Below are 72,089 nucleotides of genomic sequence, written 5' to 3' on the forward strand. Positions count from 1 at the left end.
TCAGAGCTCCCAGGGACTAAACCACTACCCAGAGAGTACTCATGTGCAGACTCATGGCTCCAGCTGCACATGTAGCAAAGGATGGCTTTATTGGGCACCAATGGGAGGAGAAACCCTTGGTCCTGCCAAGGCTGGATGCCCCAGTGTAGGGGAATATCAGAGCGGGACAATGAGGCAGGAAGGGATAGGTGGATGGGTAGGGTAACACCCTCATAGAAGAGGGGGAAGGCGAATGGGATAGGGTGTTTATGGATGGGAAACTGGGAAAGGGGAAAACATTTGAAATGTAAATAAAAATATATCCTTTAAAAAATAGAAGTGTTTCATGGGAACAGATATTTCAGAAAAATGTGTGTGTGTGTATGTGTGTGTGTGTGTGTGTGTGTGTGTGTGTGTGTGCACGCACACATGCGCGGTGTGAAAGAATAAACAAGTAAGTAAGTGAAAATCAATATAAGCTGATTTTTGTAGTTTTCTTATTTTAAATAATATTTTTAGGCTAGAGGCATTAAGGCTTCTTTGGTAAAATAGTTACTGCACATAAAAGGCCAAGTAGGGCAGCATATGTCTGTAATCGCAGTACTGGGGAGACAGATATGGAAGGATTTCTGAGGTTTGTTTCCAATTCACTGTGAGATTCAGTCTCAAACAGGTGCAGAGTGAGTGAGGAAGACACTGGAGGCTGACCCCTGGCCTTCACATATATCAGCACACATGTGTGCATCCACACACACACAAACACACACACTCATACATATAGACACACACAGAGACACATGGGCATGGACAGAGAAAGTGAATTGTAAGATAGGATCTTTTGTGAAGAATGTTTGTTCAAGCTATGAGAAGAGCTGATAAAAATTAACTCAAATGTCACACTTTTTAGCCCTAACCATGGTCCACTTGAGGCTTTTAACTCTTGTTTGAGGTATATCTCAGAAAATAGAATTTGTCACTGTAAGTAATCTTGACTTTGTCAGTTTTACTGAAGTTCTTGAATTGCAGCCAGCTACAAACACAAGCTAGCTCCTGAGGTAAAGGGTTTGTTTTTCTTCTGAAGGCACCTTAGGTTTGTGTGTGTGTGTGTGTGTGTGTGTGTGTGTGTGTGTGTGTGTGTGTGTGTGTTCTGCCTTGAATATTGGCATGACCTTAAAAATTGAACTTTCTGGGGCTGGGGATTTAGCTCAGTGGTAGAGCGCTTACCTAGGAAGCGCAAGGCCCTGGGTTTGGACCCCAGCTCCGAAAAAAAGAACCAAAAAAAAAAAATTGAACTTTCTGGGGTCTGAGTATGAATCTCAGGGGTGTAATGTGTGCCTAGTGTGTGCAGTGTTCTGGGTTTGAATGTTGAAGTAAAGTAAAATAATTTTATGACACTGATTAAACTCATATAACACATTGAGGAAAAACAGGGCAGGGCTAGGCAGGAGAGATGGAATAGAAAAATCAATACATATAAACACAAAGAATATCATTTTTATAGCTCAAAGCTAAACATTTTGATGTTACAAGTATAGAGATGGGATGAAATGGTGGTGGGAAGTTAGTGAGGAAAGCCTTAGTCAATGAAAGTTTAACTAGATAGTTTAGGGATAAAGGTGCTTGGCTTTATCTTCAGTCTCTATAAGATACACAACTGACTTACCAAGGCCCATAGCTCTCAGGGAGGCTCTTTAAGATAGATATTAATAGAAATAAATGAGAAGCTGCTTCGTTCCTTCCATTCTGCAACTTACAGCTATCCTGTTTATCACCAATTTAGTCTACTCTATGCTTAGCATTGTGTGAGGTAGACAGAGGTACTATTTGTCATTCTCACTAGTATAAGGAAATAACTGATGAAGTCAGCTAACAGCAGGAAGGCTTAGTTTTGGCTTACAGTTTAAGAAGGGGTATTGTCATCCAGCATAGTATGGCTGCAGAAGCTTGAAGAATTTGGTCATTGGATTTGTAATCCAGAGGCAGAAGGCCAAATGATATTTTTCCATGTAAACCAGGATTCCAGCCCAAGGAACGATGCTTCCTATATTTTAGGTGGATTTTTCCATCCCAGTTCAGCCAATCTAGAAATTCCTTCACAGACCCGCCCAGAATTGTGTTTCCATGATGACTGTAACTCCCATCAAGTTCATAGTCACGGTTAACCATCACAGAGCTCTATTTTATGCCATGCAGTATCATTTTCATGAAGCTGGTTCTGTTACTCCCATGGGGTTAAAAAGTCAAAGGCTGAGAAGGGATACTGAGTTTGTTCAAGGTCATGGTTTAGAACCCATGTCAAACCAGGTGCCCAATCACAGGGCATACGCCTTGTGGGAAGCTTGCCTGGAGCTCAGGTTGCTATGAGGTGTAGCTGTTCTAGACCAACAAACCTCAGTGAAGATGAAAGCATGGCTGGGAGGACTGAGTCATCAGTAATATCTGCACGAAATACAATAAAACAAACAGCACAGTCCATGCTGATTTACATCAATATTTTAAAAAGCCTTTAGTATTTAAATCATTGTTCCAAAGACACGGTTTATAGATGTATTTACATGAAGAATAGGAAGCAGCTGCTGATTCATTTTGTCTTTGAAATTTTACCTCCCCCACTAAGTAGTGAGCACTCTGAATTGTGGCAGTGATGGAACTGAAGCACAGCAGATAAGAAGCTATTCATTGTTTGTTGACAATAGTTATCTCACATAGTTTGCAGACGTGTAGGCAGAAAGCCGTTAAATGACTTTGACAGTTTTCATAAAATAGACCAGAGACAGAATGGAGAAGAGAACTCGGCCACTCCATATTGTTAGGTCTGGATTTGGGTTTCCTAGGCTACACAATCAATGTGACAAGAGATAACAGAAAACGTCAGGACTGACATCATTTAAAACAACTTTCAAATTTAAAGGGGAATTATCAGAAATTAGTCTCAAGGCAGAAAAACTATAATTGTCAAAATAGAATAGCTTTTATCTGCCTACTGAACAAAACTTCAGCTGCCAGCCATGCTTTGATATTTTATACTTGACTTTTGGTTTCTCAATGGAATAAAATCATGACTTCAGTCACAACAATATATTGGAAAGATAATTTGGAAAGATGAGTATAAGAACAAAAGCATCGATCCAAATAATATGGCCTGACCATGTTTTCATAAGATATCCCAGCATAGGGAGATGCTAGAGGGGTGAGCCAGGAGTGGGTGAGTTGGTAGAGGAGTACCATCATGGAGGCAAAGGGGATGGGGGAGAGTGGAGAAAGGGATAGGGGTTTAGTGGAGGGGTAACCGGGAAGGGAGATGTCATTGGAAATGTAAATGAAAAAAGTGATTAATAATAATAAAAAATGATGGCAGAGAGGGCTTATAGGGAGGCTATTTTTGCTTGTAACCTCTTAGTGCGCAAGCCAGAGCTTAATTTGGAACAAGGCAGGCTATAAACTGTCCAGGATCCTACATTAGAAAATGCTTCCCAGGAAGTCTCCCAACTTACTCCTTAGTTATTGGCATTCTCTCTCTCATCTCTTCAAGGAGCACAAATTTGCAATTAGAAAGTTAGCAAAGAGTCTGAGGACAAAATAGCCTTCCATAATCTGTGCCTCTGAGAAGCCTAAGCACTCAGGAATTGCATCATCCTTGGAACTTCAAACTGTAAATCTCCACAAGAACAGATGTCCTTAATAACTTTTGTCTGTAAACAGACGCAACAAGTGTGGGAACATCTCAGCCCCCAGTAGATGTTTGATATAACTTCTGGGAAATGAAACCAAGATGCAATTATTAAAGAGGAGCTTATCAAATTATATTGCAATTTAATTGGAAAGAAACTAGCTGGCTTGAATTGTGAGCCCCAGAATCTATTCAAGAACAGAACAAGGAAGAAGATGTCCTCTGAGCCAGCATGAATAATCTGAATTGATTATTTCAATGGACATAGCAGACTTTGGAAGCTGAAAATTAAGTAATCAAACAGCAACTCATAAGTCCACTAAAATGATTGCCCGATGCTTGGCATTGGCCTCCTCAGGTACTGGCCATTGACAGGGCAAGCATGATAGCCAAGTTTCTCTCAATGGAAATGAGTACATTATATTTTGGTCAATGTTTTTGTTGACATAAACTACGTGATTCATAGTTGCACCTTTAACACCATATTTTCAGGCGACAGAGCTGAGAGCCACATGTTGGGCAGATTTAAAAGTCATCACAGTGATTTTAGGGGATTGAGGACTCTCTAGGTGACCCCTGACTGACTGAAAGTGCCACTAGGCTGTTAGCTTGCATCTTGCATCTGTGTCTATTCTGGAAGTAGAAGACGAATTAATGAAAATAAACAAGGAGAAAACATGGCCTGGTGGCACACCCGCAGCCCCAGCTATGGAGAAAGGAGTGGCATGAGGATTACTGGAGCCCAGAAGTTTGAGGCAAGCCAGGTAGCATATTGAAATCTGACTCTTAAAAAGGAAAGGCATGTCAAAGAAAAATTAGCAGAAAAAGAGCAATATTGCATAAAATGAAGAACACTGTAAAATGAGCAATTACCAAAAAGACCATTTAAAACCTTTAGATTTCCAAAGACCACAAGTTCTTTCACAGAAAAAGCTATTTCGTTTACCAGATACACGTTGTCTCATCATTTTGGAATCTAAACAATAAACAGACATCACTTTTTATTGAAAATAGAGTCTTCTTTCATAGAATATACCCTGACAAGTTTTCTGTCCCTCCCTTCCACCCAGTTCCCCCTTACTTCTTCTCCCCAAGATTCACACCATCTTCCATTTTTTCACTCATTTTTAGTCATTACCACCCCCAAAAAATGTATAGTCACCGGCAGATTTTTTTTCCTTAACCATTTTTTCCCTATCAGCTTCTCTAAAATACAGTGCTTGTGATTGTTTGTATATGCTCCATCCAGGGAGTGGCAGGATTAGAAGATGTGACCTTGTTGGAGTAGGTGTGTCACTGCGGGTGTGGGCTTAAACCCTTACTCTAGCTACCTGGAATTCAATATTCTGCCAGCAGCCTTCAGATGAAGTTGTAGGACTCTCAGCTCTGCCTGCACCATACCTGCTTGGATGCTGCCATATTCCTGCCTTCATGATAATGGACTGAACCTCTGAACCTGTAAGCCAGCCCCAATCCAATGTTGTCCTTATAAGAATTGCCTTGGTCGTGGTGTATGTTCACTGCAGTAAAACCCTAACTAAGACAGTGCTGAAGCTTCAGACTAGTTAAAATCTAGTTCTGTATCAAAATACATTATTCAATTATTTGGTGATTTTTGGATTCATTTCTAAAACTCAGATGTATTCTTTTCATTATTATAATTTATAAATTATTAGTAGCTTAGTTTATTTTAACATTAAGTATTTTTTTTCTTTCATCTGCATAGTTTCTTTAAGACTTCTATCTGGGTTGGGGATTTAGCTCAGTGGTAGAGTGCTTGCCTAGCAAGCACAAGGCCCTGGGTTCAGTCCCCAGCTCCGAAAAAAGAAAAAAAAAAAAAAGACTTCTATCATGAAGGGTATGAAGATGCAGAGTCCATGCCTTCCTCTGAGAACATTAGAACCTTAGAACCTGCATAAACATCCCATTTGTATGATAAATTGATCTGCCTTAAGTTGCACTTAACTTTAGTCTCTACTGTAACTTTGCCATTTCTAGTTCCTTAGAATTTAACAGAATAGTTTGAGGTTTAACTAATAGACAAGATGTTCTTATAATTTTCGCACATCCTAATTAAATTGAAAGGCTTTGTTAATCTTCCCAGAGCCTTGATAGACAGGCCATGAAGATGAAAACCCAAGTTACAACACAGTCTCCAAAGCTGTACCCAGCCAGTGTTGTAGACTGAGGCTGATTGACAAATGCAGTCAAGTCATTTCTCATGCCTCTTTAAACAGTTGCACCTCAAGTTATTTCAAAGGCCTTGGACCTTCTCGCTCTACATGTATCCTGACTAGGATATGGGACAATTGAGTGCCTGTTTCTCCATGCAATAAGTTCTTTCTGTGCCTTCATGTTCAAAATGAGAGTGTGTTCTAATGATTGGGTAACCTTCATGTTCAAAATGAGAGTGTGTTCTAATGATTGGGTAAGTTTGATACTCAGACTCAGGAAAGAAAATAATGTGTTCTTTTGTGATGTGACTTGGCCATAGTGCTACTCAGAGTCCTAGAGCAGAGAATACTCCATGGTGCTTTGGACTACAATTCTGTTTCCCCATAGTGGCCTACTCTTTCACAGCCTCCCTAAGTGGTCAGAGGTCCCCTATATATATATATATATATATATGGTTTTATACTCATTTGTCATGATCCAAGTTTACAAAATTAATCTCACCCATGTAGAAAGTTTCTTGAGACCCTCAGAAGGCAAAGAAATCTTGGATAGCTTCTGAATTCCTCTGCCCAAGGTCATCCTAGTTCCAAGAGTCTAGCCCCTCCCCCAGATCCTATGGACCCCAGTACCCATTTAGAGATTAGCTCTAGGAAACAAATACCTCCTGCTGCTACAGAAGCCTATAGCAAATGGGGAGTTGGCACTATCACAATGATGTTTTCTTCCCCATATCTGAATTTGCCCAGCTAGAAGCACAAATATATTTAGCCAAATTGCCTCACCTAGCTTAAAAATATGCACATGATATTCTAACCACTTTCTGTCTCCATGAAAAATCATCCACATTTGCTCACTGGCAAAATGATAGATTCTTGAGGCCCATGCCCTCAGATCACACATATATTCTCCTCCAACATTCTTCTCTTTTCATCCTATTATTCCAGTACCCAATACCAACAGGAATTCTCTGGGAACCCATAAGCCAAACCTCCCAGAAAAGGAAGCAGAACAGTATAGCATGTAGGTAAGCCTCAGAATTCACCCTCTCTCTCCTCTGCTCTATGTCAAACTCCTAGTTTCATTCCCATTTATGTTGCAGACTACCTACCTATAGTGGACTGTCATAACTCCCTGACCCTATTGCCAGAGAATATGCAGATCTTGGTGGAATACCCTGCTTTCTTTCCTCCTATGTACATACTCAGACCACTCCTCAGATCATCCACATTCATAAGTGTAAGATCTCAATCCAAAAATCACATTTTACCTGGAACCCAAACTGGTCACACCCACAAATATCCCAGGAGGCAATATACAATAGGTACACTCCCCTACAACCAGTGTTGCCAATTGTCATAATTAGAATTTCCATTGCTATGAAGAAACACTATGACCATGGTAAGTGAAACATAGGAAAACATGTCATTTGGGGCTGCCTTACAGCTTGAAATGAAATTAAGTCCATTATCATTATAGCAGGAAGTATAATGATGTACAGGCAGACATGATGCTGGACAAGAAGCTAAGGATTGTACATCTGGATCCACAGGCAATAGGAAGAGACTGCCACACAGTGATCAGGCTTAAAGCATCTGAGACATCAAAGCCTCCCCCTCTGATACACTTCCTCCAACAATTCCACACCTAGTCCAACAAGGCCACACACCTCACAAAAGTGCTAGTCCTTATGAACATGTGGGGTCATTTTCATTCAGTTTGCCACAACAGAAACCAATGTATAAAATACACACACAACAAAGATAAGACAAGATATCAGCACTACAATTACAATCATACCAAAATGAATCACCAGTGAAAAAGCACTATCAATAACCAACACGACAAAAAGTCTTCATTCAGCTACTCAATCTTAGCCCAGTAGGGTCTGAGTATTGCAACACAGCTGAAGCACAAGACACATATCTTAAAATAGTCTTTATAAATAGCATAGTAGTTCTTAAAGAGGAAATTAATGAATCCCTAAAAGAAAATTATCACAACAAATGAATAAAAGCATTCAGTATGTAAAAGTGAAAATATAATTACTAAAGAAACCCCAAACTGATGGGAACCTTGAAACAGAAAATTTAGGATCTCGAACAGGAACTTCAGAGGCAAACTTCACCAATAGAGTATGAGAGATAGATGAGAGATTCTCAGATTTTGAAAACACCATAGAAGAAATGAGTATGTACATCAAAAAATACTAAATAAAACAAAATTCTGGTACAAAACATTCAGAAATCTGAGACATAATGAAAAGCCAAAGACCAATAACAATAATAGATAGATATAGAAGAAGGGAGAAAACATGGTCAAAGGTCTGAAAAAATATTTACAAACCAAATCACAGAAGAAAGCTTTTCTTGACGTACAAACAAGAAATCTATCAAAGTACAAGGAGCATACAAAACACCAAATCAACGGGACCAGTGAAGAGAGTCCACTAGGCACATAATAATCCCAACACTAAAGTTGCAAGACAAAGAAGGACTATTAAAAGCCAGAAGAGAAAAAGACCAACTAATACACAATGGCAAACCTATTAGAATAACACCTCATTTTCAATGTAAAAGCCAGAAGAGGCTGGACAGATATACTACAGACTCTAAGATACTGTAGATACCAGTCCAGACCACTATCCCCAACAAAACCTTCAATAATAATAGATGGAGAAAATAAGATATCCTAAGATAAAACCAAATTCAAATAATATCTATCTCCAGATCCAGCATTACATAAATCATAAAAGGGAACTCTGGACTGAGGAGGTTAGCCACATCCAAGAAAACACAGGAAATGTATAACCACAGATCAGAACATTAGAAAAGGGGAAACATGGACACACACAGAGAGAAACACACATACACAGACACACTCACACAAGCACACAATACTACCTCCACAACAATAACAGATAGAAGAATCACTGGCCATTAATATCTCTCAAAATCAATGGTCTCAGTTCCCAAATTAACAAAACAAAACAAAAACCACAGACCAAGTACAGGATAGAAGGAGGCCTGTCATTGCAGGAGAAGGAAAGTGGGAGGCAGAGAAGTTTGAAGGAAGAGGAGGAACTAGAACAGAAAGGAAAAGACAGGAGGTAGAGAGAGAGAGAAGCCGTGGCAGGATGATGGAGGCTGACGTAAAGATCTCACTGTGTGTATTTACAGGTTGTTATCAATGTTCTCAACAATGGTACCGGGCTTTGTATGTTTAAATGGACAATTATATCTTACCAATTGGGTCAAAGTTTATTGTGTTGTGTGTTTTTTTATGTGACGGTTTGAGTGTAGCGACAAGAGACACTGGGCCGCCGAGTTGTTGGGATGTGTTTCTGCCAAGATACCTAGCAGATATCTTGGGGCACCGTGGTACAAGACCTAGCAGGGTAAAAGACAACCATACTTCTTTTATTTTTATATTTTTACAACAACAACCAACAGAATGAATGTGAAAATAGTATCTATGCTTCTGCTTTGTCCAAGAAACACACCCTCACATAATGAAGAGACATCATCTCAGTGTAAAAGGAGGAGAAAAATGTCAGGAGCCATTTCCAGTGGTTCTGGTTCTTTTTTGAAGATAGTGAGCCTAAGAAAAAGCATCGGTGGGGACAAGGCTTGGTCTTGTGAGATATTGACTGTAATAATAATAATATCTGCCTGACTTATTTTTAAGTTACTTTGCAGCTGAGAGGTAGCTCATTTCCCCTGAGGACAGAAACTGCAATCTCTGGGATTTGGCACCTCATTGTAAAACAATAGAGGATTAAGTAAAGGATTAATTACTAAGATTTTTTTTTCTTTCTTGCCTAGAAGTGTCACCTATTGCTTGTCAAGCTGTAGAGAGGTTTGGAGCAATAAACTTGTACTGAACCAGGAAAAGAGTCTCATTCACAGAAGGAAAAACATTTAACACAAGCAAATATTCACAACTCATATACATTTATATAAAAATGCATGCACACATACTTATATACCTCCATGTTGGGTTCAGCTACATACTTTTCTCATAATTATATACTTAAACACACACACACACACACACACACACACACACACACACACACACACATCCATACTTACATATGCATATGGAGCAAAAGACCAAGTGCCAGAGAGAAAAGAACTCACTCACTATAGATGAAAAATAAGCTCGGCGCAGATCTTCCTGGTTGTTGCCCCCGCAGAGAGCTCATAAGCAACACCCCACGAGCAAATTTGAGCCTCGGGACCACAGGTAAGACCAACTTTTCTGCTGCAAGTGACCTGACTGGTGGCCTCGGGACACACAGAGGCAAAATTCCTCTAGGACCTGACACTTCCGGTTTTTACCTGGAGTACAAATCTCACGCTCCCTGCCTCAAGCTCACTGCTCCCAAACCCCGTGGTAGAGAGAGCTCACCGCCAGAACAGGTGGGCACTCCTGAGACTGCAGAGCGGAAGATACCACCAACACAGCCCACCCCTGCCCACATCCCTGGCCCAAGAGGAAACTATATACGGCCTCTGGGTTCCCGTGGATGAGGGCACAGGAGCAGCAAGTCCACTGCGTCTGAGACACTGCTGGAACCTGAAGGGACCGACCTGATATACAGTTTTCTGCACCCAAATCCTGTGGGAGGAAGAGCTAAACCTTCAGAGAGGCAGACACGCCTGGGAAACCAAAAGAGACTACACTCTGCCCACATCTCTGACTCCAGAAGAAAACACCAAACACCATCTGGAACCCTGGTGCACTGAAGCTCCCGGAAAGGGCGACACAGATCTTCCTGGTTACTGCCCCCACGGAGAGCTCAGAAGCAACACCCCACGAGCAAACTTGAGCTTCGCGACCACAGGTAAGACAAACCTTCCTGCTCCAAGCGACCTGTCTAGTGAACTCAAGACACAGGCCCACAGGAACAGCTGAAGACCTGTAGATAGGAAAAACTACACGCCTGAAAGCAGAACACTCGGTTCCCATAACTGGCTGAAAGAAAACATGAAAACAGGTCTACAGCACTCCTGACAGGCTTATAAGACAGTCTAGCCACTGTCAGAAATAGCAGAACAAAGTAACACTAGAGATAATCTGATGGGGAGAGGCAAGCGCAGGAACCCAAGCAACAGAAACCAAGACTACATGGCATCATCGGAGCCCAATTCTCCCACCAAAGCAAACACAGAATATCCAAACACACCAGAAAAGCAAGATCTAGTTTCAAAATCATATTTGATCATGATGCTGGAGGACTTCAAGAAAGACATGAGGAACTCCCTTAGAGAAACACAGGAAAACATAAATAAACAAGTAAAAGCCTACAGAGAGGAATCACAAAAATCCCTGAAAGAATTCCAGGAAAACACAATCAAACAATTGAAGGAATTAAAAATGGAAATAGAAGCAATCAAGAAAGAACACATGGAAACAACCCTGGATATAGAAAACCAAAGGAAGAGACAAAGAGCCATAGATACAAGCATCACCAACGGAATACAAGAGATAGAAGAGAGAATCTCAGGAGCAGAAGATTCCATAGAAATCATCGACTCAACTGTCAAAGATAATTTAAAGCGGAAAGAGCTACTGGTCCAAAACATACAGAAAATCCAGGACTCAGTGAGAAGATCAAACCTAAGGATAATAGGTATAGAAGAGAGTGAAGACTCCCAGCTCAAAGAACCAGTAAATATCTTCAACAAAATCATAGAAGAAAACTTCCCTAACCTAAAGAAAGAGATACCCATAAGCATACAAGAAGCCTACAGAACTCCAAATAGATTGGACCAGAAAAGAAACACCTCCCGACACATAATAGTCAAAACACCAAACACACAAAATAAAGAATATTAAAAGCAGTAAGGGAAAAAGGTCAAGTAACATATAAAGGCAGACCTACCAGAATCACACCAGACTTTTCGCCAGAATCTATGAAAGCCAGAAGATCCTGGACAGATGTCATACAGACCCTAAGAGAACACAAATGCCAGCCCAGGTTACTGTATCCTGCAAAACTCTCAATTAACATAGATGGAGAAACCAAGATATTCCATGACAAAACCAAATTTACACAATATCTTTCTACAAATCCAGCACTACAAAGGATAATAAATGGTAAAGCCCAACATAAGGAGGCAAGCTATACCCTAGAAGAAGCAAGAAACTAATCGTCTTGGCAACAAAACAAAGAGAAGAATAGCACACAAACATAACCTCACATCCAAATATGAATATAACAGGAAGCAATAATCACTATTCCTTAATATCTCTCACCATCAATGGTCTCAACTCCCCAATAAAAAGACATAGATTAACAAACTGGATCCGCAATGAGGACCCTGCATTCTACGGCCTACAGGAAACACACAGAGACAAAGACAGACACTACCTCAGAGTGAAAGGCTGGAAAACAACTTTCCAAGCAAATGGTCGGAAGAAGCAAGCTAGAGTAGCCATTCTAATATCAAATAAAACCAAATTTCAACTAAAATTCATCAAAAAAGATAAGGAAGGACACTTCATATTCATCAAAGGAAAAATCCACCAAGATGAACTCTCAATCCTAAATATCTATGCCCCAAATACAAGGGCACGTACATACGTAACAGAACCTTACTAAAGCTCAAAACACACATTGCACCTCACACAATAATAGTAGGAGACTACAACACCCCACTCTCATCAATGGACAGATTATAGAAACAGAAAGTAAACAGAGACATAGACAGACTAAGAGAAGTCATGAGCCAAATGGACTTAACAGATATTTATAGAACATTCTACCCTAAAGGAAAAGGATATAACTTCTTCTCAGCTCCTCATGGTACTTTCTCCAAAACTGACCATATAATTGGTCAAAAAATGCGCCTCAACAGGTACAGAAAGACAGAAATAATCCCATGCGTGCTATCGAACCACCACGGCCTAAAGCTGGTCTTCAATAACAATAAGGGAAGAACGCCCACATATATGTGGAAGTTGAACAATGCTCTACTCAATGATAACCTGGTCAAGGAAGAAATAAAGAAAGAAATTAAAGACTTCTTAGAATTTAATGAAAATGAAGGTACAACATACACAAAATTATGGGACACAATGAAAGCTGTGCTAAGAGGAAAACTCATAGCTCTGAGTGCCTGCAGAAAGAAACAGGAGAGAACATATGTCAGCAGCCTGACAGCACACCTAAAAGCTCTAGAACAAAAAGAAGCAAATACACCCAGGAGGAGTAGAAGGCAGGAAATAATCAAACTCAGAGCTGAAATCAACCAAGTAGAAACAAAAAGGATCATAGAAAGAATCAACAGAACCAAAAGTTGGTTCTTTGAGAAAATCAACAAGATAGATAAACCCTTAGCCAGACTAATGAGAGGACACAGAGAGTGTGTCCAAATTAACAAAATCAGAAATGAAAACGGAGACATAACTACAGATTCAGAGGAAATTCAAAAAATCATCAGATCTTACTATAAAAGCCTATATTCAACAAAACTTGAAAATCTTCAGGAAATGGACAATTTCCTAGACAGATACCAGGTATCGAAGTTAAATCAGGAACAGATAAACCAGTTAAACAATCCCATAACTCCTAAGGAAATAGAAGCAGTCACTAAAGGTCTCCCAACCAAAAAGAGCCCAGGTCCAGACGGGTTTAGTGCAGAATTCTATCAGACCTTCCTAGAAGACCTCATACCAATACTATCCAAACTATTCCACAAAATTGAAACAGATGGTGCACTACTGAATTCCTTCTATGAAGCCACAATTACTCTTATACCTAAACCACACAAAGACCCAACAAAGAAAGAGAACTTCAGACCAAATTCGCTTATGAATATCAACGCAAAAATAGTCAATAAAATTCTGGCAAACTGAATCCAAGAGCACATCAAAACAATCATCCACCATGATCAAGTAGGCTTCATTCATCCCAGGCATGCAGGGATGGTTTAATATACGGAAAACCATCAACGTGATCCATTATATAAACAAACTGAAAGAACAAAACCACATGATCATTTCATTAGATGCTGAGAAAGCATTTGACAAAATTCAACACCCCTTCATGATAAAAGTCCTGGAAAGAATAGGAATTCAAGGCCCATACCTAAACATAGTAAAAGCCATATACAGCAAACCAGTTGCTAACATTAAACTAAATGGAGAGAAACTTGAAGCAATCCCACTAAAATCAGGGAATAAACAAGGCTGCCCACTCTCTCCCTACTTATTCAATATAGTTCTTGAAGTTCTAGCCAGAGCAATCAGACAACAAAAGGAAATCAAGGGGATACAGATTGGAAAAGAAGAGGTCAAAATATCACTATTTGCAGATGATATGATAGTATATTTAAGTGATCCCAAGAGTTCCACCACAGAACGACTAAAGCTGATAAACATCTTTAGCAAAGTGGCTGGGTATAAAATTAACTCAAAGAAATCAGTGGCCTTCCTCTACACAAAAGAGAAACAAGCTGAGAAAGAAATTAGGGAAACGACACCCTTCATAATAGACCCAAATAATATAAAGTACCTCGGTGTGACTTTAACCAAGCAAGGAAAAGATCTGTACAATAAGAACTTCAAGACACTGAAGAAAGAAATTGAAGAAGACCTCAGAAGATGGAAAGATCTCCCATGCTCATGGATTGGCAGGATTAATATAGTAAAAATGGCCATTCTACCAAAAGTGATCTACAGATTCAATGCAATCCCCATCAAAATACCAATCCAATTCTTCAAAGAGTTAGACAGAACAATTTGCAAATTCATCTGGAATAACAAAAAACCCAGGATAGCTAAAACTATTCTCAACAATAAAAGGACTTCAGGGGGAATCACTATTCCTGAACTCAAGCACTATTACAGAGCAATAGTGATAAAAACTGCATGGTATTGGTACAGAGACAGACAGATAGACCAATGGAACAGAATTGAAGACTCAGAAATGAACCCACACACCTATGGGCACTTGATTTTTGACAAAGGAGCCAAAACCATCCAATGGAAGAAAGATAGCATTTTCAGCAAATGGTGCTGGTTCAACTGGAGGTCAACATGTAGAAGAATGCAAATCGAATCATACTTTCACCCTGTACAAAGCTTAAGTCCAAATTGATCAAGGACCTCCACATCAAACCAGATACACTCAAACTAATAGAAGAAAAACTAGGGCAGCATCTCGAACACATGGGCACTGGAAAAAATTTCCTGAACAAAACACCAATGGCTTATGCTCTAAGATCAAGAATCGACAAATGGAATCTCATAAAACTGCAAAGCTTCTGTAAGGCAAAGGACACTGTGGTTGGGAGAAAACGGCAACCAACAGATTGGGAAAAGATCTTTACCAATCCTACAACAGATAGAGGCCTTATATCCAAAATATACAAAGACTCAAGAAAGTAGGGAGCCAAAACCCGCAGGGAGACAAATAACCCTATTAAAAAATGGGGTTCAGAACTAAACAAAAAATTCACAGCTGAGGAATGCTGAATGGCTGAGAAACACCTAAAGAAATGTTCAACATCTTTAGTCATAAGGGAAATGCCAATCAAAACAACCCTGAGATTTCACCTCACACCAGTGAGAATGGCTAAGATAAAAAACTCAGGTGACAACAAATGGTGGCGAGGATGTGGAGAAAGAGGAACACTCCTCCACTGTTGGTGGGATTGCAGACTGGTACAACCATTCTGGAAATCTGTCTGGAGGTTCCTCAGAAAATTGGACATTGAATTACCTGAGGATCCAGCTATACCTCTCTTGGGCATATACCCAAAAGGTGCCCCAACATGTAAAAAAGACACGTGCTCCACTATGTTCATAGCAGCCTTATTTATAATAGCCAGAAGCTGGAAAGAACCCAGATGCCCTTCAACAGAGGAATGGATACAGAAAATGTGGTACATCTACACAATGGAATATTACTCAGCTATCAAAAACAATGACTTTATGAAATTCATAGACAAATGGTTGGAACTGGAAAATATCATCCTGAGTGAGGTAACCCAATCACAGAAAAACACACATGGTATGCACTCATTGATAAGTGGCTATTAGCCCAAATGCTTCAATTACCCTAGATGCATAGAATACATGAAACTCATGACGGATGATCAAAATGTGAATGCTTCACTCCTTCTTTAAAAGGGGAACAAGAATACCCTTGGCAGGGAATAGAAAGTCAAAGATTAAAACAGACACAGTAGGAACACCCATTCAGAGCCTGCCCCACATGTGGCCCATACATATACAGCCACCCAATTAGACAAGATGGATGAAGCAAAGAAGTGCAGGCTGACAGGAGCCGGATGTAGATCTCTCCTGAGAGACACAGCCAGAATACAGCAAATACTGAGGCGAATGCCAGCAGCAAACCACTGAACTGAGAACAGGATCCCCAATGAAGGAATCAGAGAAAGAACTGGAAGAGCTTGAAGGGGCTCGAGACTCCGTATGAACAACAATGCCAAGCAACCAGAGCTTCCAGGGACTAAGCCACTACCTAAAGACTATACATGGACTGACCCTGGACTCTGACCTCATAGGTAGCAATGAATATCCTAGTAAGATCACCAGTGTAAGGGGAAGCCCTTGTTCCTGCTAAGACTGAACCCCCAGTGAATGTGATTGTTGGGGGGAGGGCAGCAATGGGGGAGGTGGGGGGAACACCCACAAAGAAGGGGAAGGGGAGGGATTAGGGGGATGTTTACCTGGAAACCGGGAAAGGGAATAACATTCAAAATGTAAATAAGAAATACTCAAGTTAATTAAATAAATAAATAAATAAATAAATAAATAAATAAATAAATAAATAAATAAATAAATAATAAAAAATAAAAAATGAGCTCCAAGCTTCCTTGGGATGAGAAAGAAAAAACATATCATTTTTCATTTCTAAATGAATTAAACCCAAGTCCATAAGGGGAAAGATATGATCTCTTTAGTAAGACTAAGCCTGCCTTGCTGTTAAGAAAAGATTTTTTCAGTCCCATGGTGAGAAGTCTGCCTGCTCTATGTGTTGTCTCTGCAGCTTCATCTTTGGCCTTCCTTCTCTCTGCATTCTTCATATTGCTCCTAATTTTCAAGTTCCTTTTGAACTTCTCCTTCTTCTTCCTATCTTGCTCTATCCTCCTGCTGTGATTTAATAGTGCTCTTTTGCAAAATGTAATCATTCTCAGTCTTTTTTTTTATTGGATTTTTTATTTACATTTCAATGTTATTCCCTTTCCTGGTTTCCCACCCATAAGCCCCCTATCCCATCTCCCTCCCCTTCTTCTATAAGGGTGTTCCCTCTCCCAAACCAATCACCTCTTCCCACCTTCCTGCCCTGACAATCCTCTACACTGGGAGGTCAAGCCTTGGCAGGACAAAGGGCTTCTCCTCCCACTGGTGCCCAACAAGGCCATGTTCTGCTGCATGAGCAGCTAGAGCCATAGGTCTGTCCATGTGTACTCTTTGGGCAGTGGTTTAGTCCCTGGGAGCTCTGATTGATTGGTATTGTTGTTCTTATGGGGTTGCAAGTCCCTTCAGCTCTTTCAATCTTTTCTCTAATTCCTCTAATAAGAACCCCATTCTCAGTTCATTCGTTTGCTGCTAGCATTCACGACTGTGTTTGTCACGCTCTGACTGAGCCTATCAGGAGACAGCTATATCAGGCTCCTGTCAGCATGCACTTCTTGGCTTCATCAGTCATATAAATGTTTGATGGCTGTATATATATATATATATATATATATATGCTGGATCTCCAAGTGGGGCAAGCTCTGAATGGCCATTCCTTCAGTCTCTGCTCCAAAGTTTAAAGAAGTAATGAACCATACACACTTTGGTCATTCTTCTTCTTGAGCTTCATGTGGTCTGTAGATGGTATCTTGGGTAATTCAAGCTTTTGGGCTAATATCCACTTCTCAGTGAGTACATACAATGTGTGATTTTTTTTTTTTGTGATTGGTTTACTTCACCCAGATGATAATTTCTAGTTCCATAGATTTGCCTATGGATTTCATGAAGTCATTGTTTTTGATAGCTGAATAGTACTCCATTGTGTAATGTACCACATTTTCTGTATCCATTCCTCTGTTGAAGGGCATCTCGGTTCTTTCCAGCTTCTAGCTATTATAAGTAAGGCTGCTATGAACATAGGGGAGCATGTGTCTTTCTTGTATGTTGGAGCATCTTTTGGGTATATACCCAGGAGATGTATAGCTGGATCCTCAGGTAGTGGAGTGTCCAATTTTCTGAGGAACCTCCAGACTGATTTCCAGAGTGGTTGTACCAGTTTGCAATCCCATCAACATTGGAGGAGTGTTCCTCTTTCTCTAGCATCTGCTGTCACCTGAGTTTTTTTATCTTAGCCATTCTGACTGGTATGAGGTGGAATCTCAGAGTTGTTTTGATTTGCTTTTCCTTGGTGACTAAGGATGTTGAACATTTCTTTAGGTGCTTTTTGGCCATTCAATATTCCTCAGCTGAGAATGTTTTGTTTAGCTCTGTACCCCATTTTTAATAGGGTTATTTGGCTCTCTTGAGTCGATTTCTTGAGTTCTTGGTATATTTTGGATATTAGCCCTCTATCAAATATAGGATTGGTACAGACATTTTCCCATCTGTTGGTTCCTGTTTTGTTGTAATGACAATGTCCTTTGCCTTACAGAATCTTTGCAGTTTTATGAGGTCCCATTTGTTGATTCTTGATTTTAGAGCAGAAGCCATTGGTGTTTTTGTTCAGGAAATTTCCCAGTGCCCATGTGTTCTAGGGTCTTCCCCACTTTTTCTTCTATTAGTTTGAGTGTATCTGGTTTGATGTGGAGGTCCTTGATCCACTTGGACTTAAGCTTTGTACATGGTGATAAGAATGGTTTAATTTGTATTCGTCTACTTGCTGACCTCCAGTTGAACCAGCACCATTTGTTGAAAATGTTATCTTTCTTCCACTGGATGGTTTTAGCTCCATATTTTCTAGAAAGATACAAGGTATCAAAGTTAAATCAGGATAACTTAAACTATCTAAACAGCCCCATAACTCCTGAGGAAATAGAAGCAGTCATTAAAAGTCTCCAAACCAAAAAAAGCACAGGTTTTAGGGCAGACCTTCAAAAATGACTTAACACCAATACTTCTCAAACTATTCCACAAAATAAACACAAAAGGAATACTACATAATTCATTCTATGAAGCTCAGTTACACTGATAACTAAGCCACACAAATACCCAGAAAAGGGAACTTCAGACCAATTTTTCTTATGAGTATTTACATAAAATACTCAATAAAATTCTTGCAAAATTAATCCAGGAACACAACCAAATGATGATTCACCACCATCAACAGGCTTTATCCCAGAGATGCAGGGATGGTTCAATATATGGAAACCCATCCATGTAATCCACTATAAAATAAACTGCAAGAAAAAAAACCACATGATCATGTCATTAGATGCTAAAAAAGCCTTTGACAAAAAATATAACACCCTTTCATGTTAAAAGTCTTGGAAAGATCAGGAATTCAAGGCACAAAGCTAAACAAAATGAAAAGCAATATACAGCAAACCAATGGCCATATCAAACTAAATTGAAAGTTTCTTGAAGCAATCCCACTAAAATCAGAGACAAGGTTGCCCTTTTCCCTATTTATTCAATATAGTACTTGATGTTCTACCTTGAGCAATAAGACAATAAAAGGAGATCAAGGAGATACAAATTGGGAAGGAAAAAGTCAAGGTATCACCATTTCCAGATGATATGATATACCTAAATCCCAAAAATTCTACCAGAGAGCTCCTACAGCTGATAAACAACTTGAGCAAAGTGGCTAGATATAAAATTACCTCAAACAAATCTATAGCCTTTCTCTACACAAAGGGTAAACACCCTGAGGAAGAAATTAAGGAAACACCTTTCACAATTTTCACAAATAATATAAAATATCTTAGCATAGCTTTAGGCAAGAAAGTAAAAGATTTGTATGACAAGAACTTCAAGTCTCTGAAGAGAGAAATTGAAGAAGACCTCAGGATATACAATTGCATAGCATTCTACAGAAAACTGATGATTTCTAGAGATACAAAGAGGCCCTCCCTTCCCTGGTGCTTGTCATATTCCTGTGATAGCAGAGGGTGGGGTAAAAACTCCTTCTCTCTCAAATATTGAAACTGATCAACCTGAGGGTTTGGAGAGATCAGCTTTGGGGGGATTAAGGGGTGCATGTTTTGTCTGTGCCTCTGTCACAGCCTATGTTTGTCGCTATGACTGCATCTGTGCATGTGTCTGTGTCTATGTGCCTGTGTCTGAGCATGCATTTTTATCTGTGCCTGTGTCTCTGTTTGTGTGTGTCTCTGCCTGTCTCTGTGTCTGTGTGCATCTGTGCTATTGTCTTTATCTGTGTCGGTCTGTGTCTGTACCTGTGTCCATGTCTGTGTCTATGCCTAAGTCACTCTATGTCTGTGTCTGTACCCTTGTCTATGTCTCTATCTGTATCCGTATATGTTTCTGTGCTGTGCCTGTTCCTATGCCTGTTTGTTTCTATCTGTACCTCTATTTCTGTCATTGTCTATTTGTGTCCATGTCTATGTGTCTGTTTCTCTATGAGGCTATGCCTGTTCCTGTGCTTGTATGTTTATCTCTGTATCATTCCTGTGTCTGTGCCTTGCCCCCACCTCTCTATTTCTGTCTCTCTATTTCTCTCTCATTGTTTGTTTGTGTGTGGGGGGGTGGGTGGGTGTGTTTGTGTCAGTTTTTGTTTCTTTGTCTGTGTTTGTGCCTTCTTCTGCCTCTGGGTCTATACATGTTTATGTCTCTGTGTCTGTTTCAGTTTTTCTGTCTGTGTCTGTGCCTGTGCCTGTGTCTTTGTGAATATATGTCTTGGTGTGTGCCTGAGTCTCTGTGTGTTTGTCTTTCTCAGTACCTAGGTATGAGCCTGTGCCTGAGCCTATGACTGTGTCTGTGGGTGTGTCAGTGTCTGTTCTGTGCCTGTGACTGTGCCTGTGTCTTTGTCTCCGCCTATCTGTGTCTGTGTCTTGACCTGTTTCTGTGTCTATATCTTGTCTTTCTCTGTCTGGTTTGGATCTTTGTCTGTCTGTATCTGTGTCTGTGTTAGTGTTTGAACCTATGCTTATATCTGTGTCTCTTTGTGTGTCTGTGTCTGTAACTCTGCCTGTATCTGGATAGGAGTTTGTATCTCCGTCTCTCTGCATCTGTGACTGTGTCAGTGTTTGTTTTGATCTATGCCTGTGTGTTTTGTGTCTGTGTCTGTACGGTTCCCTAAGTCTGTGTCTGTGCCTTTATCTCTGTCTGTGAGTGTGTCCGTGTTTGTGTCTGTCTGTCTGTGTCTCTGTCTTCATGCCTGTTTTTCTCTATGTCTATGCCTGTGTGATGTGCCTATGTCTGTACCCCTATCTGTGACTTTACCTATATCTGTGCCTGTGTCTCTGTCCAAGACGATGAGGATGCCCGTGTCTGAATTGTTCTATCTCTGTACCTGTGTCTGTACCTCTGTATATTTTGTGCTTCTGTCTGCACCTGTGTCTCTCTCTCTCTCTCTCTCTCTCTCTCTCTCTCTCTCTCTCTCTCTCTCTCTGTGTGTGTGTCTTTGTTATTGTCTGTGTCCATATCTGTGAGTTATTTTACCTATATTTGTTCCTATGTCTGTTTGTTCTTTTACCTATATTTGTTCCTATGTCTGTCTGTGACTGTTTCTGTATCTATTTCTCTGCCTATCACTGTGCCTGAGTTTGTGTCTCTGTCTACTCTTTTATATATACCTGTGTTTGCATTTGTCTCTGTGTCCATGCATATGTTTGTGTCTGTTTCTCTGTGATGGTGCCTGTTGCTGTGTCTCATTTGTGTCTGTCTGTAATGTATCTATCGTGTGTCTTTGCCTGTGGTTGTTTCTGTGTTTGCATATATGCGTGCGCCTATACCTGTGTCTATCTGTGACAGTGTCTTTGTTTCTGTGTCTGTGTCACTGTTTCTGTCTCTGTAAGTCTGTGTGTCTGTCTCTCTGTGTTTGTGTCTATATCTGCATCTGTATCTGTGTCTGTGTATATATCTATGTTTGTCTGTTCCAGTGCCTGTTTGTGTATGCTTGTACCTCTGCCTGTATCTCTGTATTTGTTGGTTTGTGTCTGGATGTATCTGTCTGTTTCTTTGTCTGTGGCTGTGTCTGTGGCTGTGGTTGTGGCTGTGACTGTATCTTTGTTCTTGTATGCTTATGTGCTTCTGTCTATACCTGTGTTACTGTGTGTGCTTATTCCTGTGCCTATGCTTGTATCTATGCCATTCTCTGGGTCTGTATCTGTGTCTGTGTCTGTGTCTGTGTCTGTCTGTGTCTGTGTCTGTGTCTGTGTCTGTGTCTGTGTCTGTGTCTTTGTCAGTATTTCTATGTGTGCCTGAGTTTGTGTCTCTGTGAGTCTGCATCTGTGCCTGTGTCTGTGTATGTGTAAGTCTGTGCTTTTGTCTGTATTTGATTCTGTGTCTCTGTGTCTGTCTCTGTGTCTCTATCTGTCTCTGTGTCTGTCTGTATATGTCTGGCTTTGTGTCTGTGTCTCTGTCTGTCTCTGTGTGCATCTGCCTCTGTGTCTGTGTCTCTGTGACTGTCTATGTCTGTGTCTGTCTGTGTCTGTCTGTGTCACTGTCTGTCTGTTTCTGTGTGTCTGTTATGTATCTGTCTGTTCCAGTGCCTGTTTGTGTATGCTTGTACCTCTGCCTGTATCTGTGTATTTGTTGGTCTGTGTATGTATTTGTGTCTGTTTGACTGTGGCTGTGGTTGTGGTTGTGACTGTATCTTTGTCCTTGTATGTTTATGTGCTTCTGTCTATACCTGTGTTACTGTGTGTGGCTTTTCCTCTGCCTGTGCTTGTATCTATGCCATTCTCTGGGTCTGTATCTGTGTCTGTGTTTCTGTCTCTGTCAGTATTTCTATGTGTGCCTGACTTTGTGTCTCTGTCAGTCTGCATCTGTGCCTGTGTCTGTGTCTATCTGTCTTTTGTCTGCCTGTGTCTGTCTCTGTGTCTGTCTCTGTGTCTCTGTCTCTGTGTCTGTCTGTCTATGTGTACCTCTGTGTCTATCTATGTCTGTGTTTCTGTCTGTCTCTGTGTGCATCTGCCTCTGTGTCTGTTTCTATGTCTGTCTGTCTGCATCTCTGTTTTTGTCCGTGAGTCTGTCTCTGTGTCTTTATCTGTCTCGGTGTCTGTCTGTGTCTGCCTCTGTGTCTCTCTATGTCTGTGTCTGTGTCTGTGTCTGTCTCTGTCTGTTTTTTGTGCGTCTGTTTCTGTCTGTCTGTGTCTATGTGTGTCTGTATCACCTGTATTTCTGTCTGTTTTTGGGCTGTTCCCAAACCTTTGCACCCAAGAAATAATTTTTCTAGTGTACAGGGTGTTGGAATTCAGAGGTTGTGTGAAATAAGTGGAGATTTACTCTTACACAAAATTTCTAGCTCCTAATTTTTGTGTCTTCCCCCTTTAATGCAGTGGATATATTATTAAAGTTCAAAATCTACAGATGTAGATATTTTTCTTACCTCAATGCTATAAGGTTCTGCTCACACAGTGATGAAATAGGAATCGTCTCACTGTAGATTCAGGACAATAGCCAAAGGGGAAATGGAGAGACCCTGTAAGGAGAATAAGGATGATTAATTCTTATTTTATAAATCATCTCTCTTCTTTTGCCACTGTACCTGCTCTAGCCATTCAGGGCTAAAATATGCAGAGGTCACTATTGTAGAACTATAGTCATTACTCCTGGAATTCCCTGCCAGAAAGAAGTGATAAGATTAATGTTTCCTTGATAGACCTGTATCACTTCAGTTCTCATGACCAGAAAGTTCTGAATCAGGCAACAGGAGGGAAAAGGCAAAAGCTTGGTGCACATACCTGCTCTCATAGGTATTTGGGATCACAGGCATTCAGAGACAGCATGGGGAAATACAGCAAGACTCCACCTCCATGCTACCCTTCTCCAACAATAAAAAAGAGAAGGAACAAGAAAGGGAAAACTTTATTCCACACCTAGCACATGCTGGGCCTGTTATAGCAGCTTCTTCTTTGATGCTGTCATCTTTGATTGTCATGGAGTAGGTGTTAACACGCTCAGTTCGCTTTCTTCCTTTATCCAATGTGCTTGAGATCTAAAGTTCTAGTTTAAAGACTAGCTATTTCCAAATGTCAAATACATCATTTCAATCACTTTTATTCAACTGATGCTCATTGTGTGCCTCTTGTATATTAGATTCAGTATGTACTCAGCTCTTATGTATATATGAGGCAGACTAAGAAGGCAAAGGCTGGTTTCACGCCCTCACAGGTGGGTGGGAGGCCAGGAACCAAGTTAGTGTATTCATAAGTGCAGAACGAAGGTATTCAGGGTAGTCATGACAGAGGTGGTGGCATCCCAGGCAGACAGACAGAAAGTCTTTACCAAGAATAACAAAAGCCTTTGTATGTTTTTAGACCCAGGCCAATGCATAACACCTTAGATTTATTAAAATGGACTCAGGCATTATGCAGAATGACAATTGCTAACAAAGAGAAAGGTCGGTTAGGGAGCAAGGCAACCTCCCTAAGCAAGAAGCAGTGGTGGCAATACCAGACATGGTGGCTATTCCAAGCAGCTGAAAACTCATACTTTGAAACACAATCATGAAGCAGACAGAGAGCAAACCGGAAGAGTCTAGAGCACTGATTCCCATCCTTCCTAGTGCTACAACCACTTAATAGAGTTCCTCATGTGTGCTTATCCCCCAAACACTAAATTGTCTTGTTGCTACTTCATAACTGTAATTTTGCTACGTTAAAAATTATAGTATAAATATCTCATGTGCAGGACATCTGGCATGCACATGTGACCTCCCAAGAGGTCACAATCCACAGGTTGAGAACCACTGTTACTAGAAGATTTGTATACTCCAAATGTGCCCCCTACTGATGTAATTCCTCCGATAGAGCTAGACCACCTAAACCTCCATCATAATGCCACCAACTGGCCACCAAGTTGGGCACCTTTTTGTTTTTTAGTATTTTTTCTTTTTATTTAATCTTTCCACCCCTTTTTTACACTCCAAGTTATAGTCCCCTCTTGGTCTATCCACATCGCATACCTCCCCCCTGACCTCCTGTCTCCACAAGGATGCCATCACCCCCCCCCCAAGTCCACCAGGACTCTAAACTACATGAGGCCTCCCATCTCTTAAGGGTTAGGTGCATCTTCTCTGACTGAACCCAGACCTGGCAGTCCTCACCTGTATATGTATTGGGGGCCTCATATCAGCTGGTGTCTGCTGCCTGGTTGGTGGCCCAGTGTCTGAGAGATCTCAGGGGTCTAGGTAAGTTGAGACTGCTGATCCTCCTCAGCTTCCTCCAGCTTTTACCTAATTCAACTACAGGGGCCAGCCCCTTCTATCCATTGTTCAGGTACAAATATCTGCATCTGACTCAGCTGCTTGTTGGGTCTTTTGTAGGACAACCATGATAGGTCCTTTTTGTGAGCACTCCATAGCCTCAGTAGTAGTGTCAGGCCTTGAGGCCTTCACTTGAGTTGGATCCCACTTTGGGCCTGCTGCTGGACATTCTTTTCTTCATGTTATTCTCCATTTTCATCCCTGCAGTTCTTTCAGACAGAAACTGACTCTGGGATGGCAACCCCCCCCTCTCTTGATGCCCTGTCTTTCTGCTGGAGGTGGGCTCTAAAAGTTCTCTCTTCCTACTCTAGGCCAGTACACCTAAGGTCTCTCCCTCCCTTTGAGTCTTGAGAATATCTTACCTACCAGGTCTCTGGTACATTCTACAGGGTTCCCCCAACCTTCTATCTCCGAGTTTGCCTTTTTCCATTTTTTTCAGTTGGCCCTCAGGGCTTCAGTCCTTTTCCCCCCACTCAATACCAGATCATGTTCTCCTCTTCCTCTCCATCATCATCCCCTTTTCCTCCTCTCCCCTTGTGATTGCTTTCTTCTCCCTCCCAAGTGGGGCTGAGGTGTCCTCACTTGGGCCCTTCAGTTTGTTGACGTTTTTGAATTCTGTGGACACTTTTTATTCAAAGCACCACAGGACTCACTGGGTACTAAAGAGATGAGTGAGGGACAGAGAACACTTCCTTTGAGAATCCTTCTATTTTGTACATTTTTTTTATAAATCATACCCTGGGGTTGTAATTCTGGCACAAGTACCAAAAATTGGAAGGAAAAATTATATGTATTTTTGAAATCACTAATATTGACTGAACATTCAGTAAGCTCTGGGAACTCTGCAGGTGTTAATCCATTTGATTCTTAAAATGGTCTCAAAATACCTGGCTATGAGTTTGGTTAGTCGACACTTAAGAAAGCTGAGATGGGAAGAAGTCAGGCAGCATCTCCGGGGTTCTTACTCTAACTACTGTGATTGAAGTGATAAGGAACCATGTTTTAGCAAAAGAGAGAAACTGTCCTCTGAGACTACTCACTGGGAAAGGACCATTATATCCACTTTTTAAAAATGATTCCACAGATGACAGGCACGTGTCTACACTAAGGAGATCTTTCTACTAAGCACCATTTTAGAGCTATACTGTTGTGGTACATATTTAAAAACAGGTAATGTTTTATCCTGCACTAGTGCCAGCACCTGTAGGGTCACATGACACTGTATCTGTATCTCAGCAACTTCATGCTGCCCCCAAGTATTCTCTGGTTCCAGCTACCCAGTAAAATCAAGACTCAACAAACTGCCCAACAATTAGATTTATATGTTACAGTCTCAATCTACAATACATCCATACAACAAACTCACAACCAATTGATAAGAATATAAATAGCCCATCTAGATAAGTTAAACTTGCCTACAGAAATCCATCCCTTAAGAAATATGCATAACTACCTTGGCAATTCAAGACCACTCAGGTCTGGATCATCTTTCTCTGTCACCATCTTGATTCTCCTCCTCCTTCCCCTTCTCTCTTCACCTTACAAAAGTTTTGTCCCCGCCTTATATTTTTACTATCCAATCATGGGCTTGACCTAACATGTGCCAGCCCTTACCTACCTATAGACATCAACCTACACTATACAACTGTAAGAAATGAATGATAAAGTGGAAGGAGACAGGAATTTCCTATTCAATTTGCCTGTGATGGTTGGAAAAATCTCTGTGAGTCATAGTTTCAAGATAATGATGTTTAAAGGTTAATGGTGATGACTGAAGCCACGGAAGCCAGAAGATGGATGCCCAAATCCCCTCGTACACCATAAGACCTATATGTTAAATAAAATGCAAGGGAAGACTAGAAGAAGCCAATTATATAGGTAAATATAGCATATCACCTACCTTCTCTCCCTTTGGGTGCCATTGCAAGGACTAGGAAAGTAGAAAACAGTACCGAACAGGATGTATATTCATTTCATTAAAATACATTACTTTACAGATGATCTCCTGAGCATTAGCAGGCATTATTATTTGGCTCTGGTGCCATCTGGACAGGATTCACCTATTTACTACAATCCCTAATTTGTCCAGCTATAACAGTATTACAGAAGTGGTGTTCAGTCAAGGTACACAAAGGAAACAGTTGAAAGAAAACTCAGAAGACTCATGTAAGTTGGCTGCTTTGTTTGTCCACCATCTTTTCCTGTTGCTGTAGCTCTTGTGACTGCCTTTTTCATTTCACTTGGCCTTGCTCTTGACTAACTAGTGTTCTTTTATGGAAGACCACCAAGAGTCTGCCAACTGCACACTGTGTACCATCCCCTACCATGCTCATTCCCTTAGTCTCTTCTGGATGATACAGACCTGCTTCCACTTCTTCAAATCCAACCCTCTCAGGAGATAAGTTCTTTAGCTTCTGCTGGCTCCTTCCTTTATTTAAAAAAAATTATATCATACGATGGCATTGATAGGTGACAAATATCATATATTAAGAAATTTTCTTCAACTTAAAAATAAATCAAACCATCTTCACATGGTCCTATGTAACAGGCCCTAGACAATGTATCCCTGAGCCAGAGGACCTGATGGTATCACGTCCTTGTGTTGTCTGTCTTCCTCTCCCCAGGGTCTCATTCCAATGACATCAGGAGAGTCACTCTCCTCTTTGCTCTCCATTCTTGATCAAGTATTTATTAATCATTCAGTAGTGGATTCTTTGCTTTTTTGAGAATCTTTCTTAATCTCCCTGACTCTTCCTTTCAACTTCCCTTTCCCTTTCTTCCAGCTTCCCCTTTAAGTGGAGCCTGGGTCCAGAGTTGCCAGCTCACATACATTCCCTGTTTCCTATGGTTTTCTGAATGGTATCATTGTCTCCATATACACAAAAGAAACTCACTGTCCTCTCTTCATGTTAATTCCCTTAGTTAAACCACTCAGGTGATAGCTAAATAAAGGACAAATCCCATAGTTCTTAAGTAGCACCTTGACTTTAGCTTTAAATTTTAAATCTGCTTTGATACTTTCAAGAGACTCTGGAGTCCCGCTTTGACCTCATTTTGATGGTCCCTGAACCCATATACTGTGTCTTTCTCTTGTCATTGTTCGAACTGCTCCTCTGTCTAGTGATCTCTACCTGTGTTCCTACAAGCACAGAAATGTGCTTCTTAATGCCCAACCTGAAAACATAACAAATACAGTATAACTGTCCCCAATCAAGTAAGAACATGATACCTGGAAGAAAAAAAAAAACTATTAAGCTACACTTAAAGACAACCAAAAAACGAAAGTGACACAAAGGTTATTCAGCTTCTACAATGGTAGAAATTTTTACAAGACATTGCAAAATCAACAATTTTTTTAAAGGAATAAGAGAAGAAACGAAACAGCAACAGCCAATATAGAGAAATCTCCCTAACCACCAGTTTGGGGCTTATCTAGTTATTAGCATGACTAATTCAGACCAGGCTGGTTTCAACTTGGATAAATATTTCTATTTCATAGTTTTGATCTAATCAAGTAAAATAAATTAATGAGAAACATCTGCCTTGTCTCAAGAAATGCCTTGATCACTGAAGTAGCTATAATGAGACAAGTACCTACTAACTGTATTATGCCCCTGTTAGGAGAGAGGGTAAGGTTAGCTACAAAAGGATAATGAGATGAAGCCCCTGTCAGGCACCACGACAATTCAAATTCAGAAGAACTTACAGATGACCACCATGGATCATCACAAGTAGGACACTATTCCTGATGCTAAAATTGAAATTTTTGAATGTTTTTTAAAAAAATGAATGTTTGCTGTGGAAAGGTGTGATAGTATAAAGAAGCTGAATAATAAATTATTAGCACAATATAGAGAGAAATGAATATTGCATATTTTATTATAAAAATGGTATTTTATGTTATATTTTGTCTTCTTATATATTATTATGTGAAATATATGCATAGGGTAATATATTCTTGAGTATTTCTAAGTGTATTTTTGAATTTTTTATTTTAGCTTCTATTACAGACAAGATCTTGGTTAATTGTTTTTGGCAGATAGCTTTACAGTTTTTTCTACATAAATTTTGAATTTTTATTGATTTGAAAACTAAATGATCTATTATTTCATAAATTGTATTTTACCATATATATATAAATATATTTATTTGAGTTCAAGATCTTTTATATGGTTTTATACTTTATAATAGGTATTTAAATAAAAAGATAATAGGATATTTATGCACTTATTTCTTTCTTTAAAATTGTTGAGTCATTCTGTGGTCATTGTTTATATTTTCACCAAATTTCGTTCTAAAATTTAGTTAACTAAACATTAAATACACATTAAATATAAATGAGTTTATAGGAACCAATAGTGCCAATAATCCCAGTGCCCTTGATACTAAAGAGGGCAGACTTCGAGGTGGAGGCCATCTTGGCCTACATAGTGAGACCACACCTCAGAATCCCAGAAATAATATCATATCCTCTCGAGTAGCTCTAGTCTTCTCACACAGACTTAATCACACTGATTTTGTTTTTCTTGTTTATTTAGCAAATTTTTGTTATTTTCTTAATAGATATCATTGGAGTTTTCTGCTAAATTTACTTATATGTTTCTGAATGGTTGGAATTGTCATTTATCTGTATCTTTTCACTCATTTTTAGGTATGTTCCAGGTACTCGTTTTCTTTTAAGACAACAAAATATATTTTTGAGTACTGTATAGTCTAGACTAGCTTCAAAATCATGATCTTTTATTCAGGAAAACTGGAAAAAAATAGCAAACACTTATTGATATCTAGTAATTGTTTAACAGATGGGCATTTGCGTGCTGTGAAAATTTAGATGTGGTGACTTTTCCACCTTCACTCTGAGTTATAGGTTGGACCTCAAATGTGAGCCCAAGGGCCAGTGATGCTACCTGAAGGTTGATGGCATCGAACATTTGGGAGGGTCAAAACTACTAGAAGGCAGTTGGGTTATTGGAGCTACGCCCTGGTTCATTCCTTTCTGTCTCTTTACTTCCTGGACAACATGACATGAAGGGTTAGCTCTGCCTCCTTCATATGCTGCCTCACCAAAAGTCCAAAAGCAACACGAGAAAGCAGCTATGGACTGAAACCTTAAAACCATGAACCAAAGTAACCCTTTTTCCTTCTCTTAAAATAGCTCACTTCAAGTGTTTTGTCTTCATCACAGCTTTGATAAAAGCCCTTTCAGCAATAGCTTAGACACTTTGAGGTCACTAGTCCCTGGAGTGGGGGGCTGACTCCCATACTTGCTTACGAGCCCTACTCAAATTTAGCTTCACATTAAAGGAAGGAACAGAGCTCTATACCAAAGACTCTATATGCCTAATTTTACCTTGACCTAATAGTCCCTTGAATTAAAATTGTGGCCATCATTCACAGGAGCACAATATTTGATCAGAAAAGTATAATATGATTGTAGTGCTCCTTTTGCCAACAGATAGTTTATGAGTTCCAGTCGTTGATGCAAAGAATGAGGAAAAAATATATTCTTGGTTATTTTACAGGATTAAGGCCCCTGGTTTATCAGTATGAGAAACATTACAATTGAGGAGTCTAAATACAGTGCTGTCATTCTTTCAAATGAAGCATAAATACTCCTACTAAGCCATGGCACCCAGCTCAACTCTATAATGAGGGAGTCTCTTTCAAAGAAAATAAAGTTTCATCCCATTATTCTCTCTCGTTTGTTGAATCAATGGGCACCGAAGTTTGTCAGTGTTCAGTAAGAATTCTTCTATTTGTGGTGGCAAATTGAATTTGTCTGTTTTCTGCTTTTGTGTAGTTAATGATTAGGATATGTATGTATATATGTATGTATGTATGCATGCATGCATGTATGTTTATCTTAAGAATACTATTTTTCTCCCACAATAAACATAACCAGCTGTGAAACCATAATGTTTAGCATGGCAAGATATCCCTAATGGTGCAACAGTGGCACTCATATCAGGACCTTAACCAACCGCCATCTAATTGGATTTTAGGCCTTCTCAACCTAGTTGGAAAGATGGCCAACTATCCAAAGAGGATGAAGTAGAGGAGAGGAGACCCTGACACTGCCACTTTGTTAAGCCAACACAATTCCAGACTGCTTTCTAAATCCTTACTCTTATGCCCACAGAGAAGTGCAGTTCTCACTGCTATCAAAGACACTTCTCTTTGCAACAGACAGAGACCCTTATACAACTGGTCAAAATGCAGAGAACTACTGGCAATGAGGGGTCCAGCCGCAGTGGATACACCTGGAACACAATTTTGACAACTAAGCCTCAGGGAATATTGTGCAATGTGGGGCAGAAAGACTGTAAGAGGAAGAAGACCAGAGAGTATCCTGTGAAACTGAGTCACCTAGAAATAACAGGGAAGGCTGCCAAAATAAGATGGGAACAAAGCCAACCCCAATAGACATGCTAATGTGGAAGGGGGAACTCTCATATGGCCCCATCACTAGACAAAGACTCACCAGTAGTTCAGAAATGCTGAGAGTGGAAAAGTAGTCTTCCTTAAGATGAGCTCCCTAAACATCTATCCAATGCCAGTGGCCAGCCCTGAAATCATAGTGTATAAGCAATGGCAATCTAACTAAGGATTATTATATTTATATCCAACTTAAATGTTATGAATTTTAAAAAGGTCATAAATTTGAAAGAATAGGGAAGTCCCACACCCCTTGGGAAAGAGACCTCACCGCCTGGTCAGGTGGGCACTCCTGAGGCTGCAGAGCGGAAGAGACCACCAACACTGCCCACCCCTGCCCACATCCCTGGCCCAAGAGGAAACTGTATAAGGCCTCTGGGCTCCCGTGGGGGAGGGCCCAGGAGCGGCAGGACCCCTGCCTGAGACACCGCCGGAACCTGAAGGTAACAGACGGGATAAACAGTTCTCTGCACCCAAATCCCGTGGGAGGGAGAGCTAAACCTTCAGAGAGGCAGACAAGCCTGGGAAACCAGAAGAGACTGCTCTCTGCACACACATCTCGGACGCCAGAGGAAAACACCAAAGGCCATCTGGAACCCTGGTGCACTGAAGCTCCCGGAAGGGGCGGCACAGGTCTTCCTGGTTGCTGCCACCACAGAGAGCCCATGGGCAGCACCCCGCAAGCAAACTTGAGCCTCGGGACCACAGGTAAGACCAACTTGCCTGCTGCAAGAAAGCTGCCTGGTGAAATCGGGACACACAGAGGCAGAATTCCTCTAGGACCGGGCACGTCCTGTGTTTATCGGAAGTACCACACCCGCGGATACCGGCCCGCAGCAGCTCTCTGCTCCCAGACCCCGTGGGAGAGAGACCTCACCGCCTGGTCAGGTGGGCACTCCTGAGGCTGCAGAGCGGAAGAGACCACCAACACTGCCCACCCCTGCCCACATCCCTGGCCTAAGAGGAAACTGTATAAGGCCTCTGGGCTTCCGTGGGGGAGGGCCCAGGAGCGGCAGGACCCCTGCCTGAGACACCGCTGGAACCTGAAGGAAACAGACCGGATAAACAGTTCTCTGCACCCAAATCCCGTGGGAGGGAGAGCTAAACCTTCAGAGAGGCAGACAAGCCTGGGAAAACAGAAGAGACTGCTCTCTGCACACACATCTCGGACGCCAGAGGAAAACACCAAAGGCCATCTGGAACCCTGGTGCACTGAAGCTCCCGGAAGGGGAGGCACAGGTCTTCCTGGTTGCTGCCGTTGCAGAGAGCCCGTGGGCAGCACCCCACGAGCGAACTTGAGCCTCGGGACCACACGTAAGAACAACTTGTCTGCTGCAAGAAAGCTGCCTGGTGAACTCAAGACACAGGCACACAGGAACAGCTGAAGACCTGTAGAGAGGAAAAACTACACGCCCGAAAGCAGAACACTCTGTCCCCATAACTGACTGAAAGAGAGGAAAACAGGTCTACAGCACTCCTGACACACAGGCTTAAATATTTCCACTGTCAGAAATAGCAGAACAAAGTAACACTAGAGATAATCTGATGGGGAGAGACAAGCGCGGGAACCCAAGCAAGAGAAACCAAGACTACATGGCATCATCGGAGCCCAATTCTCCCACCAAAACAAACATGGAATATCCAAACACACCAGAAAAGCAAGATCTAGTTTCAAAATCATATTTGATCATGATGCTGGAGGACTTCAAGAAAGACATGAGGAACTCCCTTAGAGAAACACAGGAAAACATTAATGAACAAGTAGAAGCCTACAGAAAGGAAACACAAAAATCCCTGAAAGAATTCCAGGAAAACATAATCAAACAGTTGAAGGAATTAAAAATGGAAATAGAAGCAATCAAGAAAGAACACATGGAAACAACCCTGAATATAGAAAACCAAAAGAAGAGACAAGGAGCTGTACATACAAGCTTCACCAACAGAATACAAGAGATGGAAGAGAGAATCTCAGGAGCAGAAGATTCCATAGAAATCATTGACTCAATTGTCAAAGATAATGTAAAGCAGAAAAAGCTACTGGTCCAAAACATACAGGAAATCCAGGACTCAATGAGAAGATCAAACCTAAGGATAATAGGTATAGAAGAGAGTGAAGACTCCCAGCTCAAAGGACCAGTAAATATCTTCAACAAAATCATAGAAGAAAATTTCCCTAACCTAAAAAAAGAGATACCCATAGGCATACAAGAAGCCTACAGAACTCCAAATAGATTGGACCAGAAAAGAAACACCTCCCATCACATAATAGTCAAAACACCAAACGCACAAAATAAAGAAAGAATATTAAAAGCAGTAAGGGAAAAAGGTCAAGTAACATATAAAGGCAGACCTATCAGAATCACACCAGACTTTTCACCAGAAACTATGAAGGCCAGAAGATCCTGGACAGATGTCATACAGACCCTAAGAGAACACAAGTGCCAGCCCAGGTTACTGTATCCTGCAAAACTCTCAATTAACACAGATGGAGAAACCAAGATATTCCATGACAAAACCAAATTTACACAATATCTTTCTACAAATCCAGCACTACAAAGGATAATAAATGGTAAAGCCCAACATAAGGAGGCAAGCTATACCCTAGAAGAAGCAAGAAACTAATCGTCTTGGCAACAAAACAAAGAGAAGAATAGCACACAAACATAACCCCACATCCAAATATGAATATAACAGAAAGCAATAATCACTATTCCTTAATATCTCTCACCATCAATGGTCTCAACTCCCCAATAAAAAGACATAGATTAACAAACTGGATCCGCAATGAGGACCCTGCATTCTGCTGCCTACAGGAAACACACCTCAGAGACAAAGACAGACACTACCTCAGAGTGAAAGGCTGGAAAACAACTTTCCAAGCAAATGGTCAGAAGAAGCAAGCTGGAGTAGCCATTCTAATATCAAATAAAATCAATTTTCAACTAAAAGTCATCAAAAAAGATAAGGAAGGACACTTCATATTCATCAAAGGAAAAATCCACCAAGATGAACTCTCAATCCTAAATATCTATGCCCCAAATACAAGGGCACCTACATATGTAAAAGAAACCTTACTAAAGCTCAAAACACACGTTGCACCTCACACAATAATAGTGGGAGATTTCAACACCCCACTCTCATCAATGGACAGATCATGGAAACAGAAATTAAACAGAGATGTAGACAGACTAAGAGAAGTCATGAGCCAAATGGGCTTAACAGATATTTATACAACATTCTATCCTAAAGTAAAAGGATATACCTTCTTCTCAGCTCCTCATGGTACTTTCTCCAAAATTGACCATATAATTGGTCAAAAAACGGGCCTCAACAGGTACAGAAAGATAGAAATAATCCCATGCGTGCTATCAGACCACCACGGCCTAAAACTGGTCTTCAATAACAATCAAGGAAGAATGCCCACATATACTTGGAAATTGAACAATGCTCTACTCAATGATAACCTGGTCAAGGAAGAAATAAAGAAAGAAATTAAAAACTTTTTAGAATATAATGAAAATGAAGGTACAACATACCCAAACTTATGGGACACAATGAAAGCTGGTCTAAGAGGAAAACTCATAGCTCTGAGTGCCTGCAGAAAGAAACAGGAAAGAGCATATGTCAGCAGCTTGACAGCACACCTAAAAGCTCTAGAACAAAAAGAAGCAAATACACCCAGGAGGAGTAGAAGACAGGAAATAATCAAACTCAGAGCTGAAATCAACCAAGTAGAAACAAAAAGGACCATAGAAAGAATCAACAGAACCAAAATTTGGTTCTTTGAGAAAATCAACAAGATAGATAAACCCTTAGCCAGACTAACGAGAGGACACAGAGAGTGCGTCCAAATTAACAAAATCAGAAATGAAAAGGGAGACATAACAACAGATTCAGAGGAAATTCAAAAAATCATCAGATCTTACTATAAAAACCTATATTCAACAAAACTTGAAAATATTCAGGAAATGGACAATTTCCTAGACAGATACCAGGTACCGAAGTTAAATCAGGAACAGTTAAACCAGTTAAACAACCCCATAACTCCTAAGGAAATAGAAGCAGTCATTAAAGGTCTCCCAACCAAAAAGAGCCCAAGTCTAGACGGGTTTAGTGCAGAATTCTATCAAACCTTCATAGAAGACCTCATACCAATATTACCCAAACTATTCCACAAAATTGAAACAGATGGATCACTACTGAATACCTTCTACGAAGCCACAATTACTCTTATACCTAAACCACACAAAGACCCAACAAAGAAAGAGAACTTCAGACCAATTTCCCTTATGAATATCGACGCAAAAATACTCAACAAAATTCTGGCAAACTGAATCCAAGAGCACATCAAAACAATCATCCACCATGACCAAGTAGGCTTCATCCCAGGCATGCAGGGATGGTTTAATATACGGAAAACCATCAACATGATCCATTATATAAACAAACTGAAAGAACAAAACCACACGATCATTTCATTAGACGCTGAGAAAGCATTTGACAAAATTCAACACCCCTTCATGATAAAAGTCCTGGAAAGAATAGGAATTCAAGGCCCATACCTGAACATAGTAAAAGCCATATACAGCAAACCAGTTGCTAACATTAAACTAAATGGAGAGAAACTTGAAGCAATCCCACTAAAATCAGGGACTAGACAAGGCTGCCCACTCTCTCCCTACTTATTCAATATAGTTCTTGAAGTTCTATCCAGAGCAATCAGACAAAAAAAGGAGGTCAAGGGGATACAGATCGGTAAAGAAGAAGTCAAAATATCACTATTTGCAGATGATATGATAGTATATTTAAGTGATCCCAAAAGTTCCACCAGAGAACTACTAAAGCTGATAAACAACTTCAGCAAAGTGGCTGGGTATAAAATTAACTCAAATCAGTTGCCTTCCTCTATACAAAAGAGAAACAAGCCGAGAAAGAAATTAGGGAAACAACACCCTTCATAATAGACCCAAATAATATAAAGTACCTCGGTGTGACTTTAACCAAGCAAGTAAAAGATCTGTACAATAAGAATCAAGACACTGAAGAAGGAAATTGAAGAAGACCTCAGAAGATGGAAAGATCTCCCATGCTCATGGATTGGCAGGATTAATATAGTAAAAATGGCCATTTTACCAAAAGCAATCTACAGATTCAGTGCAATCCCCATCAAAATACCAATCCAATTCTTCAAAGAGTTAGACAGAACAATTTGCAAATTCATCTGGAATAACAAAAAACCCAGGATAGCTAAAACTATCCTCAACAATAAAAGGACTTCAGGGGGAATCACTATCCCTGAACTCAAGCAGTATTACAGAGCAATAGTGATAAAAACGGCATGGTATTGGTACAGAGACAGACAGATAGACCAATGGAATAGAATTGAAGACCCAGAAATGAACCCACACACCTATGGTCACTTGATTTTTTACAAAGGAGCCAAAACCATCCAATGGAAAAAAGATAGCATTTTCAGCAAATGGTGCTGGTTCAACTGGAGGTCAACATGTAGAAGAATACAGATCGATCCATGCTTATCACCCTGTACAAAGCTTAAGTCCAAGTGGATCAAGGACCTCCACATCAAACCAGACACACTCCAACTAATAGGCGAAAAACTAGGGAAGCATCTGGAACACATGGGCACTGGAACAAATTTCCTGAACAAAACACCAATGACTTATGCTCTAAGATCAAGAATCGACAAATGGGATCTCATAAAACTGCAAAGCTTCTGTAATGCAAAGGACACTGTGGTTAGGACAAAACGGCCACCAACAGATTGGGAAAAGATCTTTACCAATCCTACAACAGATAGAGGCCTTATATCCAAAATATACAAAGAACTCAAGAAGTTAGACTGCAGGGAGACAAATAACCCTATTAAAAATGGGGTTCAGAGCTAAACAAACAATTCACAGCTGAGGAATGCCGAATGGCTGAGAAACACCTAAAGAAATGTTCAACATCTTTAGTCATAAGGGAAATGCAAATCAAAACGACCCTGAGATTTCACCTCACACCAGTGAGAATGGCTAAGATCAAAAACTCAGGTGACAGCAGATGCTGGCAAGGATGCGGAGAAAGAGGAACACTCCTCCATTGTTGGTGGGATTGCAGACTGGTACAACCATTCTGGAAATCAGTCTGGAGGTTCCTCAGAAAATTGGACATTGAACTGCCTGAGGATCCAGCTATACCTCTCTTGGGCATATACCCAAAAGATGCCCCAACATATAAAAAAGACACGTGCTCCACTATGTTCATTGCAGCCTTATTTATAATAGCCAGAAGCTGGAAAGAACCCAGATGCCCTTCAACAGAGGAATGGATACAGAAAATGTGTTACATCTACACAATGGAATATTACTCAGCTATCAAAAACAACGAGTTTATGAAATTCGTAGGCAAATGGTTGGAACTGGAAAACATCATCCTGAGTGAGCTAACCCAATCACAGAAAGACATACATGGTATGCACTCATTGATAAGTGGCTATTAGCCCAAATGCTTGAATTACCCTAGATGCCTAGAACAAATCAAACTCAAGACGGATGATCAAAATGTGAATGCCTCACTCCTTCTTTAAAAGGGGAACAAGAATACCCTTGGCAGGGGAGAGTCAAAGATTAAAACTGATTAAGACTGAAGAACACCCATTCAGAGCCTGCCCCACATGTGGCCCATACATATACAGCCACCCAATTAGACAAGATGGATGAAGCAAAGAAGTGCAGACCGACAGGAGCCGGATGTAGATCGCTCCTGAGAGACACAGCCAGAATTCAGCAAATACAGAGGCGAATGCCAGCATCAAACCACTGAACTGAGAATAGGAATTGATTCCATTGAAGGAGTCAGAGAAAGAACTGGAAGAGCTTGAAGGGGGTCGAGACCCCTTATGAACAACAATGCCAAGCAACCAGAGCTTCCAGGAACTAAGCCACTACCTAAAGACTATACATGGACTGACCCTGGACTCTGACCTCATAGGTAGCAATGAATATCCTAGTAAGATCACCAGTGGAAGGGGAAGCCCTTGGTCCTGCTAAGACTGAACCCCCAGTGAATGTGATTGTTGGGGGGAGGGCAGCAATGGCGGGAGGATGGGGAGGGGAACACCCATAAAGAAGGGGAGAGGGAGGGTTTAGGGGGATGTTTGCCCGGAAACCAGGAAAGGGAATAGCACTCGAAATGTAAATAAGAAATACTCGAGTTAATAAAAAAAAGAAAAAGAAAAAAAAAAAGAAGTAGGTTTGTCAGGGCACAGAGGAAGGGGTATTAAGTGTTTTAAGCAAGGATTCCATTCAGAGAGAGCTTCTTCTGTCTTTTGAATATGGCTTGAACTTATCTTGTAATGAAGGCCCATTCTTCAGTGTTAAGGGATTACCTTGCTTGCTTTATGAGATATCTTTAGGTTACTTAAGAATATGCCCTCAGCAGGGACTATATAACCTTCTCTCTTCAGCTTCCTGTTTAGTGATATGCGTTCTCCATCTCTCATAATTTTCTAGTGTCCTCTTGAGTCTTTCATCAGAACAGAGCTGAGACTGGCACTATGCTTAAATCTCCAGAATGATGATTTTTCATCAGCCTCTTTTCTTTGAAGATGTTATCCTGACTCAGGTATGTGGTTATAGTAAATAAAAAATTGGAATGCTGGAGCATTCAACAGAATGTGATTTTGAGGGTCAAGGAAGGAGAAAGAGAAGAGGACAAGAATGCCCAGAGTTAGCTGATCAACCTACGAGATAGAAAGGTTGGGCATGAGTTTATGGGATGTGAGGCTGTTGATAATAAAGACATGAAACAGAGCCCCGAAACAAATACAGTGACTCCTTCAAATGAGATGGAACTATGGCACAAGAGGGTTTGGGAAAAAGCAAGTGACTGCAAGTGATTGGGTGGGTAAACAGGGTGTACATTCTTACAAATCAGAGTGAGCAATTTAGAACTTAAACAGGAAGATGACAGAGACCTTTCAGTAACAATTATGATTTCTGCGTTCTGTATAGAAACATAAGGATTGAAAAGGGCAAGGGAATATTTTTTTTCCTTGGACTTTTACTTTGGTTTCTCTCCGTCTGTTTGTTACATCCTATTTCACTTCATTCTTATTTTTTTAATCTTATTTTACTTTATTATTATTTTTAGATGTCTATTTGTATTCTAATAAGAGAGAAAGAAAAGAGTGTGGAATTGGGTGTGGGGGGAGTTGAGGGAGAGGAACTGTAACAAGACACTATTATACTGGGGAGAAAATCTATTTTAAAAAGCTAGCGGGGAAGACTATGGAAGAGGGGCTGTGTGCAGGCAGGCAGGCATGTTACCCAGCAGTGTGAAGAGATAGGCACAGCTCCAAACACAAGCAAGCAGTCATCTACAGACAGAGTAGACAGGATAGAAATCACTTAAGTGGCAGCTCTGTTGAAACTGATGGAAGGCCAGTGGAACAGACTCTGCACAGAAGACACTCTCAGACAACAGCACGGATGAGATCCGATGGACCATCCTAAGGTACAAGATTTTGGTTCAGCTGAGCATGCCTATTGCTAGAACTGAATCCCATGAGAACAGATTCAGGAGCTCAAGTTCAGGTTTAGCTACAATGGCAGCTCTGAGAAGCTTGCTGGGTGTTTGGTGAAGGAGACTGTTGTTTGAAGGATTCATAGCCTGAAGAGCAGAAAAGCACCTTTGAAACTGGTGTTGCTGCATCACCATGTTTCTTGGTTCACTCTAAAAAAAAAAAAAAAAAAAAACCACAAAAAACAAACCAGAAATCCTTTGTAGATAGATCTGTTTATTTTCCTAAAAATGATGACTTAAAAAAATGTTCGGTTAATTTCCATTTACATCAATGATATTAAGCAAAATTTGAATTTTTTTTCCTTTTTAAAATTAGATATATTTCTTTACTTACATTTCAAATGTTATTCCCTTTCCAGGTTTCCTGTCCATAAGCCTCCATCACCTACCCTTCCCGGATACGGGTGTTCCTCACATCCATCCCCTTTATTGCCACCCCCCCCATTTCCCTGCACTGGGGGTCCAACCTTGGCAAGACCAAGGGTTTCTACTTCCACTGGTGCCCCAACAAGGCTATTCTCTGCTACATATGCAGTTGGAGCCCTGGGTCAGTCCAGGTATAGACTTTTCGTAGTGGTTTAGTCTGGGAAACTCTGGTTGGTTGGCATTGTTGTTCTTATGAGGTTGCAAGCTCCTTCAACTCTTTCAATCCTTCCTCTAATTCCTCCCAACGGGTTCCTGTTCTCAGTTAAGTGGTTTGCTACTAGTATTGACCTCTGTATTGGACATGCTCTGTATGTGTCTCTCAGGAGAGAGCTATATCCGGTCCCTTTCAGCATGCATTTTTTGCTTCATCAATCTTATCTAGTTTTGGTGGCTGTATATATTTGGGGCAGATGTAGGGCAGGCTCTGAATGGCCATTCCTTCAGTCGCTGCTCTAAACTTTGCTTCCATGTTCCTCCTATGGATATTTTTTCCCCTTTTAAGAAGGACTAGGAGCATCCTCCTTTTGGTCATTCTTCTTCTTGAGCTTCCTGTGGTCTGTGGATTGCATCTTGAGTAATTCGAGCTTTGGGGCTAATAGCCATTTAACCATAAGTGCATACCAAGTGTGTTTTTTCTGTGATTGGATTACCTCACTCAGGATATTTTCTAGTTCATTCCATTTGCCTCTGAATTTTGAAGTCATTGTTTTTTATAGCTGAGTAGTACTTCATTGAGTAGATGTATCACATTTTTTTAATCCATTCCTCTGTTGAAGGGCATCTGGGTTCTTTCCAGCTTCTGGCTATTATAAATAAGGCTGCTATGAACATAGTGGAGCATGTGTCTTTGTTGTATGTTGGAGCATCTTTTGGGTATATGCCCAGGAGAGGTATAGCTGGGTCCTCATGTAGTGGAATGTCCAATTTTCTGAGGAACCTCTAGACTGATTTCCAAAGTGGTTGTACTAGTTTGTAATACTACCAACAATGGAAGAGTGTTCTGCTTTTTCCACATCCTCAACAGCATCTGCTGTCACCTGAGTTTTTTATCTTAGCCATTCTGACTGGTGTGAGGTAGAATCTCAGGGTTGTTTTGATTTGCATTTCCTTGATGACTAAGGATGTTGAACATTTCTTTAGGTGCTTTTTGGCCATTCGATAATCCTCAGCTGAGAATGTTTTGTTTAGCTCTGTACCCAATTTTTAATAGGGTTATTTGGCTCTCTGGAGTCTACCTTCTTGAGCTCTTTGTATATTTTTGATATAAGCCCTCTATCAGATGTAGGATTGGTAAAGATCTTTTCCCAGTATGTTGATTGCCATTTTGTCCTAATGACAGTGTATTTTGCCTTATAGAAGCTTTGCAGTTTTATGAGGTCCCATTTATTGATTCTTCATTGTAGAGCAAAAGCCATTGGTGTTTTGCTCAGGAAATTTTCCCCAGTGTCCATTTGTTTAAGATTCTTCCCCACTTTTTCTTCTATTAGTTTGAGTGTATCTGGTTTGATGTGGAGGTCCTTAATCTACTTGGACTGAAGCTTTGTACATGGTGATAAGAATGGATTGATTTGCATTCTTCTACATGCTGACCTCCAGTTGAACCAGCACCATTAGTTGAAAATGCAATCTTTCTTCCATTGGATGGTTTTGGCTCCTTTGTCAAAGATCAAGTGACCATAGGTGTGTGGGTTCATTTCTGGGTCTTCAATTCTGTTCCACTGATCTATCTGCCTGTATCTGTACCAATACCATACAGTTTTTATGACTATAGTTTTGTAATACTGCTTGAAGTCAGGGATGGTGATTCCCCCCAGAAGTTCTTTTATTGTTGATTATAGTTTTCGCTATCCTGGGTTTTTGTTATTCCAAATAAATTTGCAAATTGCTCTTCCTATCTCTATAATGAATTGAGTTTGAATATCTATGGGAAATTGCACTGAATCTGTAGATTGCTTTTGGCAATATGGCCATCTTTACTATATTGATCCTGCCAATCCATGATCATGGAAGATCTTTCCATCTTCTGAGATCTTCTTCAATTTCTTTCTTCAGAGACTTGAAGTTCTTTTCATATAGATCTTTCACTTGCTTGGTTAAAGTCACACCAAGATATTTTATATTATTTGGGACTATTATGAAGGGTGTCATTTTTCTAATTTCTTTCTCAGTCTGTTTATCCTGTTTGAGTAGAGGAAGGCTACTGATTTGAGTTAATTTTGTACCCCAACACTTTGCTGAATTTGTTTATCAGGCTTAGTAGTTCTCTGGTGGAACTTTTGGAATCACATAAGTACAATATCATATCATCTGCAAATAGTGATATTTTGATTTCTTCCCTTCCATATTGTATCCCTTTGGTCTTCTTTTGCTGTCTGATTGCTCTGGTTAGGACTTCGAGTACTATATTGAATAAGTAGAGAGAGGATGGGCAACCTTGTCTAATCCCTGATTTTAGTGGGATTGCTTCAAGTTGCTCTCCATTTAGTTTGATGTTAGCTACTGGTTTGCTGTATATTGCTTTTACTATGTTTGGGTATGGGCCTTGAATCCCTGATCTTTCCAGGACTTTTATCATGAAGGGGTGTTGAATTTTGTCAAATGCTTTCTCAGTATCTAATGAAATGATCACGTGGTTCTTATCTTTGACTTTGTTTATATAGTGGATTACATTGATGAATTTTTGTATATTAAACCATCCCTGCATCCCTGGGATGAAGCCTACTTGATCATGATGGATGATCATTTTGACGTGTTCTTGGATTCGGTTTGTAAGAACTTTATTGAGTATTTTTGTGTCAATATTCATAAGGGAAATTTATCTGAAGTTCTCTTTCTTGTTGGGTTTTTGTGTGGTTTCAGTATAAGAGTAATTGTGGCTTCGTAGAAGGAATTTGGTTGTGCTCCGTGAATTTTGTTTTATTCTGAGTTTTAGCATCCAACTTTAAGAGCTACAGCCTACTCCTTAGCTTTGGAGACATTTCTAATTCTTAACTGTGGCCTTCTTGTTTCCCACAGGGAAGAGATCCCAAATATTGGGAACATAGTGATCAAAAACATCTAGTTTCTAAAACAGAGGTCAGGAGGAAAATTGCCAATGCCAAGGGTGGAAAGTCTGAACTGTTCCCACAGTTGGTAAACAAACCCCTGTTAACTGTGGTGAGCCTCAAGGTGCCTGCAGCTGCTCAGGCTCTCCTGTCTGGCTCTTTTTCTTTCTATCTCTCGTCCTTGGAAAATCCATCATCTCGGCCCCAAAGGAAAGCAGATGAGATGAGAAGAAAAGTGCTTTTTCCCCACACACCCAAAGGAAAAAGAAATTCTGAGTGGAGAAAAAGGAATTTTCCTGTCTTGCTTGACACAAAATTCAAATAAAACTTCTTTACTTCTCTCTTTTTTTTTTTTTTTTTTTTTTTGGAGCTGGGGACCGAACCCAGGGCCTTGCGCTTCCTAGGTAAGCGCTCTACCACTGAGCTAAATCACCAGCCCCTTCTTTACTTCTCTTAAATATGACAGTCTCATTAATTTTTAAGACTTCTCTAAATCAGCATTTTAAATAACTGTCTAGCAGGGTCAGCGTGACCTTTGCACTTTCTCTTAGAGGATCAGCTCACAAAGCAATCTCAAACAACATAGGAAGAGAGCCGTGGAGGGTTTCAACCATTATAGAGCAATTTAGAAAACCACTTTATATGCAAATTTTGTTCCTAAACACTGAATATGCTCATAAATTAGCTGTTTATTAAAGCATTTACTTGATATAGGGGTTCCCTTTCCTCTCTGTCAATTGCTGTCAGGGTGTACATAATGTACCTTAGAGTAATTAAATCAGATAACTCAATATCTACATCCAATTTTTTTCCTGACACAATGATGTCCTGAGTTTACTTCCTAGAGAAACTTCCATAATTGCAAAATAAATCATGGGACAATCAGCTAACACAGTGAGGAAAAGAAAGGGTAGCCTTTACCATATGGGCCCCACCGTGGTTCACAGTCTGTTCCGGGGTGTATGGGCTGCAGTGACGTCTGGACTAGTAGGAAACCTAAACATAACACAAATTCAAGTTGCTGTTATGATTTCAAACAAAGATTATTTGTGATATCCATTATGTTGGGCATATGCTAAATAATAATCGAGGTTCTCACCTTAGTGATCTGATGGTAGATCGCAAAATTTTCAGCCTGAAATGGACTATGAAAGGTTATCTGGTCTGAGTATCTACCAACCATTGGAAACAAGAAGAATGTTACATTACAAAGGAAAACCTTGGTCCCAAAACATCTGAATATTTCCGGCATTTGATAAAAGAGTGAATATTACCTTATATGGACAAAATAGTATTTAATTGAAGATTGCTGGAAGATTTCTTTTAACCTGGATTAGCAGAGTGGGCACTGAATCCAAGCATGAGAATCCTTATGGGAGAGAGATATGGGAAGTCGGGCAAAGCTAAAGCAGCAGGTGAGGGGACCACAGTGGCCAAGCGGAGAGATGTAAACTAACAGCTACACCAGCTGCAGAAGACAGAAGCAGAAGCAAACAAAGAGACTTCACAGAGTCTCCATAGAGAGCACTCCTGCAAACACCTTGATTTCTGACTTCTAGACTTCAGACCTGTCAAAATATAAACTGGTCTTGACTTAATCGACTGGGTTTCTGGAATGTGGCAGGGTAGAGTCCTTCTTCTCTACAATGCCTGCCCAGCACCAGAAGCTACCATAGATCCCTCACCTGTGTCTGTTAGGTTTTGGCCATTGGAATAATTGAAACAGTCTCAAGGAGGACAATTCTTTTTTGGCTCCTGGTTTTAAAGGCTTCCATTCCAGGCTGGCATGTTCCAAAGCACATGGGCCTAGAGTGAAAAGGAACATCGTGGTGATGGTGGGCTTCTGGTAACAGGAGGTAAAAATGTTGTTTATCTTGGAGAAGCTAAGAAGCAGAGAGACAGGAAAGGACAAAAATGCCCCTGGTGACTTACCTCTCCAGAGGTGTCTGATTCCCCAAAGTCTCAGTCACCCCTTGAAATAGCACAATCAGCTGAGGACCAGGCATTCAATACCTGAGTCTTGAGTGGAGAGGGTATTTCCTATGCAAACAGGGCTCATCCTAGCTTGCCTTTCTGACACACTTGATGCCATCAGTCTTTGCCACCTGTCTTAGCACCACTGACATTGAGCTTCTCAGATGTTCCTTTATCTCTGACCCTGTTTTGCTTCTCCTTATTTCTGTTTGCTTCTCCTTTTGTTTCCATGGTGATCTAATATCGTTTGCCCCCAAGCCTGCATTCAGCTTCATTCTTAGCATTTCCCTGAGGAACCCCATTCGTCATCTGATAGAAGGAGTCTCAAAGACAGCCTATAACTCACAGTGGTGTTGCTACAGAAACTGGTCTGCTCTTCTTTCCTTCTCTGCTTCAGTTTCCTGCACCCACTCCAGAAAGTCCAAAGTCCTTGCCCCTCAGCATCTGCAAACTATTTCCAGTACCTTTTGCCTCTTTTCCCATGTGCTGCTGCTGTGAAATCAAATCTCAATAATTCTGGCCCCGAAAACTGTAATGGCTTATAAGTCCTTGTTTTCTCACTTTCCCACTGTCTGTGTTCTCAAATAAAGTCTTTATGTTAATTTATATCACTACTATAACATATCACCACAGATTTGTTCCCTACAACTACGCATATTTGAATGAAGAAATGGATTGGTGGTTAAAAGTGCTTGCTGCTCTTGCAGAGGCCTGAAGTTTTGTCCTCTGCCCCTACACCAAGCAGCTCACTTTTTGGAACTTCAATTCCAGATCTGACACCATTTTATGAACTCTGTGGGTGGGCACCTATGTTCATACCTTCCCCCAACCTCCCACACAACTCTTACAAAATAAATATTTTTTAAAAATGCAACACATGTTTGCTATATTACATTTCCATAGCTTAGAAGCGTGAAAATAACTTAGTTCTGACAAGCCTTACTGGAGAATTGTTATTTCATGTACGATATGCCACAGAAGCCTTATCTCTTTCTGAAGTTCTGGGGAGTCATCCATTCCCAGGGTTTCCCTAGCTTCTAGAAGTGGCCTGTACTCTCCTTCATGTATGCCCCTTTATCCATCACAGAGACAGCAAGATCTGGTCATGTCCTCATGCTGTCCTCTCTCCCTCTCTCTCTCTCTCTCTCTCTCTCTCTCTCTCTCTCTCTCTCTCTCTCTCTCTCTCGTTCATTTTGTTGCCCACTCTTGCATTTCCAATCTTCACTGGGGCTAGGCTGCATTTACTCTGATAGGAATGTTAATTCCATCTGTAATCTTAATTTCCCCTTGTCCTGTGATAGCCTTCAGAGTCTTGGGAGAAATCACTCTCTCTGCCACATCCTCCTCCATACTCATTGTCTGAGTGGTCATGTGTCAGCTTGGCTGGGGTCTCTGTACAGGAAGCTTGCTTCTGAAAGGTAGAGTAGAAAGGTGATGGCCTCTCAAGAAGTAGGGCCTGGCTGTGGGAGATGGGAAGCATTACTTTCTTAGGGACCGGCGCTTGGAAGTAGGTTGTTATGACAGGAGGCTGCACACTTGTGGTGTATTTTATCTTCCATGAGGTTATCTTCTTGCTTCTTTCTCTACCATGTCTTGATGCATCTAAGACCACGTCAGGCAAAGCCAATGAACTTGATGGATTTTGAACATTCAACCTCTTAAAATTAAGCTACATGAATGTTTTTAAAAATATATATTTAAGATATATCTATTTGATTGGAGGGGGTGAATGTTTTGCCTGCATGTATGTACCATGTGTGCTTAGCACTCATAGAAGTTAGAAAAGGACACCATACCACCTGGAACTTGAGATATAGATGATTGTGGGAACTGGAAATTAAGCCTGAGTTCTCTGCAAAACAACAAGGGCCCATAGCCACTGAGCCATCTCTCCAGTCTTCATGTTCTTCAATGTCTCCCACATCCTGCCTCATTATGAATTCCCTGCTGTTTTTCTCCATGGTGTATATATTCTTCTCCCCTCGTTTGCTTCACAAAATGACTTTCTTCTTCTTAAAATTAATAAAAATATTGTCTTTCCTCTTTTTGTTGTTTTGAATATCATTTATTTATTCTTTGGCAATGTAATATCTGTATATATCTTATCATATCTACTCCCAACTCCTTTCTCATAGTCCTTGCCATCCCAGATACTCTCCAACAAGCCATATCTTTTCTTTTTCTGTTTGGACCTGATGGGATCCAATTAGTCTTATCTGCTGTGATCCCATGGAGTCCAGTTAGTGCTGTCTACTGGGATCCCACTGGGTCCAGTTAGTGCTGTCTACTGGGATCCCACTGGGTCCAGTTAGTATTGTCTGCTGGAATCCCACTGGGTCCAAATTGTCTGCTGGCATCTCATTGGGTCCATTGGATGCTACCAGATTGGATGTTGACAGATACTGTTGACTTGGTCTTGTGAGAGTCTTGTTCAGATAACCATACTTGCAATGAGTTTCTGAGTATATCAACCTGGCTATGTTCAGAAATATCATTTCACAATATTCCTCACCTTCCTTACATCCTTACATTCTTTCAGTCTTTCTTTTGCAATATTCCCAAAGCCTTGGGGAAGAAAGGAGAATAGATACAGATGTCCTATTTAGGGATGAGCCTCATCAGTCACTTTAACCAGTCATGAGTCTCTACATGGTTGCCCATTGAAGAAAGAAGCTTAACTGTCTAAATACAAAACCAACATTACTCCATAGGTATAAGTATAAATATTCATAAGATAGTTTGGCAAGATGTTCATTTAGAGAAAGGATTAAAGTAGATTGCCATCTAAGACTTATGACTAGCTTTGCAGCATCAGACATGACTTTTCTTCTTTAGAGTGAGCCTCCAATCCCTTCACAAAAAGGTTGGTTTTCGCCTGTCCAAGTTTGATTCCTGTTGTCATAATAAAACACTTTGACACAAAAAAGGGAAAAATTTACTTGGATTACAGCTGCAAATCCTAGTTCATCATTGGAGGAATCTACAGCGGGAAGTCAAGCAGAAACTAGATGCAGAAACCATGAAGGAATGATTATTAGCTCACTTGTGGGCTTATGCTCAACCAGCTTTCTTATAAAGTCTCCTGCTGATAGTAAGATTCACAGTGGGCTAGGCCCTCCTACATCAACGTACAATTTTAGCAATTCTTCAATGGCATTTCCACAGGCCAACATGATCAAGGCAATCATGATCAAGGCTTTCCTCTCAGATGACTCTAAGCTATGCCGAGTTGGCAATTAAAACTAATGAGGACACCCTCCTAATTTTTATGCTAAGTTTGTACAAGTGGGTGTAGTTGCCTGATAGATCAGTCCTGAAGCATTAAATAGCAACACCCTCCCCCCTTTCTCACTGTGCTTTACTTCCTGTGAGTTATTAGTCAATGCATTTCCAGAGACCTTTTGTCCTTAGTTTTGGTTGCCTACAGTAAGTAGATGGCAAAATCTCATTACTGAAAACCCAATGCAGTTAAGTTGCAAGCCACAAATCAAACTGAAACTAACCCGAAAGCCTTCTCCATGCTGGCTACTTCCAAAGGATAAGCCAATGTGGGAGAAAACGCATCAGTGGATCTGTGGCCTTCCTCAGCTCTGGATCCTGAATTCTATCTCTTTTGTTGAGTCTCTGAAACATGCACTTACCCTACATAGTTAACTATTTTCTTATAAATTGTGCATTCCATTACACTGAGTTTTTTTTTGTTTGTGCTTGATAGTGAATACATTGTTCATTCCTACAATCCGCCCATCCATCCACTCTGATAACTTGTTGAGTACATATGTCTATCTACATTTAGGCAAAATGACAATGGAAAAGACTGTGTGTGTCCTCAAAAAGGTAATTTCTTGGATGAACTAAGACTATAATGATACATATTCATATTCCAACTTAAAACATTCAAAGACAACAGTGACCAAGAGAAATTTAAAGGCTGAGTGTAGTGGGACATAGCTGTAATCTCAGTGCTCTAAAAGTTAAAGCAAAAGAATCTAGAGTTAGAGACCACCCAGAGATACAGAGTCCAACTAGGTGGAGGAGTGTGGGGAGAGAGAGAGAAGAAGAAATAAGAAAGAATTTGAAAATTCTGGTTCTTTCTGCTTGTGAAACATCCCTGAAACTGGAGTTAATAACATGTAAGAAGGAGAAAAAAGGAAAAAGAAGAAGGAAAGAAATAGAAAGCTAAGACAAAGAAACTGTAGTTGGTGGCAAAGAACATAGTCAAAATCACTCTGTAGAGGCATTTAAAGGTTTTATAACCTTTTGGCATTTAAGCTAGTTCTGATAAGCAGAAAATCCTAGATATAATAGAGGTAAAAGGGCATGTCTTTAGTCTTTGCATTTCCTATAGCTAAAAGAAGTTTCCTGAAGGTTAACTCTGGAGTCAGAGAAACCAGGGGACTAATTTATTCAGTGGTGATAAACCACTTAGGGACAAGGCAGTACAGAGGGCGATGGTTTTTAAAAGTCAGGGCTCAACCCATCTCAAAATATGTTCTGCAGACCACCTTTGTGGTGTATTAGGGTAGGGATTTAGTGGCAAACTCCTGGCCTCCAAGGTTCACCCACCAAACTGAATTTGCAGCTGAGAATGTGCAATCTGATAGGAAGTTCAATGGTTTAATTGAAACTAATGGGCTGGGGTTGGGGATTTAGCTCAGCGGTAGAGCGCTTGCCTAGCAAGCGCAAGGCCCTGGGTTCGGTCCCCAGCTCCGAAAAGAAAAAAAAAAAAAGAAACTAATGGGGAGACACCTGAGCTCTATATGTTGGTCAAGTTCCTGTCATAAATATTCACTGAATAACAGAATGGCACACATTGTTCTGGGCACAATTTAAAGCAGTGGTTCTCAGTCTTCCTAATGCTGTGGTCTGTAGTACAGTCCCTCACTTTGTGGTGATCCCAACCATAAAATTATTTTACTGCTACTTCCTAGCTGTGGTTTTGCTATTGTTGTGAATCATAATATAAATATTTGATATGCATTCCCCAAAAGGGTGGTCACCCACAGGTTGAGAACCAATGGTTTAAATAAAAAAAGGAGGTCCAATCTAATAAATTATACCTACTAAAAGATAAAACTTTAAATGAAGAAATTATATACACAGAAATATCAGGTGGGAGCTGAGGCTCATTGGTTCTTGCCCAATATGCTCTAGGCTCTGGCTTCCATCTCCAACTCAGGAAGAAGAGCATATAAATGACAGTTTCAGGTTGTATTATAGTAAGGGCCAGGGTTACATGATGAGATGTCATCAAAATATGACCCAACATGTCTCACATGTGACAAAAGACATCAACATGAACTTCTGGAGAGCAGAAGTCATGGGAAGGGGAAGCCAAAGATCTAAAAGCCAGCACAGCCCATCTATACAATAATAAAACTCTACTGAATTCTAGGAACTGAGGACCCAAGAGAAACAGGATGAAGTTGGGAAACTAGGTCTGGTCAGGGGTTGGGTGAGCTAGTGTCCTGGACTGCTATAATGCAGGACTTTCTGAGACACAAGACTTTCAGGACTACAGCCAAGAAAGACTCAGGACAGTGGGACAAGTTAGCCACCTTGGGCCACAATGAAAGAAAAGAAAAATGATATTTAATGAATAGTAGGAATGTCCCAAATATAATGTAATTTCAGTTCCTCAGGACTGCTTATATTTTCAGAAAGATGATTGATTGGATTAGAGACAGACAGGAGGACACTCAGTGCCATCTTATAGGCAGAGACGATGGCTTTATTGACTCAAGTGATGGCAATGGAAATACCAAGAGATAAAGACATGGAAGGCCATCCTTGAAAATATAACCACAGATTGCAGACTGGTACAACCATTCTGGAAATCAGTCTGGAGGTTCCTCAGAAAATTGGACATTGAACTGCCTGAGAATCCAGCTATACCTCTCTTGGGCATATACCCAAAAGATGCCCCAACATATAAAAAAGTCACGTGCTCCACTATGTTCATCGCAGCCTTATTTATAATAGCCAGAAGCTGGAAAGAACCCAGATGCCCTTCAACAGAGGAATGGATACCGAAAATGTGGTACATCTACACAATGGGATATTACTCAGCTATCAAAAACAATGACTTTATGAAATTCATAGGCAAATGGTCGGAACTGGAAAATATCATCCTGAGTGAGGTAACCCAATCACAGAAAAACACACATGGTATGCACTCATTGATAAGTGGCTATTAGCCCAAATGCTTGAATTACCCTAGATGCCTAGAGCAAATGAAACTCAAGACAGATGATCAAAATGTGAATGCTTCACTCCTTCTTTAAAAGGGGAACAAGAATACCCTTGGCAGGGAATAGAGAGGCAAAGATTAAAACAGACACAGAAGGAACACCCATTCAGAGCCTGCCCCACATGTGGCCCATGCATATACAGCCATCCAATTAGACAAGATGGATGAAGCAAAGAAGTGCAGGCCGACAGGAGCCGGATGTAGATCGCTCCCGAGAGACACAGCCAGAATACAGCAAACACAGAGGCGTATGCCAGCAGCAAACCACTGAATTGAGAATAGGACCCCCGTTGAAGGAATCAGAGAAAGAACTGGAAGAGCTTGAAGGGGCTCGAGACCCCATATGTACAACAATGCCAAGCAACCAGAGCTTCCAGGGACTAAGCCACTACCTAAAGACTATACATGGACTGACCCTGGACTCTGACCCCATAGGTAGCAATGAATATCCTAGTAAGAGCACCAGTGGAAGGGGAAGCCCTGGGTCCTGCTAAGACTGAACCCCCAGTGAACTAGATTGTTGGGGGCAGGGCGGCAATGGGGGAGGATGGGGAGGGGAACACCCATCGGGAAGGGGAGGGGGGAGGGGGATGTTTGCCCAGAAACCGGGAAAGGGAATAACACTCGAAATATATATATAAGAAATACTCAAGTTAATTAAAAAAAAAAGAAAGAAAATATAACCACAAAGATTTTTGACAGTTAGCTGTCATGACTTCCTGCCTGGGAATGAGAGAAGAGTGAAACGCTGACTGAAGGGTCTGTCTGTGATGCTGCCTTTCCTTGCGTGGGTGACAGTCAGGGACCCATGGTATTGAGGGAAAAGAAACACCTTAGTGATAGTCTCAGATAGGCAGTTGTATAGACAGATCTGGAGCTCAAAAGCAAGAGGAGGATAGACTAAAATTGCACTGAAATGGAACTAAGAAATTCTCTAAATTGACTACAGAAACATAGGATCACTGCTAAGTTCACCCTGTTGCACATTGCCTCTATGTTGTGACCTCTGAGGTCTAAGTGAACTGAATATAATCGGCTCTTAAAAGGGCTGACTCTAAAGAAGGACCTTACCTAGCACCATGGTGTCTCTATGCCAGGGCAGCCACTCTGATACTTCTACCTGTGTTATGTAAATGCAAAGAGGGAGCACATCAGTACAGGGAGTTGGGAACTGGTCAGTGTCCTACTGAGCCTGTCCTTCTACATGTACATCCACCCAGCTGTCAATAGCAGAGGGATGGATTGCAGCGGGGACTTACCTCTCCCTTAGGAGTTCAGCCTTAATAATGACCTAATGCAATAGTATATTGAAACTGTGTTTGGATATTCATTTGATGGAACTTCAATTCATCCTTAGTGTGCCAAGTTTTCAACTAGAAAACACAAGTAAGTGAGTTGTCTTTTCTGTTGTCATAGATGCAAAATCAAAATATATTCAAAAGTGTATACCTTCTTAGGTGAAACTCATAGCATCGAGCCAAATATAACTTCCATCATCATTTACAACAGCTGGAATTTTAGATATGGGCTTAGATAATCTTTGAGGGTGGTTATTTTATCATCATTATCAACAACAATATCAACATCATCAGTAACATCATTATCATCACCACCATCATCACCAGCACCATCACAGCACCATCACCAGCACCATCACCAGCACCATCATCATGATTATCTTCACCATGATCATCATTATCATTTTCATTGTCATTCAAGGCTGCTTCGACGTCGTCTGTGCACACAGCATTCTCAAGGCCTCTGCTGATTATTCTTTTTGTTGACTTTTCTTACCTCTACCTTACAAGGACCTAGGACCTTTGTGGTATCCTAAACAAGAATTCTTCCCCTCCGGACATGTGGTGCATGGCTTGCATCCCAGTCTGCTCAGACGTCTGGACAGAATCCCACACAGCAGAGGAAAGCTACTTCCCCCGAGGCTTCACTAAAGACTCTCCTTCACTAAAGGCTCTCCAAATAAACTTTTAAACCAAAGGTTACACTGCTGCAATTTTAACCAACAGACCTTTCTTACTAGTGAGGTCACTTTTGTGGGGCTCCGTGTTAACTCTAAGGTTCTGAAATTCCACCTAAACCTCGGAATATGGCTTTTCTAATGGAATCTAGACAGAGCGATGCTTCCCCTGTGTGGTGGAGTGTGATATTTCACTTCGTAGAAATAGATTTACAAGCAGGACCAGGGGAGAACCAGTGATGTTGAGAGATTTGTATTCTTATGTTTAATACTATGGGGGATGGTCTTCATTGTTAAATAAAGCACGAAGCTGGAAGAAAACAAGCAACCATGCAAAAGGAAAAGGACAAGATTGCTGATAATATTCTTAGCAAAGAAATTGCCCTGCTTTGAAATTTCAAAATTTGGAGTGGCTCTTTCTTGAATTCCTGCACTATGTAAAGCTTGTTTTTAGATAACACAATGCTCGTACTGCTCAAGGGGAAGATAATGATACCTTCATGTCTCTCAAGGGTGTGTGTTCATAAATAATGACGATTGAGACAACACCTATGTAAATAAAGTGGGAATATGATAAGCTGATGCCTCTCAACTTCCAGTGTGTTACATCTCAATAAACTTACCACAAATAGAAAATATCAGAGGGTAAAGTATCACAAGACACCCAACTACCAAGTAGACCGGTTTATTAGCAAACTCTACTGGTGTGATTGTTTCCCCTCAGGGATTCATGATTGACAAGAAGGTGAAGTCTGATCCCACTGCCCTGAACATGAGGGAATCAGACTATAGTGCCTGCCTGAGAACAATCTGAATTCCACAACAGAAGTACTATCTCTAGTGAATGCAAATCACATTCGCACCATCATGAACTTGAAGTAGCATAAGTGGAATGACATGCAGAAAACTCAAGCTAAGCAGTTGGACAGCATTGCCTACCTAGGAGACAATCAAAAACTACAACCTAGGGTTGGGGATTTAGCTCAGTGGTAGAGCTAGAAAGCACAAGGCCCTGGGTTCTGTCCCCAGCTCCGAAAAAAAGAAAAGAAAAAATACAACCTGGAGGATCTCTCTTAGGTATAACCTAGGATACGTGCCATATCTTAGCAACAAAACATTGTGGGGGTTCTGGGAAACCATAAAGGCACATGATTACCTCATGTTTTGCTTCTTTAGAAGCAGCTTTCTGGATAAGCAGCACACAGGTGGCCCCTGGAAGCTCCTTGCTAATGTGGGTCCAAGTTCAGACCCACAATCCCAGACTCTGCAAGAAACAAGGTCCCCACTGTAGTTAACATACTTCAGTGTTGAAGAAACACTGGATAGGAAATTGAGATGCCCAAGAAAAGATATGATCTGAGAAAGCCAGAAAGGTTGAAATGTAAGTCAAAAAGAGACCAAAGACAGGTAGGTGACACTTATATATCTAACCTCCCAGGGACAATGGGTAACATCCAGGCAAGTAGAAGCAGGGACTTCAGATGATTAAGTTGTGTGTCTAGTCCTTGATTAGTTAATATGGTAGAATTTGTCACAAGAATAGTAACAAGGAGTATAATAGAGACACTAACCATCTAGAGGTCACTTACATCATGGTGCTCTATGCTCAGTTTCATGTGCCTTTCTCAAGGAGACTTTGGGAACAGCATCTGAGGTAATAATACAAGAATGTAGTGAGATTAATACTGTGGCCCCATAGGACATTCCCAGGGGAAGGAACACTTATTTATGTGTTTATTTATGCATTTCTTTCACTTTATTTGTTTTTCGTGGTACTCAAGATTGAACCTAGGGCCTCATGTCCTTCTGGCACACATTCTATGACATTTCCTGTCCATTTTGATTTTGATTTTGATACTGGCTCTTGCTAAGTTGTCCAGATTGACTTTGGACTCACTGTAGTTCAGACTGACCTTCCAATTGCCTCAGCCCCCTGGGTTGCTGTACTTATGGGCACCCATTCCTGTGCATGGCAAGAACACAGAATTTGAACTTGGTCTAGTTTGCTAAAGCAAATTTGTACCAGACATTTAGTCAATCAGCAAAGCAGTTCTCGGACATCGGAGTACATGCAACCTACACTGAGGTCTTTGTTAAAATGCAGAATCCCACACCTATGTCACCAGTATTAGACCTTCAAAGGGGAGCCTTTAATGATGGCCCACAGATAATTTAAGATGTACATCTTAAATAATTATATCCAGACTGTTTTGAGACCAGGGTCTCAAGAATAAGTTAAAGAAATACGGCTTTGTTCTCAGTGGGTAAAAACATCTCCCTCACAGTGTGCAGAAGGAGCACTCTGTCCACACCTTGACTTTGTACTTGTGGCCTCCAGAACCATGGTGAAAATTTTCCACCACTATTTAAGCCTTCTAGACTGTCCTACATACATGAGAAAAGTAAATCAAGTGAGTTTAATCCAGAAAAGCCTGGGTTAAGCCAAACCGACTAGGCTATTAGGTACTGATGAATAATTGATAATTGAGTCCATGGAACTGAAAGAAACATTCACTTCTAAGAAACAGAGGATTAAACAGTACTTGACTGGGAGTTTGAATTATGATTGTGAAACTGAATTTGGCTCTGACTTTGGGAAATGTAGAGCCTGAAGAAGCACTAATGCAGAAGGCAAGTAAACTTCATCTATATTTAAATGGCTTTATTCACTGTTTAGAGGAGTCTTACTTGGATAGTTTTTTTTTTAAGCAACCCATTTAAATGACAAATTTACCAATTGCAAGTAGCAACAACTGTTCACATGTCTTTACTCATTAATGATTTCAAGGAGTGTTTAATTTGGCCCTTTTTCTCTGTGGGTGACTTCTCTCAAGAGTATCATTTTGACATTCACAAAAAAGCCTTACATGGATTTTAGCCCCACTAGGAGGAAAGGAATGAACTCCGGTTACTTTGTTTTGTTTTGCTTGTTTGTTTTTCTTTGTTTATCAAATTCTTGTCAAGCTCTTTCATTGTTACAATTTTTCTATAAATTTAAAATCCCCAATTTGTCTGACAAATTAACAAGTTTTATTATAATCCCAATTTTCTAAATTAGTTCCACTTATTTTGAATGCCATACCTTGCTTCCACAGCCAAACATAGAACATAGATTTATTCCTTGAGAGGCCACGTCAGGGTTAGCTCAACCCACATCTTTGGCTTACTGGCTTTACTGAAATAACTTTACTTCTTTTCATCCTGATCAAGACCCTAATACTGACCAGCATGAAAAGGATTAGTGGTCCCTTATTCTATTCTCCTCAGGGTAGAGCTGATACTAAGGATAAGTAACAAAAACCTTGAGCCTAGACTTCCTGGCACCAGTGCTCTTGTTAAATTCAGACAGATAGACAGGCGCCACACAGTACTCGGCAGCATAAGCTATCGCTGTAGAGAATAAAGCACCACAGAAGGATCTAGACCCTGTTCGATAGAGGTAAAAGTTTTGTAGCCTTTAGTCCACTATTGGAGGATGGATTTTTATACCTACCCCATCCCAAAGCCACAGAACTGCAAGATGCATATAAGATACCTGTGTGACCAAGGCAAAGGAAGAGAAGATCTGTGATAGCACAAGTGTGTGCTTGAGTCCCAGTGTAACGGTCTGGGAGCTAGTAGTAGTCAGAAGTTCCTCATAGGTTGTCCCTGGCCAGACTGAAGTGAGTTTGGTCTCTTATTTCATCATCATGAAGGGCCGTGGATTATTCAGCTCTCTATGAAAAAATACTGAAGTAACCAACTATAAAAGAGAAAACTTCTATTTTGGCTCAAAGTTTCAGACCACGGTAAACTGACCAGGCTGTTTGGGGCTGTAGTAGAGTTCTGCGTCATGGCAAGGGACATATACTACCCCATACTTCTTCCTGAAGTATGACCTCGGAGATCAGACTTACCTCACTATGCTCCATACCCTGAAAGTCCCACTACAGCCTGGAGACCAAGCCTTTAGCTTGAAGTGTGAGTGATATTTCAGCCCCAAGTATAAACTACAGCAGGCCCTGACTAGCGGCGGATAGGGTTCCCTCACCTTATCCTTGGGGAAATCGACGAATTGACAGACTTTTTAGTCCCTCCGCCCACTGACTTCCTTTTTTCTTTAACAGACCTTGCCTGCCCCCCTTTGGCAGCTTTGAGCAACTGGCTTAATCAGACTGGAATGCTTTCCAGGACTTTTCTATGAAGTCCTGTAGAAGACAGTTTTATACATGGCAAGTCCAGCAAAAGAACGTGGATCTGGAGTCACTAATAGATATGCTTGCCATAGAGTGAAGAAAAAATTCTGTAGAAAGTGTGAGGTCGACCGGTCAGTTGGTAAAGCAAGAGACCTGAGCTTGGATTCCCAGCACGAACGTAAAAAGCCAGTCATGGTGGCAGAAGTCTGTAATCCTAGTGTCGGGAGGCAGAGACAGATGGATCCCTGAAGCTTGCTGGCCATCCAGCCAATTCATCAAGTTCAGTGAGAGATCTTGTCTCCAAAAAATAATGTGGAGAGCGGTTAAGGAAGACATTCACCTTTGACCTGTATACACATGTGCAAAGGTATGCACCCCATCCCCTCCCCAACATGCACATTAAATACATTTTTAAAAATCTAAAGGAGAGGTTGAAAACAGAACAGGGTTGGCTGGAGAGAGACAAAATCAGGAGGCACTGGGGGAAAGAGTAGCAAGGTCAATCATTCTTTGCCTAAGTATTCACCTAAGCGCACTTCTACCGTTCCGTAGCAAGGGTGAACTACGTGCTAGACGAACACTGTTGGCTTCAATAAGCATAAACAAGGACTCAGCAGGAGGCAAACATGCAACTTGTATACCTATGTGACTATTTGAAGATAGCTGAACAGTTAACATTTGATCCTCACCATAATCCAAGGACCCACACTATTACAGCGTTTTTACAGCTGATGCTAATCAAGAGCCACTAGCATGAGGCAGACCAGCGGGCATTGCTCTGCCCCTGCTTTTACACTCTGAGACTCCTCTCATTTCTGAAAGCTTCTAACTCCCAACTCTGGCAAAACTTGATAATGAGCCTTTCTCTGAAGGACTGAGCCAGACCCTATGGAGGCCACAGCTTCCACAGCTCTTCCCATCCCTTGTGGGGTCTAGGGCTGACCGCGAGTCTATCACCACTTCCTGTCAGTTGCAGTAACGTTCTGTTGTCTGACAGAATTCACTGCTTTAAATATTTCCTTTTCTTGCGATACATAATCTGCTGAGCTTTCCAGGATGTATTTGGCTCAAGGTCCCAAACAAATGTTTGACACACTGCAGAATGTTTTATTGCCCCTCAGGAGAATAAAAAGTGTATTTAGTAAAGACCATCTCTCTCCTGCTCCATGCCACTCCAACGGCTGCTTTAGACAGAACAACAGCTCCCTTTAAAAATATTTTTCATGACAATGTACTCTTTGAAAACTTACGTCTGGTCCTCTGCCAGTTGGAGATTTGATGTAACCAAAGATCTTAAGCCAGCTAGAAACCTAAATTCACTGAAAACAGAGGGCAGGATTGCTGCTTGTATTCCTACTGTGCTATAAAGACTGAGTCTGCAGAGCTGTGGATCGGCTCCCAGCAGAGCTGTGGAACTCTCTAGCACTATAGGAAATCTGGTTTGAGAAAGAAACAGCTCACCTTTTGGCCTGACAAGATAATCCTTCATTTCCGGGTATTCTCGTGCTTAGCCCCAAAGCAGGATTGGCTGACAAATGATGAGGCTGGAGGAAGGGGAACGAGTTCTGAGAGGAAATGGAGACCATGTGAGGAGCTGGCCTCCAACAGGGAGTTCACTGTGAGTCATGTTTTGTCTCCATTTGCTCCAAACTCCGAACTGCTCCAACAAAACAAACTAAGGTTGGGGAAATTCCAAACGATAGAAAATCAGATACTGTTACCAAAATACCAGGATGTATTTGGAATTCTTTTAGTAAAACTTGAATCTGTGTGGAAGCCATTCGGACATTCCAAAATGGTACTCCCGGTAAAAGCTACAGAACAGAGTCAAAAGGGGGGAACAAAATAATCGTAGAAAATATGGCAGAGTCAACCCACAGCAATGTGCTTGTGCTTTCAAAGAACTAAACTTTGAGAAGTAATATGAAAAATAACAGTCTGTATATTAATGCTTTACTAAAATATAAATTTTCCTATTTGAAAATATGTAACTTTTTTTAAAATATAGTTTGTTTAATGTCCTTGACTTCTGCATCTGTGGTTCCTACTTACAAGTCAGTCACATGCAGCTGTCCGCACACATGAGCACCCAGACTTGTCCCTAATGACTACAGTAAAGATTTCCAAATTAAATGCTACATGTTCCATGCATCTATTTTGCTGTTGGTATTAATAGTATTCAAAATGACTTATAAATTCTAACTCTTTCCAGGGACAAGAGTCATCATACTAGAAGCTTCATGTTTTTCCTTTTGGTCTTGGAAAATAATTCAGAGAACAAACAACTGCCTGACCACTGGATAATTTATGTGAAGAAAAATATGCTTGCTCTAGAGACTTTAGCATAAAATCCATATGAGTAAATAAGTATGTATCAGCTGACATATGTTGGAAAGCCACAGAAAGAAATCTTATGGGGCAGAAAGATTCATGTTAGGATATGGGTGGAACATGGAAACATCTTACTAAGTAGAAAAGTCTACTCACAAATGATCACATGTAGAATGTAATTTAAAGGAAATACTCAGAGAAGGTAAATATACAAAGAAAGTAAACGGATTAGTGACTATCTGGAGCTGACGGGTTAAATCTGGGGAGAAATGAGAATGACTGTTATTGGGTATAGATTCTCTTAAATAATGATCATTCTTTAGAGGTAGGTGTGAAAATAGTTACACACTTTAGAATGTTCTAGTAGTTTATGGAATTGTTCATTTCAAGGTAGTGATTTCTCTGGCATGCAACTCGTAGCTCAATAAAGCTTCTGTGCTCAGACAGACACCTGGGACTAGTACTAAACTTCAGCCCTAAAGCTTGTGGTCCTCAAAGAAGAGTGAAGCTCGGCACACCAGGCACACCGAGCTGTGTGCAAATTCAGGCTGCTACACCCCACTGTTTTTATTTCTTTGTTTCCCAGTCAAACGTTTGAGAATGGAGATTTATATACAGAATGCAGCCACACTTCCCAACTACTGTTAAAAGGCTCTCTCTCTCCCTCCCTACCCCCCTCTCTCTCTCTGTCTATCTCTGTCTCTGTCTATCTCTGTCTCTGTCTATCTCTCTCTCTGTCTCTGTTTCTCTCTGTCTATCTCTCTCTCATTCTCTTCGTGTGTGTGTGTGTCTGTGTGTGTGTGTGTGTGTGTGTGTGTGTGTGTGTGTGTGTGTGTGTGTAAGGATTGATGGGAGGCCAGAAACAACCTTGATTCCCCCACTTTCCTTGTGTTTTATGACGAGTTCTCTGCTTGGATGGGATTCACCAAAGTGGTGAAGCAGACTGGTTAAGAATGTTCAGAGCTAAGTGTGTCTCTTCTATTCTACCACTGGGATTACAAAAATGGCCTTGGCTTCCTCTGTGTCTAAGCTTCACATTTCATATCACTACAGTGGGAATATGATTCCACTTCGGAAGACTTCTGAAAAGATTGAATAGTCTGTGTGTGTCTTGAGCTTAAACCAGCACTAATCACTTAGAAAGCACTCAGTGTTGTGGGTCCTGGAAGTGGGTTTTCCAGCAAGTGCCCAAAATGGAGAGTCAGTCTATAACCACACACTGAATGACTATCCAAATGTCCAGTACATTGTTCTGAGTGTCTGAAGAGGTCACACGTGCTCTCCAATTCTTTTCTGGTTGTCACATACTATTGTTACTCTAGACCAATAAATGTGTTTCATCCAGTTCCTGGTATCTCTTAAGGTTACCATCTTCTTAGGGAGTTGAAGCATTGGTTCTCCATGACATAGTCTATTTACTGGAGTCACAGGATCCCATAATGTCAGATGAGTAGTGAGAATGTATTTTAATAGGACTTTTATCTGCAACAGTTGAAGCCACCTTTGCTAGACTCAAGAATGTTTACTCATAAAGGGGGCTGCCTGAATCTTTGGGTAGCCAAACAATGAAACTTAGAAACGAAACCCTAATTATATTGCTATTCACTCAAACAAATCCCTGAAGCCACTCTTGCAGGGTACAGGCCATGAAGTACATGGTACCATAGATTATATCTTTCAGAGTGTCAGCCAGGCTTGCTCTGCAGATGGATTTCAAATCATCTCACTGTTATCCACACTTTCCATTTCCTCACCCTCCATTGCTTTCCAGGATGAAGCCCCATGTGAGGCTGCAGAGTCTGAGCCCCAAGCCAGTGATGGTGTAGCAGAAACAGACTAAGAGTTTCAGCTTCTATTTCATAGAGATGAGGCCATAAGCGGCGGGATGTGACCTAAAGTTCTGTGAAGCTAGAAAGGGGACCAGTATCTGTATCATTGGCTGGTCTTCATCATGGCTTTGCTTACTTTCTAAATGTTTAATTTTTATACTTATTTATTTAGTATTTTTTTCAAGATAGGTTGTTTCTGGGTATACCTGACTGTCATGTAGATCAGACTGGCCTTGAACTCACAAAGATTGGCCTGCCTCTGCCTCCCATGTGCTAGGACTAAACGTGTGCACCACCACCACCTATCATCACAGCCTTTCATTACACAGATAAGAGGTTAGGAAGAAGTTAGTGTCTCTTAGCTTTTATGTGGATAAGGAAGTACACCAAGACCTGGTGGATCCCAAAGCAGACAAAGGCTGAGCCCAGACCCTGGCAAGCAGAGTCCTGGCAAGAGATCAGGATGCTTAAGGCATGGACACAAGAACAAAGGCCATGGCATGAGCTGCCTCAGCAGAAGTGGGCATCTAGCACTGTCTTAGTCAGTGCTCTATTGCTGTGAAGAGATACAATGAAAGGCAACTCTTATAAAAGAAACAATTAAATTAGGGCTTCTTTACAGTTCCAGAAGTTCAGTCTGTTATCATTATGGTGGAGAGCTTGGCAACATGGAGGCAAACACGGGGCTGGAGAAGGAGCTAAAAGTTCTACATCTGGACCTGTAGTCAGCAGAAGGAGAGAGAGGCACTAGGCCTGGCTTGAGCAATTGAAAACAAAAAGTTTAACTCCAGAGTTATAAATCATCTACACAAAGTGCCACTCCCTGGTAACCAAGCATTCAAATATATGAGCCTATGGGGCAGGCCATTCTTATTAAAACCAACACAGACCCCAAACAGTTTCCTTCTCTAATAGCAAGACGGTCATATATGTCTCTGGGATTTTGAACCACTCCAACATAAAGAAGAAAGCAGACAGAAAGGGCAAGCTGAACACAAAAGCATGTAGGCTCCACCAAGCCTGGGTCCTTTAACCTAAGTCAGAGTTTTACTACTTGAATTGACACATGTGAAAATAAATATTGAACAAATGAAAATATTCCTTAGCTATTACAGGAAGTTGGTCAGCTACCATGCCCTCAGATGTGGAAATATTCAAAGGCAAGCAGAGAAATGGCTTATAGAGGCTCCAGATAGAAACTCTTTGGTCTGGGAAAACAAACAAACAAACAAACAAACAAACAAACACACACACACATAGACACCCTTTATGATGGTAAGACTTGCTCTGGAAGGTATTGAGTTGGAAGATAAAATAAAAGTTGAGGGTTTTCTCACTTACTGATCAAATGTTGGTTCTGATGGTTAACAGAACTTCCTACATAGCCACAGATATTTTCACGGGAGACAGGTTGTCAATTTGACTTAGAAGATACCACTTTCCTGAGTTGTTTATTATAGATAAAGGCTCAGTTTTCTGGGCAAGGGACTACAGGTTAAGATACAACAATGTTTTACCATTGCCTATAATTCAGCCCCTCTCAAACTTAACTTTTTCATTAATTAAAAGTGGATGTGCTAAATTGAACTCGGCTATAAGTCAATCTTCATTCTTACAAATTAGACTTACGGTTACAAATTTTATGTCTACTGGTTGATATTATTGACATTCTCGGCCAATTCCTAGCATGTGAAATGTCTTCCAGGTCTTAAAAGTTTAGAGCTCCCTGCCCCTAGAGGCACTGCAAGTGTGACTGCTGTGCCATGTGTGTGTCAGTAGGTGGCAGAGAGGAGAGAGGCTACTTTATGCTCAGTGTTCAGATTTATGAACTTGTAAATGTTTCTTAGCCTAACACTCCCGGAAACAATGGACCCTGAAACAATCACCAGCCCAGGTTCCACCATACTCTTAATTGACTCCCAGGAAGGAGAAGGAGCCAGAAGCTAAAACAAAACAAAAAAAGACAAAACAACAAATGAACAAAAAACACCCACGGGAGCAAGTGCCTCAGGCTGGAGTGAGCCTAAGGCATCCAAAGCCCACAGCCAGGCCAGCTCTATGTGGCCTGAACAGGGAAGAAGCCTGAAAGAATCACCAGTCAGGTGCCACACAGGTCAGGAGGCACAGACTATGCCTAAGATGGCCACTGCCCAGGTCCATTGAGAGATCCCCTAAAAAATAAAAACCTTAAAAATAAAAAAGTTAGAGGCAGAACTCGTCTAGGACCGGGCACGTCCTGTGTTTACCGGAAGTCCCACACCCGAGGATCCCGGCCCGCAGCAGCTCTCTGCTCCCAGACCCCGTGGGAAAGAGACCTCACCACCTGGTCAGGTGGGCACTCCTGAGGCTGCAGAGCGGAAGAGACCACCAACAGTGCCCACCCCTGCCCACATCCCTGGCCAAAGAGGAAACTGTATAAGGCCTCTGGGCTTCCGTGGGGGAGGGCCCAGGAGCGGCAGGACCCCTGCCTGAGACACTGCCGGAACCTGAAGGAAACAGACCGGATGAACAGTTCTCTGCACCCAAATCCCATGGGAGGGAGAGCTAAACCTTCAGAGAGGCAGACAAGCCTGGGAAAACAGAAGAGACTGCTCTCTGCACACACATCTCGGACGCCAGAGGAAAACACCAAAGGCCATCTGGAACCCTGGTGCACTGAAGCTCCCGGAAGGGGAGGCACAGGTCTTCCTGGTTGCTGCCGCTGCAGAGAGCCCGTGGGCAGCACCCCACGAGCGAACTTGAGCCTCGGGACCACACGTAAGAACAACTTGTCTGCTGCAAGAAAGCTGCCTGGTGAACTCAAGACACAGGCACACAGGAACAGCTGAAGACCTGTAGAGAGGAAAAACTACATGCCCGAAAGCAGAACACTCTGTCCCCATAACTGACTGAAAGAGAGGAAAACAGGTCTACAGCACTCCTGACACACAGGCTTATAGGACAGTCTAGCCACTGTCAGAAATAGCAGAACAAAGTAACACTAGACATAATCTGATGGCGAGAGGCAAGCACAGGAACCCAAGCAACAGAAACCAAGACTACATGGCATCATCGGAGCCCAATTCTCCCACCAAAACAAACATGGAATATCCAAACACACCAGAAAAGCAAGATCTAGTTTCAAAATCATATTTGATCATGATGCTGGAGGACTTCAAGAAAGACGTGAAGAACTCCCTTAGGGAAACACAGGAAAACATTAATAAACAAGTAGAAGCCTACAGAGAGGAATCGCAAAAATCCCTGAAAGAATTCCAGGAAAACATAATCAAACAGTTGAAGGAATTAAAAATGGAAATAGAAGCAATCAAGAAAGAACACATGGAAACAACCCTGGATATAGAAAACCAAAAGAAGAGACAAGGAGCTGTAGATACAAGCTTCACCAACAGGATACAAGAGATGGAAGAGAGAATCTCAGGAGCAGAAGATTCCATAGAAATCATTGACTCAACTGTCAAAGATAATGTAAAGCGGAAAAAGCTACTGGTCCAAAACATAAAGGAAATCCAGGACTCAATGAGAAGATCAAACCTACGGATAATAGGTATAGAAGAGAGTGAAGACTCCCAGCTCAAAGGACCAGTAAATATCTTCAACAAAATCATAGAAGAAAACTTCCCTAATCTAAAAAAAGAGATACCCATAGGCATACAAGAAGCCTACAGAATTCCAAATAGATTGGACCAGAAAAGAAACACCTCCCGTCACATAATAGTCAAAACACCAAACGCACAAAATAAAGAAAGAATATTAAAAGCAGTAAGGGAAAAAGGTCAAGTAACATATAAAGGCAGACCTATCAGAATCACACCAGACTTTTCACCAGAAACTATGAAGGCCAAAAGATCCTGGACTGATGTCATACAGACCCTAAGAGAACACAAATGCCAGCCCAGGTTACTGTATCCTGCAAAACTCTCAATTAACATAGATGGAGAAACCAAGATATTCCATGACAAAACCAAATTTACACAATATCTTTCTACAAATCCAGCACTACAAAGGATAATAAATGGTAAAGCCCAACATAAGTAGGCAAGCTATATCCTAGAAGAAGCAAGAAACTAATCGTCTTGGCAACAAAACAAAGAGAATGAAAGCACACAAACATAACCTCACATCCAAATATGAATATAACGGGAAGCAATAATCACTATTCCTTAATATCTCTCAACATCAATGGCCTCAACTCCCCAATAAAAAGACATAGATTAACAAACTGGATACGCAACGAGGACGCTGCATTCTGCTGCCTACAGGAAACACACCTCAGAGACTAAGACAGACACTACCTCAGAGTGAAAGGCTGGAAAACAATTTTCCAAGCAAATGGTCAGAAGAAGCAAGCTGGAGTAGCCATTCTAATATCAAATAAAATCAATTTCCAATTAAAAGTCATCAAAAAAGATGAGGAAGGACACTTCATATTCATCAAAGGAAAAATCCACCAAGATGAACTCTCAATCCTAAATATCTATGCCCCAAATACAAGGGCACCTACATATGTAAAAGAAACCTTACTAAAGCTCAAAACACACATTGCACCTCACACAATAATAGTGCGAGATTTCAACACCCCACTCTCATCAATGGACAGATCATGGAAACAGAAATTAAACAGAGATGTCGACAGACTAAGAGAAGTCATGAGCCAAATGGACTTAACGGATATTTATAGAACATTCTATCCTAAAGCAAAAGGATATATCTTCTTCTCAGCTCCTCATGGTACTTTCTCCAAAATTGACCATATAATTGGTCAAAAAACGGGCCTCAACAGGTACAGAAAGATAGAAATAATCCCATGCGTGCTATCGGACAACCACGGCCTAAAACTGGTCTTCAATAAAAATCAAGGAAGAATGCCCACATATACTTGGAAATTGAACAATGCTCTACTCAATGATAACCTGGTCAAGGAAGAAATAAAGAAAGAAATTAAAAACTTTTTAGAATTTAATGAAAATGAAGGTACAACATACCCAAACTTATGGGACACAATGAAAGCTGTGCTAAGAGGAAAACTCATAGCGCTGAGTGCCTGCAGAAAGAAACAGGAAAGAGCATATGTCAGCAGCTTGACAGCACACCTAAAAGCTCTAGAACAAAAAGAAGCAAATACACCCAGGAGGAGTAGAAGGCAGGAAATAATCAAACTCAGAGCTGAAATCAACCAAGTAGAAACAAAAAGGACCATAGAAAGAATCAACAGAACCAAAAGTTGGTTCTTTGAGAAAATCAACTAGATAGATAAACCCTTAGCCAGACTAACGAGAGGACACAGAGAGTGTGTCCAAATTAACAAAATCAGAAATGAAAAGGGAGACATAACAACAGATTCAGAGGAAATTCAAAAAATCTTCAGATCTTACTATAAAAACCTATATTCAACAAAACTTGAAAGTCTTCAGGAAATGGACAATTTCCTAGACAGATACCAGGTACCGAAGTTAAATCAGGAACAGATAAACCAGTTAAACAACCCCATAACTCCTAAGGAAATAGAAGCAGTCATTAAAGGTCTCCCAACCAAGAAGAGCCCAGGTCCAGACGGGTTTAGTGCAGAATTCTATCAAACCTTCATAGAAGACCTCATACCAATATTATCCAAACTATTCCACAAAATTGAAACAGATGGATCACTACCAAATACCTTCTACGAAGCCACAATTACTCTTATACCTAAACCACACAAAGACCCAACAAAGAAAGAGAACTTCAGACCAATTTCCCTTATGAATATCGACGCAAAAATACTCAACAAAATTCTGGCAAACCGAATTCAAGAGCACATCAAAACAATCATCCACCATGACCAAGTAGGCTTCATCCCAGGCATGCAGGGATGGTTTAATATACGGAAAACCATCAACGTGATCCATTATATAAACAAACTGAAAGAACAAAACCACATGATCATTTCATTAGGCGCTGAGAAAGCATTTGACAAAATTCAACACCCCTTCATGATAAAAGTCCTGGAAAGTATAGGAATTCAAGGCCCATACCTGAACATAGTAAAAGCCATATACAGCAAACCAGTTGCTAACATTAAACTACATGGAGAGAAACTTGAAGCAATCCCACTAAAATCAGGGACTAGACAAGGCTGCCCACTCTCTCCCTACTTATTCAATATAGTTCTTGAAGTTCTATCCAGAGCAATCGGACAACAAAAGGAGGTCAAGGGGATACAGATCGGAAAAGAAGAGGTCAAAATATCACTATTTGCAGATGATATGATAGTATATTTAAGTGATCCCAAAAGTTCCACCAGAGAACTACTAAAGCTGATAAACAACTTCAGCAAAGTGGCTGGGTATAAAATTAACTCAAATAAATCAGTTGCCTTCCTCTATACAAAAGAGAAACAAGCCGAGAAAGAAATTAGGGAAACGACACCCTTCATAATAGATGCAAATAATATAAAGTACCTCGGTGTGACTTTAACAAAGCAAGTAAAAGATCTGTACAATAAGAACTTCAAGACACTGAAGAAGGAAATTGAAGAAGACCTCAGAAGATGGAAAGATCTCCCATGCTCATGGATTGGCAGGATTAATATAGTAAAAATGGCCATTTTACCAAAAGCAATCTACAGATTCAATGCAATCTCCATCAAAATACCAATCCAATTCTTCAAAGAGTTAGACAGAACAATTTGCAAATTCATCTGGAATAACAAAAAACCCAGGATAGCTAAAGCTATCCTCAACAATAAAAGGACTTCAGGGGGAATCACTATCCCTGAACTCAAGCAGTATTACAGAGCAGTAGTGATAAAAACTGCATGGTATTGGTACAGAGACAGACAGATAGACCAATGGAATAGAATTGAAGACCCACAAATGAATCCACACACCTATGGTCACTTGATTTTTGACAAAGGAGCCAAAACCATCAAATGGAAAAAAGATAGCATTTTCAGCAAATGGTGCTGGTTCAACTGGAGGTCAACATGTAGAAGAATGCAGATCGATCCATGCTTATCACCCTGTACAAAGCTTAAGTCCAAGTGGATCAAGGACCTCCACATCAAACCAGATACACTCAAACTAATAGAAGAAAAACTAGGGCAGCATCTCGAACACATGGGCACTGGAAAAAATTTCCTGAACAAAACACCAATGGCTTATGCTCTAAGATCAAGAATCAACAAATGGAATCTCATAAAACTGCAAAGCTTCTGTAAGGCAAAGGACACTGTGGTTAGGACAAAACAGCAACCAACAGATTGGGAAAAGATCTTTACCAATCCTACAACAGATAGAGGCCTTATATCCAAAATATACAAAGAACTCAAGAAGTTAGACTGCAGGGAGACAAATAACCCTATTAAAAATGGGGTTCAGAGCTAAACAAACAATTCACAGCTGAGGAATGCCGAGTGGCTGAGAAACACCTAAAGAAATGTTCAACATCTTTAGTCATAAGGGAAATGCAAATCAAAACAACCCTGAGATTTCACCTCACACCAGTGAGAATGGCTAAGATCAAAAACTCAGGGGACAACAGATGCTGGCGAGGATGTGGAGGAAGAGGAACACTCCTCCATTGTTGGTGGGATTGCAAACTGGTACAACCATTCTGGAAATCAGTCTGGAGGATCCTCAGAAAATTGGACATTGAACTGCCTGAGGATCCAGCTACACCTCTCTTGGGCATATACCCAAAAGATGCCCCAACATATAAAAAAGACACGTGCTCCACTATGTTCATTGCAGCCTTATTTATAATAGCCAGAAGCTGGAAAGAACCCAGATGCCCTTCAACAAAGGAATGGATACAGAAAATGTGGTACATCTACACAATGGAATATTACTCAGCTATCAAAAACAACGACTTTATGAAATTCGTAGGCAAATGGTTGGAACTGGAAAACATCATCCTGAGTGAGCTAACCCAATCACAGAAAGACATACATGGTATGCACTCCTTGATAAGTGGCTATTAGCCCAAATGCTTGAATTACCCTAGATGCCTAGAACAAATGAAACTCAAGACGGATGATCAAAATGTGAATGCTTCACTCCTTCTTTAAAAGGGGAACAAGAATACCCTTGGCAGGGAAGAGAGAGGCAAAGATTAAAACAGAGACTGAAGGAACACCCATTCAGAGCCTGCCCCACATGTGGCCCATACATATACAGCCACCCAATTAGACAAGATGGATGAAGCAAAGAAGTGCAGACCGACAGGAGCCGGATGTAGATCGCTCCTGAGAGACACAGCCAGAATACAGCAAATAAAGAGGCGAATGCCAGCAGCAAACCACTGAACTGAGAATAGGTCCTCTATTGAAGGAATCAGAGAAAGAACTGGAAGAGCTTGAAGGGGCTCGAGACCCCATATGTACAACAATGCCAAGCAACCAGAGCTTCCAGGGACTAAGCCACTACCCAAAGACTATACATGGACTGACCCTGGACTCTGACCTCATAGGTAGCAATGAATATCCTAGTAAGAGCACCAGTTGAAGGGGAAGCCCTGGGTCCTGCTAAGACTGAACCCTCAGTGAACTAGACTGGTGGGGGGAGGGCGGCAATGGTGGGAGGGTTGGGATGGGAACACCCATAAGGAAGTGGAGGGGGGAGGGGGATGTTTGCCCAGATACCGGGAAAGGGAATAACACTCGAAATGTATATAAGAAATACTCAAGTTAATAAAAAAAAAAGTTTCAGTTTCCCAGGAAAGCAGAGTGGGCTTCTCAGAGGAGTTGACAATGGGCTGTTAATCACTGATGGGTCCATAAACTTAGAGCTCAGTTGGTTCCTACTGTTCCATCAAGGCCTCACCATTTATAGTCAAACTAATGTAGGAGCCACCCAGAAACCAACCCATGTAACTTCCCCAGTTAAAAGTACTCAGGTTGGTTCCCCACCAACCAATGATGTTTCAGATTACCTAACCCCAGCTAAAAGTACTCAGATTTTCTATAAAGGTTTATACACCTTCATCTGGGATCACCATTGGGTCTTCTTTCAGTGATTCTTGGGTCCTAACACTATGCTGCACAGGTGGAGCATAGAACTCCTGAGATGATCCTAGACTCTCAGAGACACCAGGCACCACTAAGAGAAGAAAATAAACTATAGAGAAATGGAAGAGAAAGAGAAAATGAAGAATGTGGACAAAAGGAAGAGAGGCAGAACAGAAAAAATAAGGGTAGAGAGGGACAGCATGATATGAATAGCTGGTGATGATTCTTGGGGCCATGGTGGAGTCCTGGCCTGTGCTGTACCAGGAGCCATGTCTGAGTTCTGCAGCAACAGGGCTGTATCACTACCAAAGACCAGGCAGAAGAAGAGGAAGAAGGAGGAGGAGGAGAATCATTAAAGACCTTGAGCTGCCTGGGACGTGTTGATCTCTGAGGGTTGTACAAAACTGGCACCACCCATCGCTTGGCATCATAGGAGAGCTGGCCCTGAGGAATTGACAGCAGGAGAGCTGATTCCAACCCTAGCTAGCTTCAGTACTTATCCTCTCCTGAACATCACTCAGAAAACACAGTAGAGCTGGTCCTGGTTGCAGGAGGTATTGGCAAGTTAACCCCATGGACAGAAATAGCCCTGATTCATATCTACTATGAGGTAGTGCTGGCAAGGGAGAGATGCCCTCCTCTTCTCTCTTGTCCCTCATCACCTGTGGAAGGTGGGTGAGCTTGCCACTGGGTCATGAGAGTGGGAGAACTGGCCCTGTACCTCACGTGCTGCACCACTTGGGAGAACAGGCCCTGCATCTCACCTGGGCAACACAGTAGAGTCAGCCATTGATGGCATGGACTAGGATGAGCCAGCCCTGAAGGACTGTGCTCCTTGTTGGCTAAGGTATTGGATGGGCCAACTGGGGCAGA

General features: G+C 41.0%; 1 long non-coding RNA gene and 1 other non-coding gene across 2 annotated transcripts; one reads left to right on the forward strand and one right to left on the reverse strand.

Annotated features, from left to right (window-relative positions):
• Window positions 1-16,987: 16,987 nt before the first annotated feature.
• LOC120102816 (uncharacterized) lies at window positions 16,988-29,320 on the reverse strand. The gene is made up of 2 exons (XR_005504581.2): window positions 23,331-29,320; window positions 16,988-18,775 (listed from the first exon to the last, which is right to left on the reverse strand). It is a non-coding gene; the product is annotated as an uncharacterized LOC120102816 (long non-coding RNA).
• A 34,638-nt stretch (window positions 29,321-63,958) lies between these two features.
• LOC120103297 (small nucleolar RNA SNORA17) lies at window positions 63,959-64,089 on the forward strand. The gene has a single exon (XR_005505373.1). It is a non-coding gene; the product is annotated as a small nucleolar RNA SNORA17 (small nucleolar RNA).
• The last annotated feature ends 8,000 nt before the right edge of the window (window positions 64,090-72,089 follow it).

Source organism: Rattus norvegicus, chromosome 5, assembly GCF_036323735.1.
Source record: "Rattus norvegicus strain BN/NHsdMcwi chromosome 5, GRCr8, whole genome shotgun sequence".
Lineage (NCBI taxonomy): Eukaryota > Metazoa > Chordata > Mammalia > Rodentia > Muridae > Rattus > Rattus norvegicus.